The sequence below is a fragment of the Sorex fumeus genome, unplaced genomic scaffold (genome assembly GCF_029834395.1).
Source record: "Sorex fumeus unplaced genomic scaffold, SorFum_2.1 ptg000047l, whole genome shotgun sequence".
NCBI classification, from domain to species: domain Eukaryota; kingdom Metazoa; phylum Chordata; class Mammalia; order Eulipotyphla; family Soricidae; genus Sorex; species Sorex fumeus.
Genome location: NW_026606104.1, coordinates 34181098 through 34242045, shown reverse-complemented (window position 1 = coordinate 34242045; position 60948 = coordinate 34181098). Strand labels below are relative to the sequence as shown.

The window sequence follows — 60948 nt, the reverse complement described above, 5'->3', positions numbered from 1 at the left end:
ACTCCTGGAGAGGCTCGGGATGCTGGGGGTCAAACCTGGGTTGGCATGTGCAAGGCAAACACCTTACCTGCTGTACTATGGCTCTGGCGCCAGCACTAGCAGCCCTTACCCCCACCCTCCTAGGCATAGCCCTGGATTCCCACACACCAGCATGTGCCCCCCAATTATTGCACCCCTCCCTCGTGGCACTCGCTGGAGCCCTTGCACATGATCCCGGCTCAGCAAACACCCTTCCATCCTGACTCTTGGGTTTAACCTGTGTCTACTTCAAACCTCCAAAGGTTCAAAGAGCTGATTTAGGGGCTGGAGCGATAGCACAGCGGGTAGGGCGTTTGCCTTGCACGCGACAAACCCAGGTTCGAGTCTCAGCATCCCATATGGTCTCCCGAGCACCACCAGGAGTAATTCCTGGTGCATGAGCCAAGAGTGACCCTTGTGCATCGCTGGGTGTGACCCAAAAAGCAAAACAAACAAACAAACAAAAAACCAACAACAAAGAGCTGATTCAGATTCTTCATACCTCAACTGAGGTTCCTATCTGAGAACTGAGATTCTATACCCCAGAGAAAGAATGTCCCGGGGCAGGACCCCCAGCCCCAGCCCATGGGGCCCACAGCTTTCATGTTTTTATCTATCTAGAACTGTTCCTGTCTCTGATCTCAGGAGTGCCCCCTGTCAGTGCTTAGGGGACTCTACATGGTGCCAGGGATTCAGACAGGACTTGCAGCCACACAGCTACAAGCAAGGCGAGTGCCTTATGTCCTGTACTCTCTCTGGATCTAGCTCTGTGTTCAGACAGCTGGCATCCACTGAGCCCCTTGGTTATTAGGCCCAATAGATCTTGTCCCACCAAGGCAGAGAAAAAAATAGGGGGATCTAGTGGGGGTGACCCTGAGCCTGATGGGGAACCACCAGCTACCCATGTCCCAGTCAGTTGTCTCTGGGCGTGAGCCTCTCCTCAAAAGGAAACTTCTGTGGGGCTGGAGCAATAGCACAGCGGGTAGGGCATTTGCCTTGCATACGGCTGACCCGGGTTCGATTCCCAGCATCCCATATGGTCCCTTGAGCACCGCCAGTAGTAATTCCTGAATGCAGAGCCAGGAGTAACCCCTGTGCATCGCCCCCAGGTGTGACCCCCCAAAAAAATAATTAAAAAAAAGGAAACTTCTGGAGCCACAATTTCTGGTTGCTCTTGCCCTTCCCCAGGGCCAGCTGGCTGGCTTCCCCCTGTACCCAGTCAGATGTGAGCAGGTCCTGCTGCCACCTCCCTGGGTAACAAGAACATGTAGGGCAGATGTTAGGGCTAGGACCCAGTGCCCTACACCCCAGGTTTTCTTCCCTAGCTCCTGCAGTCCAGCCCCAGAGATACTGTGTAGGAGCCCCCCTAGAAGATGAACTAGAGTCATATTTCTTCTACTAACAGGGCTTGCATGTGGTGAGCAGGGGACAAACTGGAGAGAACACTGAGTGTGCCCATACTCAGCTTCCTGGCTCCCACCTGAGCAGTCCCCAGGACCCCATACTTGTAGGTGCCCCACGCTGGATCTAAGGCTCTTCGGTTGCCATCTTGAAGTGCTCAAAAGATGTTCAGTCATTTTGCACTGGATGCCACCAATTTGAGTGCAGCACCCTCAGTGAAGGAGAGTCTGGGCTCCAGGTAAAACTTGGCTAGGGCCTTGGAGACAGAGGCCATTCCTGGGTGGGGCAGAACACCTGGAAGTTGCCTTTTCATTTGGATGGCTGGGCTCTGGGAAGAGGGACTCACCTTCTGGGGCATGGGGTGGGGGTCTGGGTAATGTGCTGCTGCCCAGGGGCTTGTTTCCATGCCCCCTTGGGAGCCTAAACTCTCAGGAGCCTCAGCCCCTTCCCTACAGACACAGAATACTTAGACCAAATATATTCCCCTCCCCCAATGTCTATGTAAACTTCCTAATCCCAGAGTGAGGTAATTGGGTCTTTGGGAGGCGAACAGGTAATGGGGGCAGAGCTACCATGACTGAGAGCCCCCAGAGATGGTTCACAGGGGTGGGGTGCATGTTTCTAGGGGAAGCCTCTGGTTCCATTCTCAGCATCATCAAATGGTCCCCTAGGCACCACTGGGTGTGATCCCCAAGCCACGGGGAGAATAGAGAGAGAGAAAAAGAAAGTGAGACAGAGAGAGAGAGAGACAGAGACAGAGAGACAGAGAGACACAGAGACAGAGACAGAGACAAAGACAGAGCACCACAGAGCTCCCTAGGTCTGGCCATGCCACACCTTGGTCTTGACCTTCCAATCTCCAGAACTGTGGGAAAGAAATCTCATTTGGAATGTCCCACCATCACCTCACTGCATCCCTATGGGAGTGATTTTTAAAAAGTATTATTGCTGCCAATGGGCTTGGAATCAGGGTCCCAGAGAGGAGAGAGGGTCAAGTTTGCCCAAGATGGCAGACCCTGAAGCAGCCCTAAGCCCCTAAGCTCTGCATCCTCCCCCACCCACCCCCGCCACCGTGTTGTCATTTGGGTTCAACTCCCCAGTGCCCACCTGTCCTCCCAGCTTTTCCAACCAGAAGCCTGGGGCTGCCTGTAGGAGGGGAAATCATACTGATGCCCTCCCCCCCTCCCTATCTCCCCCCTTTCCTCCTCCCCCACCCTTTCCAGCCCAGGATGAGCTGGTAAGTGAAGCTGCTGCCTGCTGCCTGCCCAAGGATCCTTGGTGGGCAACAGGGAACACCCCAGGTAAGTGTGACTCGTGATGAGGAAGGGGACACAGGAGCTGGACCTGCAAAGGCTGTTGGGTGGACCTTCAGGGCCTTGGGTGAGTCCAAGGTGGGGATGGGAGCCCTGGATCTCCTAACTTCCTGGGCAGCTTGGTGCCAGACACAGACCAGTGTGTGTGTGTGTGTGTGTGTGTGTGTGTGTGTGTGTGTGTGTGTGTGTAGGGCAGCGGTACCCAGATAGAGACAGAGGTTCAGAGCCCAGGACAAGTTGGAGCCATGAAGAGTCTCAAGAGGGCCAGGCTGGGAGGAGCACCCCTCCCTGTAACCTCAGCCCCCAGAGACTGGGACAGTGACCTGGGGCACAGTAGGTGTCCCACTGTATTCTAAAATAGGGTGGATCCTGGGAGCAAATGGGGAGGTTAGCTGTGGTCTTTATAAACTGTTGGCTGTATTTGCTGCTTGTTCATCTGTTATCTAACAGTAGCTTCCGTCTTGGAGTTGTAAAGCAGCAAGGGTGTGGGAAACGTCTAGCACAGGCACCAGGTTAAGGATCCTCTAACTGCTCTCTCCGAGGTGGAGTTGCTATGATGGTTCTTGGGCTGCGAATGGTGCAGAGGCGGGAGAAGGGTCCAGCGAAGTGCCTGCCTTGTTGCACTTTATATTTAGCCGGAGGTGGGTGGGCTGGTGGGCGGAGGGAGGCGAGGCCCAGCTGGGCTGGTGGAGCAGCTCCTGGCACCTGCACTAAGTCCTGCCTCCCTCCCTCTGTCCCGCTGCTCCTAGGATAACGATGGTGCAGAGGACAGGGACCCGGACCCCCACTGTCTCCAAGCTCCACACAACATTTATGCCCCAGACTCCAGGGGCAACTTTTTCCGTGATGGGAAAACCAAAATCGGTGAGACTTGGGCTAGACAGGGCTCTCACTCTTGCCTCATTAGAGTGACCACAGTAGCCAAAAACATGTTGCTAATTAAATCCTCCTTTCTTTCCGAAAAAACCCATAGGCCACTGTATGTTGCTTGCAAGGGACAGTTTCTCCTTCCAACTAGTCCCAGTACCTCTTGCTGCAATGATTTCCCCCACCTATTTTTTTAAAAGCTTGTTTTCATTTCCATAAGAAAAGTTCTCAACTCTAGAATCTAAAATGTAGCACTGTCCTCCCGTTGTTCATCGATTTGCTTGAGTGGGCACCAGTAAAGTCTCACAACAAATTGTGAGACTTGTTACTGTTTTTGGCTTATCGAATACATCACGGGTAGCTTGCCAGACTTTGCTGTTCGGCGAGATACTCTTGGTAGCTTGCTGGGCTTTCCAAGAGGGTCAGAGAAATCGAACCTGGGTCGGCCGCGTGCAAGGTAAACACCCTACCTGCTGTGCTATTGCTCCACACCAATCTAAAATGTGTTGCATTAAATTTTATTTTTTATTTGGATCTTATTGTCATAATGATTATGCCTTACCTGTCTTTAATAAAACTTTGAAAGAAATTCTGTGCTAATACATTTTAAAGTTTACATGAAATAGGTAAGGTCTACTTATGTAAATTTTTTCTTCTACACTTTACATAAGCAATGTGATTTGCAAAGTTGTTCATGATTTGTTATAGACATTCATTATTCTAACACCATTATCACCTTCCCTCCATCATTGTCTCCAAGCCTTAAGCCTACCCCATAGAAGGTCCACAATAATTTATTTTCTATTGCTTGTCATCAATAAATTGCTAATGGAATGATTAAAAATATATTCTTAGAGGAAAATTAGTGTAAATTGTATCTCACCACAGACGTGTTTAGTCCTAGTATGAGGGATTACAAAGATGTTGTTACAGGTTAAGCCTTCTATGTTACTGTTTGATTAGTTGAGATTCATTGCTTTCTATGTTACTTCCATCATCCGTCCAATCTGGAGTGCTACTACACGGTTATCAGTGGTGTAGAGCTTGGAGATGTCCAGAGCTACACGCTTCAGGAAGTCCAGAACTTTTTTTTTCTTTTTAAGTCACACCCAGCGATGCCCATGGATTACTCCTGACTCTGCACTCAGGAATTACTCCAGGCGATGTTCGGGGACCATATGGGATGCTGGGAATCGAACCTGGGTCGGTCGGGTATAAGGCAAATGCCCTACCCGCTGTGCTATCACTCCAGCCCCAAGTCTAGAACTTTTTTAAGTGGGTGACAGAGTTGAAGTTAAAATTTTAACTGGGCAGAGGCTTTAGGTTGTAGACAAGACTGCCAGAGCTTCCAGAAATACAGGGAAGTGGGCAGAGGTAGCCCATCCGAACTCCTAGAAACCCTGGAGATTTTACTCAGAAAGACTTGCATAACCGAATTTTCAGCAAATTAATTTCTGGGTGAAGCTTGGTCCTGAGATGGAGTCCGGCCAGAAGCATGGCGATTTTGCAGTGTGGGAGCCAATGGCTTCCAAGGCTCTATTTGGGGGGACCAGCCCAGGGCCCACTCCCCTCAGGTGCCCCAGATGTCTCAGGTGTCCTAGGGATTTTTAGCACTTGTTGGTTTCTTTTGAGATTTATTTATGATCTCTGGAGCATGGTCAGTAGATGAGCTTACATGGGGCTGGAAGTGGCATAACTGCCAAGGCTTCCTGGAATTACGGGGAGGTGATCCCCTTTAAAAAAAATAAACATTGGGGAGCTAGAGTGATAGCACAGCGGGTAGAGCGGTTGCCTTGCACGTGGCCGACCCAGGTTCCATTCCCAGCATCCCATATGGTCCCCGGAGCACCACCAAGAGTAATTCCTGAGTGTAGAGCCAGGAGTAACACCTGAGCATCCCCAGGTGTGATCCAAAAAGCAAAAAATATATATATAATAAAATAAATAAAATAAACATTGGGGGTAGATAAATTTTTGAGTTAATGATTTCAAAAACCCAGAACTGGAATTGCTACCTTCCTTCCTTCTTTCCTTCCTTCCTTCCTTTCTTCCTCCCTCCCTCCCTCCCTTCCTTCCTTCCTTCCTTCTCTTGATTTACAGTACGTTAATACTAATGTTTCAGGCATACAATGTTGTTACACCACACCTATCACCAGTCTTTTGATTGTTGTTGCTGTTTGGGGTTTGGATGACATCTGCCTGTGCTCAGGGCTCACGCCTGGTTGGCGACCATATGCGGTTCTGGACATTGAATCCAGGCGAGCAAGCACTGCGCCCGCTATACTATCCCTCTGGTCCAATAGTCGATTTCTTTTCGTTTCGGTTTTGGTGGGATTGGTAAACCCAGCACCCGCCCCACACCTGGGATGAACGTGGAGCCATGCAGGACGGACCCTTCCTAACTGCCCTTCCGCCCTCTCTCCCTCTCCCGGCCCAGACTTCGTGCTCGTGTGGGAGGAGAAACTGAGACCCCCGCGGCGGACAGAGCGACAGCGCCTCCTGCAGCGACGCTGGCGGGATAAATTCCAGCGGAACCTGCTCGCGGCGGGGCTGCTCCTGGAGGAGGTGAGCCAGCCCCGACCTGCTCGAGCATCAGCACCGCAAGGGCGGGGGCGAGGCGGGTGAGCTTTGTCGTAGTGTTGGCCCCATACCGTGATAATTAAATGGGTCAAGTGCACAACGCGCGGAGATGCCCAATAACTGGACATATCAGCCACTAATTAAAGGCTGCTTACTCAGTGTTTATCTCCACGTTTTTTAAAATGAGGGTGCAGTTCTCGCCTCGGTTGAATTTCAAACAAAGAAGCCTTTTCTCTTTTTATTATTTTTGGGGAAGGGGGCACACCCGGTGTTGCTCAGTGAGCCATGTGATGCGGGGATCAAGTCCGGGATGCAAAGCCTGCACTCCAGCCTATTTTTGAGTTCTCTGGCTCCTCAAAGCCCTTTTTGTTTGTTTTGTTGTCACACCCGGTGATGCTTGGCTTTGCAGTCAGAGTTCACTCCTGGAGATGCTGGGGGTCGAACCTCATGCGAGGCCAGCGCCCTTCCCACGGCGCTATCCCTCCGGCCACTCCAAGCGCGCGCGTTACTGATCGGCATCGCCAGCCGGGCGCTTCCCGGCCAGTGTTTGGTCCCTTTAGCGTCGCGAGGGGAGGGCCTCGGAGTTCTGGCCCACCTGGACCCCCCTTCCCCATCCCTCAGGAGCGCAGTTCCGTAGAGCGCGGCGCCCGCGCCCTGCACTTCGCCAAGCTGAGCGCGCCCTGGGAGCTGCTCGTGTTCTACGCCGAAGAACTGAGCCTGCGTGCACCGCTGCAGGTGGGCGCCGCGGGCCTGGGCGGAACCAAGCCCCCGGGGCCGAGTCCTCCCGGAGGCCCGTGACCCTGTGCTGCTTCCTCAGGCTCGACCCAACCCGGATTCGGACGGCTCGGCCGAGTTGCTGCTGCGCCTGCGCTTGCGCAACCCCCTCCAGCAGCACGTGCCCAACAAGCCCCTGGACTTCTACACCTGCACCTTCCGGCGCTCCAAGCTAGACAAGTGAGGGGGAGTGGTCTCGAGGAGGCGGGGCCCGAGTGGGCGGGGCCTCTAAAGGGGCGTGGTTATGGAGGGGCGGGGCTGGGGGCCTCCGAGAGGGGCCTTAGAGTGGGGTGGGAGTCTGCAACCCGCTTAGCACCCACTAGGCTCGGTCTCCTCCGCGCTATCTCCAAGGCAATTTCTGATTGACTCCCTTTAGGATTCCCTTTAGGTTTCACACCTCCCTAGACACACCCAGCCAGGCTGAGCTCTGTAGAGAGTCCATGGGCTCTCAGAGGTCACTCAGCCGAGAGACTAAACTCCCTTTGTGTTAGTTCTCGGGTTGGTCAGAAGACTCTGTTTCTAACCCCTGCTCTGGCCACAGATTCCTGGGCAGCGATTGCCACGACTCTTACTTCTCCAACACACAGAGGCACCGAGTGGTAAGACACTGTCCCTGGAGGGTCCACGTGGGACGGTAAAGGGTGCAAGTCACTCCAGAATTCTTTCCGGCAGGTGGCAGAGATCTTGGCCCGCACACTGTATGGGAAGCAGAAATGGGCAGAGATGGGCATTGCCCGGCTTCTGGTGGAAGGAGTCTACACGGCAGCTTTCCCACTGCACGAGGTAGAGACAGCCCAAGCTCAGCTGAGACAAGGGTGGGGGAGGTCTTCCCTTAGCCCTTCCTCTTTGCTTCCTTAGGGCCCCTTTGAACTGCCGGGGTACCAGGTGCCTGGTGCAGACCTGAACCCTCGCCAATTGCTCTACTCGTACTGGGCCCGCTGGGGATGCTGGTACAAATACCAGCCCCTGGACCATGTACGAGAGTACTTTGGGGAGAAGGTGGCCATCTATTTTGCCTGGCTAGGTGAGTCTGTCTCTGGGATGGGAAGCTCGGTCAAGGACAGAGATGGGGGTTCCTGAGCTCTCTGTCACCCTCATAGGCTTCTACACAGCCTGGCTGCTGCCTGCTGCCCTTGTGGGCACTTTGGTCTTCCTCTCTGGCCTTATGACCATGGACACCAACACACCAGCGTGAGTGGCTGTGTGTGGGAAGGCTGGGTGATGGGTTGGGTTCGCTGACTGGTTGGGGCTAAACCTTCTCAGGATGACACTTTTTGTTCATAGGGAAGAGATCTGTGCCAGTGGGGGTACCTACCTCATGTGCCCACTCTGTGATACCTGTGCCACATGGAACATTTCTGAGATCTGCCCCATGGCTAGGGTAAGCCAGAGTGGAGAGCAAGGGACAGAGGAGGCATTTGGGACCCAGGCCCTGGGCATGGCGGCTGGGAAGGCAATTCCAAGCCCTGCCATGTGCCCTCTACGCTTCCATAGATGGGCTACCTGTTTGATCATCCAGGGACCGTGTTCTTCAGCATCTTCATGTCCTTCTGGGCCATGGCCTTCCTGGAGCACTGGAAGCGGAAAAGCACCACCCTGGCCCACCACTGGGACTGCAGTGACTTCCAGGAAGAGGAGGTGGGGTTAGGCTCAGCCCTCCTCCAGAGCCATACTCTGCTCCCTGGGCTTCACAGAGGCCATAAGGCAGGCTGGGAAAAGCAAAGACCTTGGTGGTGTTTTTTTTTTTTTGTGTGTGTGTGTGTGTGTGTTTGTGTGTGTGTGCCTGTGAGGTATAGTAAGTTTGTAGGGGAAGTAAAGAGACAGAAGAGGTAAGTTGATAAGTGCTTGAGGGAGAACAGGGCTTCTCCAGAGAAGAGAGAGCCAATACACATCCCAACATTCAAGTATGAAAATCCACATCTCAAGAGGGGAGAGAGATGCAGGTGACATGTGTGTAGGCACCACATGCATGGGCAGTGGGGGCACAAATTCTGCACCCAGAGTGCAGAATTTGGAGGCCAACGTCTTAGGATTCAAATCTGACCTCTCCTCACGTGCCTTTGCCACCATGCTCTGGCTTCAAGCTGATAGAAGATTTGATGAGGTTCAGCAAGGTCTCAAAAAGAAAAGCTGCTTGGAAAAGGGAGGAAGGGGGGCCACATTCCCCTCACCACCCAGTGAGCCACCACCCAACTCTCCAGCTACCCGTTATTTGCCCAGTTACAGAGGCTTGTTCATTGTCCATCTTACCTACTCATCTGTCCACCCCCTGTCCATGCATCCATTGCTTGATCCAATCCTCTCCCACATGTATACCAACTTGTTGTTTATTCATTATCCTTCCATCTACCCATTCATCCACCAATCCATTCACTCCTCCATCCACTCATCCAACTACCCATCCATCCACCGAGGGTCTTTGCAAGGCCTTGGGGGATAAAGGTCCTATGGAATAAAAAAAAAAAAGAATCAGGAGCTAAGAATAAGCGAGTGGTAGAGGACATGCCTCACACGTGTGGGGCCCTGGGTTTAATCCCTGGCACCATGGTTGTGTGTGTATGTGTCATGGGGGAGGAGGGGCAGGAAATCTGCCCTCATTTCTGTACTTGCAGAACTCTTTATGCAGGTAAAAATGGCAGGAAGTATCCTCATTCTTCTGGCCTGACACCCAATCTTCAATTTTATGATGTACATTTCTGTCGCCCCTCTGACAGGAGTGCCCTCGCCCAGAATTTGCTGCGCTGGCCCCACAGATGGCCCGGAACCCAGTGACAGGCCTGAGGGAGCCCTACTTCCCACCCCTCTCCCGCCTTCCCCGCCTGCTCACTGGTTCTGCTGCCATCCTCATCATGGTGAGGTGGCTTTCGGCTCTTGCTCTGTCCGGTACTGTCCCCTGCAGGCTGGCCTGGGATCTGATGCCTGCCCTCCAGCTCTGATGTCTTCCCTTGCTGGCCCCCAGCTCTGCGTGGTGATGATCTTCCTGGTGTCTGTCATCATTTACCGTGGCATCATCAGCATTGCCATGTTCCACACAGGCAACCCTGTCCTCATGACCCAGGTGAGTGCCCCTTGAGGTCAGTGGAGGGTGGAAACACAGCTGTAGGCTCCAGGCCCACGGTGGAATTCTCAGCATATCTTTCAGCCCTCTGCAGGGCCAGGCCCAAGTGGTACCAATTGCCCTATCTAGGCTGGCAACATTGCCAACATCAGCAGCACCGTGCTCAACTTGGTATTGATCCTGCTCCTGGGCCAGGTCTATACCTCGCTGGCTGAACAGCTCACCAGATGGGGTGAGTGAAGGAAAGGGGACGCATGAGTGTCTTGGAATCCATTGGGAACTGGGAGCCCTGCAGTAGGACTCACTGTACCTCAAAATCTGCAACTCCCACTTGGTATCCCCAGCCTCCTTTGTCATCTTCCAGTGAGGATAGCCAGGGATGCATGACTGGCATTAGAGGAAAGGCAGGCTACAGGCAAAAGCAACAAGGTTTGCCCAGTGGGCGCCTTGTACTCAGTAGACCTCTGACCTACTCTTCCCTCTGCCCAGAGATGCACAGAACTCAGACCCTCCATGAAGATGCCTTCACTCTCAAAGTCTTCATCTTTCAGTTTGTCAATTTCTACTCCTCGCCCTTCTATGTGGCCTTCTTCAAAGGCAGGTGAGGACCCCTCCTGCCCTACCCCCCAAAGTGATTGCCTCTCAGGGAAGTGGCCCAGCACAGGGCAGCATCTTTGAGCCTCCAGATTTTTCTCCACCATGGTCTTGCCGTTGACCTGGAAATGGCTCCTGCTGGCCTTGGCCTTCAGTGTTCTCAGCTGTAGCTCCTCGGCCCTTTACTGGGGAGATGTGAAACTTTAATACCCAAATTCATTTGCCATTCAAGCTGCCCTGGGTGACCCAGGCCTAAGGCACTCATCTCCCAGTGCTGCAGTATGGGTTCATTGCCCTCTTTGTGGAGGACTTTTCACTGAGCACCCTGGACTGGGAGCACAGATGAACCAGGCCAGGGTTTTTCCTTCAAGATACCGTGTGTGTGTGTGTGTGTGTGTGTGTGTGTGTGTGTGTGTGTGTGTGGTGCCAGGTGTCAAACCTAGGGCCTCACACATGCAAGGCAGACAGCCTAAGCTACATCTCCAACCTCAGGAGCTGCTAATTTTTTTTTCCATTTTTTTTTTTTTTGAGGATGAGTAATAGGGGGACATCTGGCAGTGCTCAGGATTTACTCCTGGCTCTGGCTCTGTGTTCAGAATCACTCCTGGCAATCACTTACGGGACCATATGGAGTGCCGGGGATCAGACCAAGGCTGCTGACATACAGGACAAGTGTTCTGCCTGCTGTAATATCCAGCCCCAGGAATTGCTAATTTTTGTTGTTGTTGCTTGTTGACCACACCAGGCAGTGCTCAGGGGTTACTCCTGGCTCTGCAAAGAGGAATTACTCCTGGTGGGGCTTGAGGGACCATATTGGATGCCAGGGAGTGAACCCAGGTCAGCCGCGTGCAAGACAGATGTCCTACACTGTACTATCTGCTACATCATGGAGCTGCTAATTTTCATTGAGGTTTAGGAGTCCAAGTACTGTAGCATTGTAGCACTGTCCTCCCATTGTTCATCGATTTGCTCGAGTGGGCACCAGTAACATCTCTATTGTGAGACTTGTTACTGTTTTTAGCATATCTAATATGTCATGGGTAGTTTGCCAGCTTTGCTGTGCGGGCGCAATACTCTTGGTAGCTTGCCAGGCTCTCCAGCGGGGCAGAGGAATTGAACTGGGGTCGGCCGGGGGATGGAGCCATAGCACAGCGGGTAGGGTGTTTGCCTTGCACGTGGCTGACCCAGGTTCGATTCCCAGCATCCCATATGGTCCTTTGAGCACCTCCAGGAGTGATTCCTGAATGCAGAGCCAGGAGTAACCCCTGTGCATTGCCGGGTGTGACCCAAAAAGAGAAAAAAAAAGTCCAAGAGGGCTCGAATCCCAGAGATTGTATTACTGGGTAAATACCCTGGTCATTTGGTGAGAACAGGAGAGAGAATCACCGAAGGAAGCTGATCTTTAGCAATGTGACACTCTTCCTAGTCCAGATACACCCCAAGGTAATCAACCCTTGGTTTTTCATGGACTGAGCAGCTGGTGCAGGCCACGGTTCTAAGAAATGTGTGGGTATTCTGCTGGGGTTCTGGGGGGTAAGAGGGTGATCAAGGCCATCTTGCAGCCCTGTCACCCGAGTGTGAAGTCAGTGTGAGGGAGAATGGTCAGGAGCGTTGTGGGGGTGCTGGAGGGTAGTCTCAGTGTGGATGTAGTCATGGCCTGGCTCCAGAAAGGAGGGTGTTGGGTTTGGAGAGATAGTCCAGGCATTAAGGTGTTTACCTTGCCCAGATAACCCCAGTTTAAATCCCTGGCTGTACATATGGTAGCCCGAGCACTGCCAGGGCTCACTCCTAAGCACAGAGCCAGGGATAGCTCCCAACACCACAAAACAAACCAACTCACTCAGAAAAGAGGGTGCATTGCCAACAGGTTTCGTGGGCCTACAGGTTTGTGGGATACCCTGGTCAATACGGCACGCTGCTCGGCCTGCGAAATGAGGATGTGAGTAACCCTCCACTGGCACTGGGGGGTGGTGGGGTGGTGGTGTCAGACCCTTAGGTCTGGCAGGGGCTGGGTCTCCCTCTGGCCTCTAAAGAGCAGGGGCTTTGTTCCATCTGATGGGGGTAGGGGCCCTCCTGCATGACCCCTCAGCCCTGAGTGAGGTGCCCTGTGTCTCCCGACCACAGTGCGGCCCTGGAGGCTGCCTTCTCGAGCTCGCTCAGCAGCTTTTCATCATCATGGTGGGCAAACAGCTGGTCAGCAACATGGAGGAGTTCGTCCTACCGTGAGTATGGGAGCAGACAGGGGGCACTGGGGAGAGCCAAGCCAGGCCCTGGGGAGGACTCCTTTGAGAATGAAACCAAAAAACACTGTTTTTAGGGGTTCAGAAGACAGAGACATAAGCCCCAGTTCTGCTCCTTATACGTTCTGTGGCTTTGCATCAGTTTTCTTGTCTCTATATATGGGGGAGTCAGTAACACCTTTCAAAGCAAGTTGAAAGAGATAGTACAACAAACAGGTAAAGCACTTGCCTTACATGTGACTGACCCCTAGAAGCACGTGTGGTCCTCTGAGCACCCTTATGAGTGATCCCTGAGCGCAGAGCCAGGAGTAAGCCCTGACCATCACTGGGTATGCCCCCCCCTACCAAAAAAAAAAAAGTTGAGAGGATTAAATGAAATAGGGAACAGGAAAAAGGGCTATTACCATTTTGAGAGGGACATGACTCCACCGACGAATAATGAGCGTGAAGGTAGCAGAGGAAAGAGCCCCACACCCCAAATCCAATACTTTGGATTTGAACCTTGGCTGCACCACTTATAACTTGGAGAGCCCTAGGCAAGGTCTCTGAGCCCCCGTTTTCTCATCTGTGAATTGGGAATGAGTCCCAATGTCACAGTAGAAACGGCACCATCTGGTCTCCCGGCACTCCCTCCCCAGGAAGCTGAAGGCCTGGTGGCAGAAAAGGCAACTGGCAGGACTGCGGGACACCCAAATCGGGCAGGAGCTGCGGCGCTGGGAGGAGGACTATGAGCTCATCGAGTGTGAGGGCCTGTTCGATGAATACCTGGAAATGGGTGAGCAGTGTCCTGTGGTCCCAGACCCCTCAGCTCCCTGGCTGGCACAGGAAGGTCCTGGAGGCACGCTAGGCCTGATACTTCCCTCCTTCCAGTGCTGCAGTTTGGGTTTATCACCATCTTCGTGGCAGCCTTCCCACTGGCGCCCCTGTTTGCTCTGCTCAACAACTGGGTGGAGATCCGCCTGGACGCCCACAAATTCGTCTGCGAGTACCGGAGGCCAGTGGCTGAGCGGGCTCAGGGCATTGGGATCTGGCTGCTCCTGCTTGAAGCCATGGCCCATCTCTCAGTCATTGTGAATGTGAGTGTGGGGCAAAGACAGGGAGTACAGTCGGGCAGGGGGCGAGAGGGAGAACAGAGACTGGAAAGGGAGCTCAGGAATAGAGGCTAACGCTGGAAATCAGACTCAGAGCTGGGGCAGTAGCGGCATAGGGCTAGGATTCTGGGTATTAAGGTTGGATCCAGATGGGGGTGAATTAGGAGACTGGCCCCTGAAGGCCTGCGCGTCCTGGATCCTGCAGGCTTTCCTCATCGCCTTCACCTCAGACTTTCTGCCGCGTCTCCTGTACCAGTACGAACAGCACAGCCAGCTGCGCGGCTACATCAACTTCACGCTGGCGCCAGCACCTCCCGCCTACCTTGCCCAGGGCAACCACACACCCTGCAGGTGGGAGACACAATGGGCTCCCCACCAGTGGCTGGGGTTAGAGACGTGCGTGCGGGAGGACGGATTCTGTCTGCCGGGGAAGGCCCCCCAAGGGGTGGGGTTTGCTGGAGGCGGAGCGCGGAGCCCGGCGGGCGAATGGCGAGGTGCCACGGGGGCGGGGCAGAACCTGGAGTACCACCCCTCTGGGGGCGTGGCTTACCAAGAGGCGGGACGGTGAGCCTATGGGACCGGCGGGGCGGGGCCTAGCCGGGAGGGCGGGAACCAGAGTCTGGGAGTGGATTGACGCGTAGAATTGGAAGCCTGTAAATCCTGAACTTGCCAACCTCGCGGAGTGGAGATCCTCCTAGAGCCTCGCAGAACTCCGCGTTCCTTGCAACCCAGGTACAAGGCCTTTCGCGACGCGCAGGGGAATCTCACCCTCTTCTACTGGAAACTTCTGGCTGTGCGCTTGGGCTTTATCATCGCCTTCGAGGTAGGCACAGGTGTCTATGTTGGACTGACCTGGGTAACAAACAGGGCAGGCAATGCCAACGGTTGCCTGCACAGCGTGATGTATTCTAAAACAGGATCTACTGCACAGAGTAGTTATGAGGATTCAGTGCCAAGCACTTGCACATAAAGGCATCATGGGTGCTAAGTGAATTAATATCACAATGATTATTATTATCTATTGGCAACAGACTGGGAGAGAGGAAGCTTCTGTTCTCCAGCTTTGCTCAATATTCCCTCCAGTCCTACTTCTAGGGCAGGAGCGATAGCACAGCAGGTATGAGGCCAACCTGGGTTCCATCCCCAGCACCCTACATGGTCCCTCCGGCCCGCCAGGAGTGATCCCTGAGTGCAGTCCCAGGAGTAAGCACCACCAAGTGTGGGCCCCAAACAAAACAGGACACAGGGTTCCCAGTGTTAAGGGGTTAGGCATCTCTGTGTCTTTGGGCAAATTATACCCTCTTTATGTTTTTAACACTTTCACGTGTAAAAAAAAAAAGTATAATTGTACCCACCTACCAAAATTCGTGTTGAGGATTCGATGAGACGCATCCAGAATAGTGTCTCTTGCACTTAGTAAGCGCTCCATGAATTGAGATTGTGAAGTTGATCCTTCTCTCTTTGACTCCGTCTCTATCCAGCACGTGGTGTTCTTCTTCCTGAGCCTCATCGCTTGGCTCGTGCCCGACGTGCCAGCCGGCCTGGCTACCAAGATCAAGCGCGAGCGCTACTTGGCCAAGCAGGCACTAGCGGACAACCGGGAAGCGCTGCTCTCAGTTCGTTCGGCCCACTGACCCTGACTGTAGGCCCTCTGACTGTGCCCCCACCCACCCACACCTCCCTCTACCCTTCTCGCCCACCCACTGGGAGGCTTGACTGGGTTCCCTCTCATTTCTGCCTGGCCCCAGCAACTCCCAAATCCACCCATACCACACTCTTTGCTTTTTGGCTTTTCCTCCTAAATCTCCTCTGTTTTGGGGGTACCACCTAGCTTACCCAGCCTGATCAAGCCACGCTAACTGTTCACTGCAGCAGTGATGCTATCCCTGGCACCCAGGACACAGTGGTGACTGAGGTGGGACTGCCCTTTCGGGACTCCACATCTCCCAGGATGCTCCTTCCTTTGGGGTTCTCTGCTTCTGGCCAGGGGTCTGGGCAGTACCATGGCCAGCAGCCACTCGGTGCCAGGAATGGAATGAGAGGGCGAATTCTCTGTATTACCTCCCTTGTCCTATGCTCCAAATTCTATCCCATGTACCATGAAGACAATAAACCTATCTCTCTACCCCAGCATCACCCAGTCTCCACCCACTCTGCTCAGTGAGTGTCTCATTATGTGATGATGCTTTAGGGACCAAATTTGGATATAAATGAGTAAATGAAAGAGAAAGGGAAAGTCTATTAGGGATTGGGCCCTGGACCCACTGCCCATTTGCTCATTAAGGCCTCTAGTGTAAGAAAAATAACATGAGCCTTTGCCACATTATGTTGACACTTAATCTGTGATAAAGGAGTCAAGATCACACAATGGGAAAGAAGAGCTTTTCATGAAAACAAAGGAGCTGGGAAAACTGGAGACCCATGAACAAATGACTTGGATATTATATCTAAAATCATAATAAATACATAGGAGAGAATAGATGAGATACACTAGGACCACAGCATTAGGAATGTTTCTGAAGCCTTAATACTAATGGAAAGGCAACCAAGAGAAAAGGAATGGGACTGAATCAAAATGGCAGTCTTCTACACAGTGAAAGAAACTACCACAGAAACAAAAAGACAGATTAACAACTGAGAGATATTTGTACATCTTGCGTCTACAAAGAGTTAATATCTAACATATAACCCCCCCAAAATTTTTTGTACATCTCAACAACACAAAAGCAAGCAACCCAATTTAAAAAAATGGGAAGGGGCTGGAACAATTGTACTGTGGGTAGAGTGCTTGCCTTTGCACATGCTGACCTGAGTTTGATCCCCAGAACCTCCTATGGTCCCCTGAGCCTCACCGAATAAAAAGATATAAAAGTGGAAAGTCTATTGATCCAGCAATATTAGGCATATATTTAAAATCAAAAGAACACTAATTATTAATGAAAAAATAATTCAAAAGGACATTTACACATCTATGTTCATATCATTATCACAATAGCTAAAATATAAAATCAATCTAAATACTTGTGGAGAGATGACTGAATGCAAAAGCAATCTATATTGGTATATTCAACAGAATATTATGGTGTCATTAAAAAAGATATTGTGTCATCTCGGACAATTTCAATTGACGAAACTTGTAATTATGCTAAGTGATATAAGTATGGTAGTAAAAGACAATTTCTGGATGATCTCACTCGTGTAGATATAAGTAACTAAAGCAAATGAACTGGCCCGAAAAACAAGAAATCTGGCTCTGGGGCTTAGTGAACACTATGGTGGTTATTAGAGGGAAAGCAAGGGGCTTAGGGTCCTTTTTGGTGGTGGGGATGCTTTTGAGAATATAGCCAAAAGAAGCAAAAAGCACTACACCAAGGAGATAATCTGGACTCCCATCTTCATTGCTGCATTTATTACAGCAGCCGAGACTTGAAATCAACACAGGTACACATTATCTGATGAATGGACAAAGAAGATAGAGTAAATGTGCATATATACACCAGGATGTTATTTAGTAATAAAAAAGAAACAAAATCCTACCACTCATAATGAAATTGGTGGATCTTGGGGCATTGTTTTATTTATTTAAATATTGGGGTTTCGGGGGGCCACACCCTAAAGAGTGCTCAGGGCTTACTCCTGACTCTGTGCTCAGGAATAAGTCCTGGTGTGGCTCAGAGACCATAAGCAGCGCTGGAGATTGAACCCAGGTCAGCCTTTTGCAAGGCAGTGCTTTACCCAATGTATCGATCACTCTGGTTCCCATTTTTTTTTTTATAGAAAATAGCAAAAAAAGAAAACTCGGAAATAAAGATCAGAGTTGCTAGATGAAAGTAGTACAAAGGCACAAATTTCCAATTATAAGATAAATATGTACTAGTGGTGCAACTTACACCATAATTATTATAGTAAACACTAAGGCAATTCTGAATGTTATTAGGTATATCAGTGAATCTAAAATTTCTCATACAAGGGTAAAACCCTTTTTCTTTTCTTTCTGGGACCAGGGAATTAAGCCCAGGATGTCACACATGTTTGCACTAATATTTCTCTCTCTCTCTCTCTCTCTCTCTATATATATATATATATATATATATATATTTTCTTTTTGGGTCACACCTGGCAGTGCACAGGGGTTACTCCTGGCTCTGCACTCAGGAATTACTCCTGGCGGTGCTCGGGGGACCATATGGAATGCTGGGAATCGAACCTGGGTTGGCTGCATGCAAGGCAAACACTCTACCTGCTGTGCTATTGCTTTAGCCCCTTTTTTCTATATTTTTACCAGTGTGAAATGATGGATATTAGTTAAACTTACTGTGGTAATAATTTCACAATATAGATAAGTCAATAATTACATTATACATCTTAACTTTTTTTGGGCTGTCACACCTGACAATGCTCAGGGGTTACTCCTGGCTCTGCACTCAGGAATCAGTCCTGGTGGACTTGGGGGACCATGCGGTGCCAAGGCTCAAACTTGTCTTGACCATATGCAAGGCAAACACCTTACCCGCTATATTATCTCTCCAGTTCCTATTTATTTTTTGGTAGGCCACATTGGAGGTGCTTAGCATTACTCCTGACTTACACTCAAGGATAACTCCTGGCAGTGCTCAGGGGACCATATGGAGTGCCAGCCATTGAATCTAGGTTGACCATGTGCAAGGCAAGCACCTTACCTGCTGTACTTTCTCTCTGCCCCATACATCTTAAATTTATGTAGTACTGTATATGTCAACTATATCTCAATAAATGGAGAAAAAGACTAATCTTATTTTCGGGGTAGGGTATTAAAGATAATAAAATGATTTGCTTTTTAAGTCACACCCAGCAGTGCACAGGGGTTATTTCTGGCTCTGCACTCAGGAATTACTCCTGGCAGTGCTCGGGGGACCATATGGGATGCTGGGAATCGAACCCGGGATGGCCACGTGCAAGGCAAACACCCTACCCGCTGTGCCATTGCTCCAGCCCCAGTTTTGTGGGTTTTTTTTTGGGTTTGGGGCCACACCCTGCAGTGCTGAGGGGTTACTCGTAGCTCTACACTCAGAAACTATTCCTGGAAGTACTCAGGGAAACACATGGCTGTCAGGATCGAACCCAGCATGCAAGGCAAGAGACTTACCCACTCTACTAAGCCCCTGATTTAGTTCTTTAGGTCAGTTGAGATAGATCTCAATGAACTTCCGTAGTAAGAGGCTATGACTCAAAGGGCTACAGTACATGCTTTACATGTGGAATCCTACCAACAGCCTTCTCCCTCTCCAGCCCCACTGGGTTGGGATCCAAACCAAAATCTTAAAAATAAAATGGGCCAGAGAGATAAATCTATGGGCTGGAAGTTTTGTGCTTTGCGTGCTGGAACCCAGATTTGATCCATGCCACCGCACAGTCCTCCAAGCACCACAGGGAGTGACCAAGCCCCCAGGGACCAAGCCAGGAGTAGCCCCTGAGCACCACGTTTGTCCCCCAAACCGAAAGATAAAATCTAAACTAAAAAATAAAAGCCAGCTGAGACAGAACTAGTGGTTAAGTATGCATGTGCATGGTAGAGTCAGAGCTGGGTTTGGATACTAGTCTTGACTCTAATTAGCTGTGTCACCTTAGGCAAGTTATTTAATCCCTTGAACTCCAATTTCGTCATCTATAAAATAGGGAATTCATAGAGCTGATGAGAGATTGAAATGGGATAATGCCCGTGACTTAACCTGGACAAGCCTCATGTCCTCATCTGCTCAGTGAGAGAGGCAATAGTTTCTCTCCTCACCACCGCCTCTGGTAGTGGTGGAGGTGACATGAAGAAATAGGTGTGATGCACTTGGAACCACACCTGGTGTGTAGTCAGTGCACAAGAAGAATTATTAGCAGCAGAACTATTAGTATGTGCACCCATAGTCATACTCAACGCCTGGCGATTACAGCGTGCTTGCCTAAATGACAGGTAGTAAGCATTAAGAAGAAAGCAGCTTTCACAGACGTGGCATGATTGCCTGCTGGGCACAGAGCAATCATACTGGGGAAGAAGGCTGCTCTGCTGGAGCTCTTGAGTTGGCTTATTGAGGGCGTCTTTGGTGCCCATGAGTCTAGGAAGGCTTCATGGTGGAAGAGGCTGTTGGAGACGGGGAGAGCGTCTGTTCTAGGCAATAGGGAAGGATGAGCCATTCCTGTGTGATGCTGGAAGGGCTGGCCAGGATGACATTAGCAGGATGGTCCCTGTGGTGCAGATTTCCATCCCCTGGAGACATGCTCTCACTTTGCAGATGCTGCTGTTGGCTCTGAAGGGGTCCTAACTGGCCACTCCCAAGCTCTCAGAGGCGCTTCATTGTCAGGGCTCAGGAGGGTCTCTAAGGAGCTCCCAGCATGCCTTACTGTCCCCAGGAGTCTAGGGCACAGCTCCCTTTCGGGAAGTGCCAGGAGCACAGTGACCTGTCCCTTGGGAGGAGAAGCAGAGCCTCTCCCATCTTGAGGACTTCAGTCTGGGGTCCTTCAGAGCTTCTCCAGGGCATAGGACTTCCATTGTTCCAGCCCCCCTCTTGTACCCCAGACTGGCCAAACCGGTTCTGGGGAAGGGGGGCGGGGAGCAGGCACGTTGAGACAGCCACCTGCCCGCCTGCAAGGTTCCCTCCGCCTTCACCTCCCCTCTCCCCGCCCCACACAATACCCGGGAGCTTCCCTGGCCTGGCGCAGGGGCCATGCCGACATGGCCCCCTGAGGACCTGGCTGCACCCCCAGGGCCCCCCCGGGTGCCTTGGAGCCCTGGACCGTGCTGGAGGCTGGACTGAGCTCCCCGGCTGAGGTAGGGCCCTACCCTCCTGCCAGTGGCCCCTTCCTCCCCCCCTGCCAGTCTCCCAGGGAATCCTTTGTGCCTGGCTGCCCGCTGAGTCGCTGAGTCGCGCCAGACCCACTCAGGGCTCTGGCCTCAGTAGGTCCTGCAGCCTTGGTGGCCTGGAGCTCCTTTCCGGTCATGACCCCCCCCCCCCTCTCTCTCTTGACTTTGTCATTTAAGGGGCTCAGGGGACCTGCTCGAACCCCGCTTCTCCCGGCAGCAGGGCAGGCGCTCCCTGAAAGGGGGGCAGGGAGGAGCAGGGCATAGGAGCCAGAGTCCAACCTTCCCCCTTGCCTGGCCAGGTGGACCCGGTGCTCCTGTGATTAGCAGTGTCTACCCGGAACCCCCACCGCCCCCTTTGTCCTAGCCCATCCTCCTCAGCCTGCAGAGACAGCAGGACCAGGTCCCTGAGAAGGGAAGGCCAACAGGGAGACCTGGGAGGCTACTTAACTCAGGGGGACGCTGAAGTCCAGAGACAGCCTGTGACTTGCCTAAGGCCACACAGCTGGTCAGTGTCAACAATGGACCTTGAACCTGCACTGAGGTTCTCCTTGTGGCTTTTCAGGATGACCCAGTGAACACTGTGGAGTAGCCAGTGACTGTGCTTGGGCCGATGATATCCCTGGGCCAATTCTTGTCCTGAGTTTCTCTTTTTTCCTAGCAAATGAGCCACACATGGCACAAGCACAGTCTCCGCCTGGCTCCCCAGTACTTGGGTCCTGAAGGGTCTGCGGCCACCTGACTGGCATCCCAGCTCTTCTTCATTGTGTATTTTATTTGCTTATTCACTTTGCAGCACCTGGGATCAAAGCCAGGTCTCCCGCACACAGGAGTGTGTTTTGCCCCTGAGCTGCATCCCTGGCTTCTCATACTGGTCATGCTCAGTCACCCCTGACCTCGGCAGATCTGGAGGTGACTCACTAGCCAGTCTCATCCCTCTCCTGCTTCCCATGTGTACAGCCTTTTCCATCCTGCCTTTAGCAGGAAGTGCCTTGTCCCAAGGGCTCCGTGTTTTGCACATTTGTGCCTGCAGCTGGCAGTGGAGAAGACTCTCCTTGCTGCCCTCCAAGAGCTTCTAGAACCCCAGGGAAGAGAATCTCCCAGAATGCAAGGCAACAGGATGTGTATGCTTGCACACACATGCCTGCAGAAGCAACTGGGACTTGGGTGCTCTAGACTTGGGATTCCTGGAGTGCAAGAATGTCTTTCTAGCGGGGGCAAAGTGATAATACAGTGAGTAGGGTGTTTGCCTTGCATGTGGCTGGACCCGGGTTCAATCCCTGGCATCCCATATGGTCCCCCAAGCATTGCCAGGAGTAACTTGAGTACAGAGCCAGGTGTAACCTCTGAGCTCTACTGGGTGTGACAAAGAATGTCTCTAGGGGCTGGATTAACAGTCCGTGGGTAGGGCACTTGCATTGCACCTAAGCTGACCTGGCTTCCAGCTCCGGCATCCCACATGGCCCTCTGAGCACCAGAAGGAGTGATCCCTGAGCACAGAGCCAGGTGTAACCAAGTGTAAGCCCTGAGTACAGTCTCTGTGCCATCCCCGCCCCCCAAAATAAGAACATCTGTCTAGCCGGTAGGGGGTCCCCTGTGTCTCCTGTCACATGCTCCTGCGAAGTGGACAGGGCCACCCTTGCAGCTTCGGTTTCCTTTCCATATCTGTGTGGTGGCCCCAATTGCCCCAAGAGTAGATAACTTTTTCCTGATAACTTGGAGAAAAATGGCCAATTCTGTTTATGCACACGCTACCCTAGGAATAGATGAGGAAAGAGGGAGATGGATGGTGTGGGTCAAGTGGGGCTTGAGGGTTTAAGGGACAAACTAGAGTTGTCCCTAAGGAGCAGCCCCCTCCCAGGGTAAGAAAGCAGAGAAAGCAAGGGAGGGGCTCTGCAGTGAGGAGTGGGCCCATCAGCGACTCAGTGCTCCCCCACTGGGTTCTCTCCTCCCACCCTCCCTCAGAGTCCCTGACACTCAAGCCAAGGCTTTCTCCCTGAATTCCCCAAGTCCCCGAGTATTTCAGTTGAGGACAGTTAACTGTTATTTCCTCCGGGAAGCCTTCCTGGAATGCCAGGTGGAGTTGAGCCAGACACCCTTCTTGGATGGCTCCTCCGGCTTGGCTCTTGCCTGATTGTAAGTGTTTTTGTTTTTTGGCTCCCCTGTTAGACTGGCAACCCTGTGGGGCATCAACTGTTAGTCTATCTATCTGTCCCCTGGGTTTTTCTGGGCTTCACATCTGTCTCCAAGTGTCAGCTCTGCCTGAGATGTTCCGTGTCTTTGTCTCGCCATCTTCATTTTTGGGTCCCCGTACATCTCTGTGTCTGTGGTCTTCTGGTTTTGATTGTCCGGGGATCTCATTTTGGAGTAGCTGTCTGAAGGAACCTCATTTCTTGAAGTCTTTATCTCTCCTGATCCAGCCAGGCTGGGCACTGCCCCTTTGGCTGGTGGGGGCTAAGGGTGTCCACACGCACACACGCATGCACACACACACACACACACACACACACACATGCCTGCCCACAGTGAGGCCAGGCTAGGGTAGGCCCCCGCCCAGTCCGCTGCCTGCTCCCTCCCTCTACCCGCTTGCCTCACCACAGGGTTTGGTGAATCAAACTCTTTGTCTGGGTGGGATCTCCCCCGCCAGCTGGGCAGAGAGGGCTTCCCTGCCCAGCAGCACAACAGCTTCGGCAGCAGCAGCCTGGCCTCGGCTGGAGAGGTGAGAGCTAGAGGGAAGGGCAACTGGTGGAGGGCTACGGGGGCCAGGGCTGCAGGGGTTCAGACCCCTGCATCACTGGCCGGGTCGAGACGCTGACCGTCTCCCTGGGAATGACTTCTCTTCCCCAGAGGGAACCTGATCAGCTCCGTCAGATCCCAGGGCTGGGAGCAGGAGTTGGCAAGAACCAAGCTGGAGGGGAGGGGGCGGCTGGGGCGCCTCCCTGCCCTTCTCCTGGGAGGGCCCAGTCGCATCTGGAGGGTGGCCTGCCTGCCAGTCTGTGATTCTCCTAGCCAGCTTGGCATGGGTGTGGGCACCGCTCAGCACTGAAGGCTGTAAGTCTGGCCACGGGAGAGGAGGTTGGGTAATACCAGAGCAAGCACTTCTGTGCCGGGGGTTTGTGTGTACATGCTGGTGTGTCAGTGTGGATGGACAGAGGCGAGAAGGTGCCAGTATCTGATGGGTCAGCGTGTGTGTGAGAAAGTGTGCTCGTGGATGTTGTTTGCGTAAAAGAGCTTGTGGGACTGATTTTTTAATTGGTCTGGGTGTGTCTGGGTAACTATCTTGCCTCTGGGTGTACTTGGAAGAAAACGTGTGTGGAGGTACGTCGAACAGACTTTTTACTCTGTGTGAAAAAGCATGTAGCTAGGGGTCTTCTGGATGCCCAATGCAGGCTCTGAAGCCAGACTGCCTGGGTTGGAATCCTGGCTTCACTGCTAACCACATGACAACCTCCTGAGCCTTACTTTTGCCACCTGTACAATGGGGGAGAATGCCAGCATCAACTCAGGGCTGCTGGGAGGAGTGGCATATATGTGTAGAGTTCCAGGCTGGTCACTGGTGCATTGGCATGTGCTGTAAAAGTTGGCATCTGAGTGTGTTTGCACATATCCGCAAGGGCTTGTCTAGGCCTCCAGGACATGGTGGCTCACTGACCAGCTCTGGTATCCTACGCTATCTTTGATTCCTTCTCCCCACAGGTGCAGTGGGTGGCAGAGTGGAAAAGGAATGGACTGTGGACCACCTGCCACACTCCAGGCCCACCTGGCTGGCCCACCTGGCACCGCCTGCCCCCTGGTCGCCGTGTGCCAGGAGGAGAGTCTGTCCTTTGTGGAGTTGCCCGCCCTGCAGCCGCCCAGCCCTGTGTGTCTGGACCTCTTCCCTGTCACCTCAGAGGAGCTCAGGGCTCCCGGCAGCCGCTGGTCTCTGGGGACCCCCGCCCCTCTCCTATGGACATCACCTCCAGGAAGCCCAGACCCTGAGATCAACACCAGCGGGGGCATGCGGCCCAGCAGGGCTGGCAGCTGGCCGCACTGCCCGAGTGCCCAGCCCACAGCACTAGAGGGACCCTGGAGTCCCCGGCACCCACAGCCGCAGCGCAGGGCCAGCCATGGCTCAGAGAAGAAGTCAGCCTGTGAGTCACTTGGCGGGGGGGGGGGGGGGGTAGTGGGATGGAGAGCGGGGAGGCTGCTGGCTCTTTCAGGACCCTTTCAGGACTCCGAATTAACGTTCGTGACCAGGAATGGGCCTTCAGGGGAGGCACATGACTTGTCTGAGATCACACAGTCAGCCAGGGGGAGGGCCCCTTTCCTCCCGTGGTGAGGTCTGGCCTCTCTAGCCCTTGTGCTAGTGTTTCCACTGCCCAGGCACCAGTACCCTCTGAGAACCCAGCTCCTCCCCTGGCATGTGCCCCAGATGCTCAGAAACTCAGGGCAGGAGGAGGCAGGTGCAGGGGAGGGACCATCGGCCGTAGCCTGTGCTCTCCCCCCAACCCTCTGCAGGGCGCAAGATGCGGGTGTACCAGCGCGAGGAAGGCCCTGGCAGCTCTGAGGCCCAGCCGGTTTTCCTTGAGCCTGGCCAGGCCTCTCAGCAGGCCCTGAGCACAGAGGAGCCGAGGCCACTGGAGCTGTCCGGGGCCACCCGGGTCAGCCTGGAGGGGCCAGAGCGGAGGCGCTTCTCAGCCTCTGAGCTGATGACCCGCCTGCACTCCTCCTTGCGGCTGGGCCGCAGCTCAGCAGCCAGGGTGCTAGCCGCCAGTGGCACCACAGCCCCCCGTGAAGGTAACGACCGACCCTCCTCTCTTGGGCCCATAGCACCCACATGCCAGATGAGGGTGGCGATCTGCACTGGACCCTTTGGGTGCTGGTGAGCTGGAGAGTGATGCCCACGACAGGGTCGTTCCTGGGATCATGTAACCTCAGTTCTCGCCCTCCCCAGGGAAAGCCCCCGGAAGGGAGTCGCGCAGTGCTGACATGAGGTTAGACAGTACGGTGATGCCTGTCCCTGCTGACTCGAGCGGGGCCCACAGTGGCTGGCCGGAGCCCAGGTACTGTCACCCACTCCGGACCCGGGTCGGAGGAGAAGTGTCAAGGACGAAGGACGCAGACACTCTCCCTTTTCTAGGCTGGACACGCCGGAAGAGCCGGCTCTGAGTTCTAGGAGCGCGAGCGAGCGGCGCCAGTCACGGTTCCTCCTGAACTGTAGGTGGGAGGGACTGGGGACTTGGGGTGGGGGCGGGGGAGACCCCAGGGACAGTCGGGACACGGGGTGGAGGGCGAGGGTGACCACTGCATCCTCGCTGAGGAGCGCAGCGGCTAGGGCGCGGCCGTGGTGCCCCTCGCGGTGTTTACGGAACGAGTGAGTGAATGAATGAATTCACCGTGCCCTGACATCCGAACCGTCGGAAAGGCTTGCTAAGGGCGGCGGGCCTGGGGCGAGCCGGGAGAAGGCGGGCGCGGCTGGCAGGCGCCCCACGGCTCTGTCCCGACCTTCTCCCCGCCCAGCTGTCCTCTACCAGGAATACAGCGACGTGGCCAGCGCCCGCGAACTGCGGCGGCAGCAGCGCGAGGAGGAGGGCCCGGCGGACGAGGCGGAGGTCGCGGAGGAGGGGCCGGGCCCGCCGCGCACCAACCTCTCCCCCAGCAGCTCCTTCCGTGCGCAGCGCTCGGCGCGAGGCTCCACCTTCTCGCTGTGGCAGGACATCCCCGACGTGCGCGGCAGCGGTGTCCTGGCCACGCTGAGCCTGCGCGACTGCAAACTGCAGGAGGTGGGAGCAGGGACCACCCTAGGGGGCGTGGCCATCTGGAGGGCGTGGCGGGGCGTGGCCCTCCTGTCGGGAGCGGGGAGGGGGCGTGGTCATTGTGTCGGGGGCGGGGAGAGGGCGTGGTCATTCTGTCAGGGACGGGGAGAGAGCACTCTGGCAAGCCAAAGAGAGCGTGACTTGGGGCGGAGTGGGGTGGGGTAGAGGAACTAGGGGGCGTGGCCATAGGGGTGGAGCCACAGGGGGCGGGACCCTGCATGCAGATTAAGCGGGACTGCAAAACTCTGAAGGTGGTCAGGACACCCGGCCTGGGAAACGGAGATGGCAGGCTGGCAGGTGTTCAGACCAGTCAAGGTGCGGCAAGCTGCAAGGCTGCGGGGAGGAGCCCCCAGAACTCCTCTCAGAGACTGGAAGAAGGGATGGGGAAATGGGCGGAGCCAACAAGGAGAGGCCTAGGTTGGAGCCTGGCCAGAGGAGGGAATCAGCCAGGGTCCTGCAAGGTGGGATCAAGGAAAGCAAGGTCAAGAAAGGGTGGAGCCATGAAGGATGGGGGTGACACCTATGTTAAAGGCAGGGTCCGATAGGAGGGGCTAGGAGTGAAATCCCGGGCTCCTCTAGGTTTGAACTGTGCTGATGGTGACAGTTCCAGATCACGGGTGAGGCCAGAGAAGAGATGCGCCTATGTCTCGAGAGTCTCGTCCAGGGCGTGGGGAGGGAGGTTATGCGAGTGGAGGCATCCGTGGAGGACTGATCCAGCCGTGTCAGCCTGCGTCTATCCTTGCCTAGGCCAAGTTTGAGCTGATCACTTCTGAGGCCTCGTACATCCACAGCCTGTCAGTGGCCGTGGGGCACTTCTTAGGCTCTGCGGAGCTGAGTGAGTGTCTGGGGGCGCAGGACAAGCAGTGGTTGTTTTCCAAACTGCCTGAGGTCAAGAGCACCAGTGAGAGGTGAGTGGTGGTCAAACCTGGGGTTGGGGGTCAAGACCAAACCTGTGTGACCAGTCCAGGTCTGAGGGGTGCGTCCAGACTCTGACCCCTCGTTGACGCCTTGCCTTCACCCCCTCCCCATCCCATCCCTACCCCCAGGTTCCTGCAGGACCTTGAGCAGCGCCTGGAAGCAGACGTCCTTCGTTTCAGCGTGTGTGATGTCGTGCTGTACCACTGCCCTGCCTTCCGCCGTGTCTACTTGCCCTATGTCACCAACCAGGCCTACCAGGAGCGCACCTACCAGCGCCTGCTGTAGGCTGGGGTTCTGGAAGGGTGGGGTGCAGATAGTGGGCCAGGCAGGAGAGGGCACAGAACACTGGGGCACCAAGGAAGGGCTGTGCCCAGCATCTGAGCCCAAGGGGAAGGAAGAATGTGCTGAGAAGTCGCTGGAAGAACTAATGGGGTGGATGGGACCAGGAAGCAGGAGCTCTTGGGACCCCTGAATCATTGTGGGACCCCAGGCCATTGCCCATTTTGCAGCCTGGAGAATCCCAAGTTTCCTGGAATCCTGGCTCGCCTGGAGGAGTCCCCCGTGTGCCAGCGGCTGCCTCTCACCTCCTTCCTCATCCTGCCCTTCCAGAGGATCACCCGCCTCAAGATGCTGGTGGAGGTAACCCGGGACCCCAAACCCTGCAGAGGGCTGGGCACAGGCACCCCTAGGGGGCCCTCCACAGACACTTTGGGGGCAGTCCTAGGTGTGCAGGGTCATAGGTGGAGCCCACAGCCAGCTTTGTTGTGCCACTTCTCTTCCCACCTAGAACATTCTAAAGCGGACAGCACAGGGCTCTGAAGATGAGGACATGGCCACCAAAGCCTTCAATGCACTCAAGGAGGTGAGCTCACTTGCATCTGAAGGGTCCCCACCTCCCAGCCTGTCCCTAAAGGACATTTTGGAGTCTCTGGCCCTAAGGCAGGAGTCTGAGGCTGGGCTCTGGGAGGTGGGGTAGGGGCTGCGGGTGACTGACCATGGCCTCCCCAGCTGGTGCAAGAGTGCAACGCCAGTGTGCAATCCATGAAGAGGACGGAGGAGCTCATCCACCTGAGTAAGAAGATCCACTTTGAGGGCAAGGTGCGTGCCCAGGCTGGCGGAACCAAAAGGGGCTCTCCTGCCCACCTTCCCTGGGGCTGCAGACCAGTCCAACTCTTGCTCACATCCTCCAGCCCCTCCCTGCCCAGTGTTCTCTCCGCCTGGGTTCCCCTGAGCCTGACCAGTCCTTCCCATTTACCTGCCCCATCCTCCAGATCTTCCCGCTGATCTCCCAGGCCCGCTGGCTGGTTCGGCATGGGGAGCTGGTGGAGCTAGCACCGCTGCCCGCCGCGCCCCCTGCTAAGCTGAAACTGTCCAGCAAGGCGGTCTACCTGCACCTGTTTAACGACTGCTTGCTGCTTTCAAGGCGGAAAGAGTGAGTCGGGCAGAGTGGGGGGAGGTTGATGGAGAGGGGATCCCTCTCCCCCCCCTCCAAGGAGGTCCCACCAGGGCACCGTGAACCTGGATGCTCCCAAAGGAAAGTTATGGATAAATGTGAGGCAAGGGAAGTCCATTTCCAAGAGCTGAGACCCAAGGTTCACACTGTATGCAGAGGCCTTGAAGCCTCTCTGTGCTTCAGCCAATCAGGACAGAGCTTAAGAACACAATCCAGGAGCCCCAGCTCCATCCTGGCTCATCATGGTTATAGACATTTACTGAGCACCTATTCCGTGCCTAGAATTCTGTGGATTATACCCTTCATTTTTATTTAATTTACAAAGTTTTTGGGGGTCTCCCAAATAACACTTGGGAGGTCCAGGGGCCACTCTGGATGATACTTGGCCCAGAGTTGCTTGAGCTCAGTGCTAGGGATCACTAGGGCCAGGAATTGGACCTGGGGCTGCCACATGCCTGGCATGCACTCAGGGGTTATCTCCTGGGTCTGGAGTCTGCCCTTTCTTTTTTTTTTTTTTTTCCCCCTTTATTTTATTTTATTTTTTTTTAAAGTTGTAGATTTACAATTTTTTGTGCTTTGGTTTCAAAAAATATGGAACGCTTCACGAATTTGCGTGTCATCCTTGCGCAGGGGCCATGCTAATCTTCTCTGTATCGTTCCAATTTTAGTATATGTGCTGCCGAAGCGAGCACGAGTCTGCCCTTTCATCCCCTAAATGTCCCTCTGGGACTAAGCTCCACTGTTCTCATGATCACAGAGTTAGTAAGGACAGGAGCCAGGAGGAGGTCAGATTCCAGGCTTTCAGCCACTCTGCCATCTGCCTATAGAGATTGCCATGGAGGGACATTCAGTGTGAGATTAATACAGGAGAAACAGGGCTGGAGAGATAGTACAGCAGATAGGGCATTTATCTTGTGTGCAGTCAACCCAACTTCTATCCCCGGCATCCCACGTATCCCTTTGGGCACCATCAGGAGTAATTCCTGGCTGCAGAGCCAGGAGTAACCCCTAAGCAGTACCAGGTGTGTCCCAAAAACAAAAACAGAAAACAAATACAGATACAGAAAACAAATACAGAAAAAGGGTTGGCATATGCCAGGCATAACAGTATTGGCTATGATTGTTATTCACTTGGGATGAGGGCAAGACTTCAAGACTTCCTGAATGCAGCAAGCCTTCGACTTGATGGGACGAAGGATTAATATGCTATGGGGATCATTTCTGACTAAACCCTTTTTTGTAACCAGACCCTTTGATAGGTGCAGAGGACATAGAGATGAAGGGAATTAGATGTCAGCTTGGAGGAGCTCTCAGACCAGTTAATGTACATCCTGATAGCACCCCTTTAGGTTTTGATGGAAAGGTGTACAGGTACTATAGCATCCCTGGTTGTTGGATGAAAATCAGTGAGCTTTCACAAAGGAAAGGACATTTGAAGGATGGGTTTTGAAGGATGTGTAAGGGTTTTCCAGGTATAATGGACTTGAAGGGGGGATAGCAAAGTCATAGAAGGCGTAAAACAGTGTGTGGGGGATGATGAAGCCTATTTGTAGAGAAGAAGGGCAGGAAAGGGAAGGGAAGTGGGGAGTCATAGTAAAGAGTGGAATTTTTTCTCAGGGCAGGTGAGAGCATAGAAAATTTTAATTTTTATTAAATCACTGTGAGGTTCACAGTTACACGGTTGTTCATGGTTGGGTTTTGGTCATTTAATGTTCCAACACCCTTCCATTCACCATACATTTCCCGCCACCAATGTCCCCAGTTTCACTCCATCAGTCCCCCACCCCCAGCCTTCCTCTATGAATGGCATTTTTCTTCTCTCTCTCTCTTTCTCTTTCCTTCTGGGCATTGTGGTTTGCAGTATAGGCATCTCCTTTCAGCATTCAATTCTTGTCTAGAGTGATCATTTCCAACTATCATTGTCATAGGGGTCCCTTCACTATCCTAAATGCCCTCTCTCCACACTAGCGGCAAGCTTCCAACCACGGGCCAGTCCTCCTGGTGAGCACAGAAAATTAATCAGTGACATTTTACTCTTTTTTTTTTTTTTTTTTTTTTTGCTTTTTGGGTCACACCCGGCGATGCTCAGGGCTGACTTCTGGCTCTGCACTCAGGAATCATTCCTGGCGGTGCTCAGGGGACCATATGGGATGCTGGGAATCAAACCTGGGTCGGCCGCATGCAAGGCAAATGCCCTATCCACTGTGCTATTGCTCCAGCCCCAGTGACATTTTATTCTTGGCCAATTTGGAGGATAGTCTAAATTGGAAAGACCAGAGGTTCTTACAGTTGTCCAGGTGCAGTTGGATGATGTAGAAGTGGTAAGGACCTCAGAGATACATGAGTTCTGTGGACTGTGAGGGGATAAAACAGATGTATCTATTAATATATCAGATATATTAACATGACATAGCTGTTAATTTTGGGTGAGAAGAAGTGGTAAGATAATGTGAGGATTACTGCCGATTTTCTTCGTGGGCAATGTGGTGGCATCTCTTGCGGGAGTGTGGACAGTGAAGGGGATCTGCTTTGGAGCTAGAGATACTGGGTTTTGCTTTGATGAGTTGAGATAAAGGATCCTCTGGTACATTGGCTCCCCACCCACCCATTCTTCCCCCAGTATTTCCTGAACTTGGACTCCAGGTGAGGTAGGGCACTGGACTCCAAGAGCCAACAAGAGTAAAAGTTCAGCCTTTCATGCCAGTTAGAGTCAGATCCCAAACAATCCATAGATCTTTTCAGGGAGGCTGAGTCTCTCACCTCCCGCCTGGCAGTAAGCTGGCAGGAATGGAATTAATTCCCACTTCCTCTTGGGTCTTTGCTGGCTACTGGGGAGCCAGTGCTGTGCAGAGCCAAGTGTCCTTGAGAAGTTGGTAGAGGTCAGATGGCCCTTTCACTCCGCTTCTAATCAGATCTTACCTGGGGAGGAGGGAATGGGGCTGGGCCCAACCCCCGCTAACCTCCTGCTTGGTCCTGCAGGCTCGGCAAGTTTGCCGTTTTTGTCCATGCCAAGATGGCTGAGCTGCAGGTAAAAGACCTGAGTCTCAAGCTCCAGGGCATCCCCGGCCACGTGTTTCTCCTTCAGCTCCTCCACGGGCAACATGCCAAGCACCAGTTCCTGCTGAGGGCACGCACAGAGTGAGTGAGCCTGGGGCTGGGGGATCCCCTGCACCTCCAGCAAAGACTCAATTTATTCTCTCTGGCTTGAGGAGGGAGGCAGAATGCAGGACCTGGGCGGGGCTGGCATCCTGGAAGCTCCAGCTCTGCTCCTTTCAGCTTGGGAGAAGGGCTTGAAGCTGGAAGCCAGACCCTGGATGGGAGCATGGCTTCTGCACTGCTGGATGTCCCAGCTTAGCCTCCCTCTCCCTAGAAGTGAGAAGCAGCGGTGGATCTCAGCCCTGTGTCCCTCCAGCCCCCAGGAAGACCAGGAGATCATCAGCGAGGGGGAAGGTAGGAAGCTGCCCACCCCCAAACTCCAGGTCTGGGTACCTCACTGCTCTTCTCCTTCCCTCCCTCCTCGGGATCATGTTGCCAGCTGAGTGAGTTGGGGAGAAATCACACAGGCCCAGGCAGTCAGGGCTGGCTCTACAGAGCCCAGAAGGATGGGGCAGGGCACAGGCAGGAATATCCAGAAATGACAATGTCTTTTATTTCCTCCTGATCCCCCCTCCTCAGAAGCCCACTTGACACGTTAGAAAACAGAGGCACAGAGAGGCAAAGGAATTCATCTAAATGTCCTCAGCTAGTAAGAGGCGGAATAGGAGCCTAAGCCTGAACCTTGTGGATCTTTGCATCACTTGCACAGGGGACCAGAAGTGGCCTGGCGGGGTGGGGAGTGTTGGGGGGAAAGGGAGGGAGTGTGGGGACCCAACAAGGGCCTTCTTCAGGTCCCTCCTAGGTGGTTCATCAGTAGAGTACTTGCCTTGCATACGAGAGGGAGAGAGAGAGAGAGAGAGAGAGAGAGAGAGAGAGAGAGAGAGAGAGAGAGAGAGAGGGGTGTCATGTGGTACTGGAAAGCCAGGATACTGCCTCGTCTTAGAGGACCTTGATACTGAGGGCACTAGGCAACTATTGAAGAGTTTTGAGGTGGGGAATTGGAGCTGAGCTGATGAGGAAGGCGACAGCTCCTTTCGGCTTCCTACCCCTCTCGATAGGGGGCTTTGCATATACCTGTATTTTACTTATTTACCTATTTACTTATCTTGGGGTTTGGGGCCACACCTGAAAGTGCTTAGGACTTACTTCTGAATCTGGACTTAGGGGTCATCCTAACACTGAACACTATTCAGGGTTCATATGCAGTGCCGAGGATCAAACCAGGATCAGCTCTATGCAGGGCCAGAGCCTTAGCCCTGTACTTATCTCTTTGGCCCCAGCTTTTATTTAATCCACACAACAGCTGGGTTAGGTAGACCCCTAGGATATCCAAAAATGTGAAGTCACTCACTCAAGGTTACACAGCCAATAGGTGGCAGAGCTGGGCTTTCTGCCAAGCCCGTTGTTCTCCCAGCCCCCCTTGCATGCTGGGGACAACTGTGGACTTGGACTGGAGCAGATTCTCAGACTTGAACTAAGAGTATGGGTCAGGAGTTAAGCCCTGAGCACAGCTGGGTGTGCTCCGGCACCTCCTCCCCCCCAAAAAAGGGTCCTTTTTGGGCTGGAAGGTGGACCTTCCACTCCAAAATGAGGGGGTCTGGGAAGGTTCTTGAAGAGTGAAGAGAAGCAGTCAAAAGAACCTGGGATCTAGGGCTGGAGTGACAGCACAGCGGGTAGGGCGTTTGCCTTGCACGCGGCTGACCTGGGTTCGATTCCCAGCATCCCATATGGCTCCTGGCCAGGAGTAACCTCTGTGCATCGCTGAGTGTGACCCAAAAAGCAAAAAAAAAAAAAAAAAAAAAAAAAAAAAAAAAAAAAAGAACCTGGGATCAGCCTTCTGGGAAGGAGGCAAGCCAGTACAAAGGCCCTGAGGCCCTGAGGCAGGAAGAAGCTTCTAGCACTGGGGGAACTGCAGGGTGACCAGTACAACTGAGCTTCCTGAGGGAGATGGGCAGGAGAAGCAGAGAGAAGGTCAGATTGTGAGGAGGACTTAGAATTTTATGCTAAGAGGAGTGTAAGCCTGGAGGGTCTGGGGTGGGGACCAGCAGTGGGTGGGGGAACTTCCCAGAGGTGCAGTGGCCTGGGGCTGCTCCCAGACATACTCAGCCTGGCAGCTCCATTTCCAGGGAAATGTTGATACGATTCTGCTTTTACAGAGAGGTTCTGGGGGCCCCCAGGGCTGCACCCCGTGGACTTAAGTAGCCAGGAAGTGCTAGGGATTGAATTGGTCCTTTGAGTTTTCTCCTGCTCCCTTGAGTCACACCTAGTGGCCAGAGATGCTCAGGGATGCCCCTCAGCACAGTGTTTGATGGGGTCCATGCAGTGTCAGGGCTGGAGCCAATCCCTGTGTGCGAAGCATGTGATTCCCAGAGCGTGTGGGGTGGGCTGAAGTTCTTGTTGAAAAGATGGAATGAAGTAGAGCCAGGGGACTTGTTGCTGTTTTGTGAGGCTCTCTGGGGGTACTTGGACACCGGCCTGGAGGTCAGGGCAAGGTGTTGGATGGAGCCTGGAGCTGGGGAGGAGAGACCTGGGCCCAGCAGCAGTAACTGAAGTAGGGAGGGACGGGATTCTCCTGGGGCTGGTATTTAGAGTTCGACAAGTGGGCTCAAAGGAAGGGACAGAAAGAAACAACCATGGTCACCCTCCAGGCCCCTCCTACCTCCTTCTCCCTTCCCTACCCCATCCCTGCCACGTCCAGCCCTGGGGCCCTTCCTCACCTCCCTACCCTGGGCTATCAGACCGCCCCCAGGTTCAGTGTGTGAGGACATACAAGGCATTGCAGCCAGACGAGCTGACCTTGGAGAAGACAGACATCCTGGCAGTGAGGACCCGGACGAGTGATGGTGAGAGGGGCCTCCCCCGAAGGTCAGGGGGTGGGAGGAAAAGGCTGGATGACTCACATCCCCGGAAAAGGTTGTGCAAGGTGGTTCCACCATCGCATGCAGGAAGCAAGTTAGACAAGAGGAGGAACTTCCTGCCTGGAAAGAGGTGGGGGGCCGTGGGAAGTAGCCTTCTCAGAGAGGCCGTCAGAAGAGGGCAGGAGTGCAACTCGAGTCCTTCCTGGAGGCCGGGGTGTCCAGATGTCACCTGAGCTCAGGGGTGCAGGTGAGGCTCACCTCAGCGCATGCCGTCCCTGCTGTGCTCATGATGGTGTTCCTGGCCTGTATGTCCCTAGGCTGGCTGGAGGGCGTCCGCCTGGCAGATGGAGAGAAGGGCTGGGTGCCCCAAGCCTACGTGGAAGAGATCAGCAGCCTCAGTGCCCGCCTCCGGAACGTGAGGGAGAATAAGCGGATCACCAGTGCCACCAGCAAATTGGGGGAGCCCCCCACCTGATGGGCAGCCTTGCTCCGGCATCGGCTCTGGGCCAACTCCCGGACAGGCCTGGAAGTGCCTGCTGGATCCTCACACTGCAGGTCACCGCTGCTGGGACATCTGTCCTCTGCTCTTGGCATTGTAAAGACAGGCTGGAACAGGAGGGGATGTGCCCCCCAAAGGCCTGGAGGGGCTCCCCTGTCCTCACACATCTTGATGTTGCATTTCTGGACTGAGGACAGTGTCTTCCCCCGGCACAGGGTTCCCAGCAGGTGACCTATGGCATCTAACAAGCATGGGCATTGTCTCCCTTCCTGCCCTTGACCCTGTCCGACCATGAGTCCCTTTGGCAGGACCCTGGCTGGAAAGGGTATGGTGTGCTGGGGAGACGGCCTTCTGGCCAGAGCCTGCCCAGGCCCAGGTTCCCGTGACTTGCCTGTGATAAACTCCCATCACCCTTTGCTTGGAGCATCTGGCCTCTGATGCCACTCGGCCCCAGGCCCCCCTCCCCAACTAAATATCAGGAGGGTCTCCGGCTGCTTCCTAATGGGAATTTATCCTTCTGTAGGGCTCACATCTCCATTCTAGAGGAGGGTGAGAGAGGGACTGTATATAAATCAGGCAGCTTTTTGTGATAACGAACAAAACACCAGGTCTAAATAAGCTTAAATATTAAAGAGATGTATTCGCCCTGGTAGCTGTTCCTTATGTCTCTGAAACCGAGGATACAGAGTTGAAACAATAGTACTGTATTCTTTCACAGGTCTAGAGGCCTAAAGTCCGAGAGAAGAACTGGGTCTGGTCCAGATGTTGGCCAGGTGCTCATGCTGCAGGGGAGATAGGATGGTGGGGGGCTTCCTCTCTGCTCCTAGGCCTCTGGTGTGGTTACCAGCACTACGGGGGTGGCAGTCATGTCCATGGCTCCCTGACTGAATTGTCTTAGCTGTGCATCTGTCAGATCTTCTTCCTCCCTTTTTGTGAGGACACCTGTAATTACATTGGGGGCACACCCAGATAATCTTATCTTCTCATAATACGTAAACCCATGTGCAAAACACTTTCCTTTGTCCTGGAAGAGAATATTCACAGGTTCTAGTGATGAGGGAATGGGTAGCTTTGTGGGGGACTATTTCTTCTTCCTCTAAAGTTCTCATAACTGAAATCTAGAGGCAGTATGGGCTTCAGGCAAGCTTTGATCCAGTGGTTCATGGGTGTCGCTACCAACGCAGCTCTGTACATTTCTCTTTTGTTGTCCTCGGTTTTGGCTTCAGTCCAAGGTTTCCAGGGGCTTCTTCATTTATATCTAATATGGACACAGAGAATTGTCTCTGAGCTCATTTGTTCTAGTCAGAACCCCAGGATATTTTCTTTTTTTAAAAAAAATATTTATTATTTTATTTTATTTGTTGCTCTTGGGTCACATTCAGGGATACTCAGGGGTTATTCCTGGCTCTGCACTCATAAATTGTTCCTGACAGTGTTTGGGGGACCATATGGGATGCTGAGGATTGAACACAGGTCAGCTTTGTGCAAGGCAAATGACCTACCCTCTGTACTATCGCTCCAGCCCTCCAGGATGCTTTCTGATTGGACCAACTTGGTCCAATGTGAGCATCTCTTGTGACCATCGCTGAGTTGTTCACCAAGGCCTGTGGGTGATGTGAGCTAATAGGTTACGGGATTTATTATCACTGGGATCAGACTGAGGAGTTGTCTCTCCTGGAACCCCAAATGAAATGTGGTGGCTGCTGCAAAGGAGGGGAAGGTGCAGGGGAGACCAGTTATTATTGAAATTCAAGTGTCCCAGAAGAGTGAAGAGTCTGGGAATACTGACTGTGGAGATGAGGAGATGTGTGGGGAGAGGGGGGTCTCTCAGTCGTCAAAGGGGAGTTGTGGGGCAAAGAAAAGAGATTAGTTGGGGTTGATCTAGAGGGCAAATGTGAGGGTTTGGGGAGAAAGCCAGACAATTGAAGAGGCTTTAGGATATGGCTTTTTAGTAAGAGAAGGTAGATGGAGTGTTGGGTAAATCCATTTAAATTTGTACATTTCAATTTGAACTCTGGTTCACACATTTATACCATGTGACTAAACACACACACACACACACACATATGCACACAACACATCCCTTTTTATTTTTATTTTTTTAAATAATTTATTTATTTATTGAATCACTGTGGGAAAAGTTAAAAAGCTTTCAGGTTTAGGTCTCAGTCATGCAAATATCAAACACCTTTCCCTTTACCAATACTTATTTCTTACCACGAAGAACCCCAATAAAAACCCCACCCCCCACCCCTCCCAGTGCCTGCGAGGCAGATGAATTCTAGTTGACACTCTATCTGCTTTGGTTAGATTCATTGTTTCCATAAAAGATGCACCACTATTATTTTAGAGTTTACCGCCTCGCCCCAAATCAGACATGCTGAGAAAGCATTGTGAAGTGATTCGCTTTCTACAGCTGGGTTCAAGAATTAAATGTTGGTTTTGGATTTCCGCTCTTTTGCTAATTAACCCTGGAAGTATTTCTACTGAGAGTCAGATAATTAAGAGATTGGTTTCTGTGCTCTGGAGTTGTGGCCATGCTGGAGAGCCGCTCGTGGGGGGCAACTGGCGGCCTCGGTAGGGCATGAAGGACTGGAACGCCCCCTTCCCATGAGGTTTTAGTCGCCCCCACACTCCCCGGCTCACACCTGCTCTCCACAAGGCACCCATGTGGCCGCCATCTTCTTTCCAGAGAGGAGAGGGTGAATGGGGCAACACCCTTTCCCCTCCGGGCAGACATGATGGCCTGGATTAACTCATAGTCCATTCACTTTTCTGCTCCAAGCTGCTGGGTTCTGCATTAAGTCCTTGTGCTTCTGGGGCTGTGGCCGTGCTGGAGAGTCGCTCGTGGGGGGCAACTGGTGGCCTCGGTAAGGCGTGAAGGATGGACGGGAACGCCCCCCTTCCCATGAGGTTTTAGTCGCCCCCACACCCCCGGCTCACACCTGCTCTCCACAAGGCTCCCATGTGGCCGCCATCTTTCTTTCCAGAGAGGAGAGGGCGAATGGGGCAACACCCTTTCCCCTCCGGGCAGAACACATCCCCTTTTAGATTCATAGAGAAGCTGTAAAGATTGCACAGAAAATCTCATACACCCCTCCCCATTGTCTGAGTGGTTAACATCCTTCAGGACTTGGCAGCATCTGTCAAAATTAAGAAACCAACACTGGGACAGTGGTGTGGGTCAGTCTGCATTACAGACCAGAGGCTAATAAGATCACGAGTTTGATTGTGATGCACCACCCCACATGCTGAGTGCAATCTCTGGGTCACCATAAAGTGTGTGATCTCCAGCGAGCTCCACAACCAAGGTCCCCGGTCATTGCAACAACAGAAAGGGGAGGGGCTTGCTGTCCAAACCTGTGCTTGCCCTCAAACATACGTCTTCTTGCTCCTCTCTCTGTTTCTGCTTTTTCCTCTCTCAAGAAGCCTTTGCTCTTGGGGCTGGAGTGATAGCACAGCGGGTAGGGCGTTTGCCTTGCACGTGGCCGACCTGGGTTTGCTTCCCAGCATCCCATATGGTCCCCTGAGCACCACTAGGAGTGATTACTGAATGCAGAGCCAGGAGTAATCGCTGTGCATCGTCGGGTGTGACCCCTCTCCCAAAAAAAAGAAGCCTTTGTTCTCTCTTAAATATGTATTTCTGTCTCTCCCCTCACATCCTTCTAAGTAAGTTTCATTCTGTAAAGACTATCTTGATGCCCGAGCAATAGTACGGCAGGTAGGGTGCTTGCCTAGATGCGACTGACCTGGGTTTGATCCCCGGCATCCCATAGGTTCCCCCAAACACTGTCAGGAGTGATTCCTGAGTGCAGAGCCAGGAGTAGCTCCTGAGCAATGTCAGGTGTGACCCCAAAACAAAAGAAAACCCCCAAAACCAAAAAGCCAAAACTACCTTGCCTCAGAATTTCACCTCCTCTTAAAATTCTTTTCTGTGAGGGGAAAGGCCACAGACCTGGGTCACGAGTGCTGGGGTTAGGACAGACTGACTTTCCTGCAAAGAGCCATACCTCGTTCCCACCTGGCTCCACAGCTCTCCACAGGAATCAGGGGGTCTAGATGATCCCCGTGTAGAACAAACAGATTTTCTGCGCAGCTTGATGGCTGCCTCGTGGGGCTGGTGGGACATGAGTATCCACGCCTTGTGGGTGCTCCCAGAAGACTTCACCAGTCCTGATCCATGCCTGGCATTTCCTTTAGCACTGGTGGGTCGTACAGAGATGTGGAACAGAGGTGGATGCACTATGTTTTCTAGACTCCCTCCCTCACTCCCTACTTTACTGAGCCACCAGCCACATGAAGAAACAGCCTAGTCACCAGCCCTGAAGTAGCCCCAAAACACAATGACCACATCCCTTCTGCGATGCAAATACTGAGATCTTTGGATATGGAGAAAACCAAGGCACTGCCCAGAAAAGGAGGCACAGCCAGAGAAGGGTGGAACCCTCAGGAAAGAAAAAGCTTCCAGAGAATTTAAAGGTCATGATAAAGGTATGAGAAAACCATCAAGAATCCAAAACTTTCCCCTTTAACTGTACCCTGGCATTAGACTCTTACTCAGGCAGAGGCAGCTTGGAAAAACTATATAAAACCAGCCTTGGAAAGGCTTGTGTGAGCATTTGCCACACTGGAGATTCATCTGCATCTCCACCTGAGACGTGTACTCTCAGCAAGTCTCTCTCTCTCTCTCTCTCTCTCTCTCTCTCTCTCTTTCTCTCTCTTTCTCTCTCTCTCTCCTCTCCCTTCTCCCTTTCCCTTCTTCAGCCCTCTCTCTCCACTCATATTTCTCTAAATAAAACTATTTTACTTGATCACTTGACATCCCATTACTCATCGATTTGCTCGAGCGGGCACCAGTAACATCTCCATTCGTCCCTGTCACGTGCTAATGTAGCCCAATGGCGTCTGCTCATTCTAGGAACATGAAGAGCCTCAAACCAATCGTTCAGGGTCTTGACGAAGAAGTCTGACCATCTCATAGGTGGGCGGCCACGTGGTCTTTTGACGTCCCATGGAATCCAGTCGTTAATGGCTCTAGTCCAGCGGTCATCTCCAAATCTCATTACGTGTCTAGCCCATTTTACTTAATTTAAAAAAAAATTGGGAAACACACACTAACCCCAATATTAGTCATTTTCAGTCCATACCTGTTAACTGCAGGCATCACTCAGTTCCACTGATTTTTCCACCACTGTCTTTTCTCTGTCCCAGGAACCCCAGATCCCACATTGTTCACAGTCATCAGCCTCCTCTCTCCTCTAGTCTGGGATTGTTTCTCAATTTTTCCTCAGTTTTCTCGACCTTGATAATGTTGTGGAATTGTAGTCAGTGCTGGTTAAACTGTTTCTGTTTGCATGATTGGATTTTTTGGTTTGCTTGTTTTAGGCCACATCCAATGGTGGTCAGGAATGACTCCTTGCTCTGTGCTCAGGGATCACTCCTGGTGGGGTTCGGGGAATCATATGGGGGTTTGAGTATCAAACCCAGGTCAGCCATAAGTCAGGTGATTGCCCTTCTCGCTGTGCTATTACTCTGGCCCTTCTGGGTGTATCTGATGGTTTTCTTCCTGATTATATCAAAGTTTCAGTCTCGAGAGATGAGTACCAGAGGTGGAGTGCCCTCCTAATTGTCCACTCTCAGACGCTCATGCACGCACATGGCTTGATGCTGGGAGTACTGGGTTTGTTTTTTTTTTTTTTGCTTTTTTGGGTCACACCCGGCGATGCACAGGGGTTACTTTTGGCTCATGCACTCAGGAGTTATTTCTGGTGGTGCTCAGGGGACCATACGGGATGCTGGGATTTGAATCTGAGTTGACCGCATGGAAGACAAACGCCCTACCCACTGTGTTATCGCTCCATCCCTGGGGGTACTGACGTTGATGCCAGGGCTGGCTAGTGGCTATTGCTCTTTGCTGCGTGCTCACTGTGTCCTTCTTTATACCCTGTTCCGAGGAGTGAGAAGAGCCCATGCTAAGTGGCCCCACTCTCCAGATGATATACATATGAGATATCACATATTATTTAGGATCATGTGTTCTCCATTTCTTTATTTGTGTGTATATATTTTTAACTTTTGGTAACAGGTTTGCAAGACTGTATTTTAGAGGTCCGATGTTACATACCATACCTACCAAAGTGCCAATATCCGCCCCCAACTTCGCTCCACTCCCCGACCCCTCCCCCCAGTTTGGTAACCTCAGTTCTGTGGCTGGAGTCTAAGGCTTTGTTTTTGTCTGACTTTGTTCCTTGTTTTGTTTCTTTAGATCCCACAGATGAATGAGATCATCTGGTATCATTTTTTCTTTCTTTTTCTGGCTTATTTTGCTCATGGCAATCCCTTCCAGTTTTATCCATATGGTAGCCAAAGGCAAGATTTCATCTTTATAAAAATTATTTTATTTTATATTTGGGCCTCAGCCGGTGGTGCTCAAGAGGTTACTCCTGTTTCTGCACACAGGACTTTTCTGGTGGGCTTGGGGGACAATCTGGGATGTTAGGGATTGAACCTGGGTTGGCTCTGTGCAAGGCAAGTGCCCTATCCACTCTACTCTCTCTCTCTCTCAGGGCCAATTTTATCTTTTATTTTTGTATACTTAAGTGTCCGTTGTGTAGTTGTGTAGCTGTATCATGTCTTCTTTATTCTCTCATCTATCTTTAGGCACTTGAGTTGTCTCCAGGTCTTGGCTCTTGTACATAGCATGGCAGTGAACATGTTGCGTGCACATGTCTTTGGGAATTAGTGTTCTTGGGGTAGATTCCAAGACTTGCTATATCCTATAGTAGTTCTGTTACTCATTTACTGAGAACTCTCCATACTGTTTTCCATCCGGTTGGATTAACATACATTCCCATCAATAGTCTACAGTACTTTTTCTCCATCACTTAATCACTTAACTTCCCATTAGTCGTCGATTTGCTCGAGCGGGCGCCAGTAATGTCTCCATTTGTCCCTGTCGCGTGCTAGTGTAGCCCAATGGCATCTGTTCGCTCTGGGAACATGAAAAGCCTCAAACCGATCGTTCAGGATCTTGATGAAGAAGTCTGACCATCTGGTAGGTGGGCAGCCATGCGGTCTTTTGACATCCCATGGAATCCAGTCGGTAACAGCTCTAGTCCAGCGGTTGTCTTTAAATCTCATTACGTGACCAGCCCATCTGATTTTTGACACCTTGGCAAACGAGACAGCGTCCCTGATTCTTGATCGTCGATGGATGTCGGAACTCCGGATTCTTTCTCTCATTTGAGTGAAACGTGATATTCCAAGCATAGCTCTTTCAATTCCTCTTTGGGAGACCCGAATAGCATTCTCATCCTGTTTATGTAGGGCCCAGGTCTCTGAGGCATATGTTAATGCAGGAAGAACAGTGGAATCAAAGAGATATGCCCAGAGCCGGAGGTTCTTCGTCCTCTTAGCTATTTCTTCGACGTTCTTGAAGGCGTTCCAAGCCGCTCTCTTCCTCCTGCACAGCTTGGGTGCCAGGTCATTTGTCATGTTGACTTCTCGACCAAGGTACACATAGCTGTTGCATTCGGAGATGGTCGTTCCGTTGAGAGCGAATGGGGCATCAGGAATGAGGCTGTTTCTCATAAACATTGTCTTCGTTAGATTCAGCTGTAGTCCTACCTTACCACACTCACGGTCAAAGTCGGCCAGCATTTGTGCCGCTTGGCTGATGCTTGGTGTTATTAAAACAATGTCATCAGTAAAGCGGAGGTGGTGTAGTTGCCGACCATCTATCTTCACTCCCATTCCTTCCCATTCCAGTCATCGCATGATGTTCTCGAGGGTGGCACTGAAGAGTTTCGGTGAAATGGTATCACCCTGCAGAACCCCTCTCTTGACATCAATGATTACTTCTTTGTAGAATGGTGAGATCCTGGTAGTGAATCCGCAATACAGCTCACGGAGGATCTTGATGTATTGGGCTTGAATGCCCTGATTGGCTAGGGCTTCAATGACCGCTTCCGTCTCAACAGAATCAAAGGCCTTCTTTAAATCAATGAACGTTAAACAGAGTGGCATCTTGAACTCCCGAGAAACCTCAATGAGCTAGGTTATCGTGTGGATATGGTCAATGGTGCTGAATCCTTTGCGGAACCCGGCTTGCTCGCATGGTTGTCCTTCATCTAGTGTTCTGCCAATCCTATTTAGGATGACTCGAGTGAACAACTTGTAGATGACAGACAATAGGCAGATCGGGCGATAGTTGCCAATGTCATGGATGTCTCCCTTCTTGAACAGTAGTACGGTCCTGCTGGTTTTCCATTGGGACGGAAACTTGCATTCAGACAGGTAGCGAGTGAAGAGCTGAGCCAGTGTATTGATGAGTACTGACGGCAAGTTCTTCAGGTGTTCTGGTCTGACCTTGTCTGGGACGGGTGCTTTTTCTCCATAACTTGACCAAAACTTATTTCTGGGCTTCTTACTGGGGGAAAGAGTTGTGAGGAGAAACAAACCTGGAAGTGCTTGGGAGCCGCTTCTAGCATGGAGTTTGAGTGCCCACCCGCTCCCCCCTCGTGAGATGTACTTAGGGACTCTGTGGTACCAAGGGTGGAGCCTGGATTCCCACATGTGTTCTTGCTCTTTGAACTTTCTCTCTGACCCAGGGTTTATTTCTTTGTTTTTATATTTATTTATTTATTTATTTGCTTTTTGGGTCACACCTGGCGATGCACAGGGGTTACTCCTGGCTCTGCACTCAGGAACTACTCCTGGCGGTGCTCAGGGGACCATATGGAATGCTGGGAATTGAACCCGGGTCGGCCACGTGCAAGGCAAACTCCCTACCTGCTGTGCTATCTCCCCAGCCCCACTTTGTTTTTACCTTTGCACTCAGGAATCACCTCTGGTGGTGCTTGTGGAACCATACGGGGACTCGAACCTGGGCCGGCTGCATGCAAGGCAAGCTCCCTACCCACTGTACTATCTCTTCATTCTCAGGCCCAGGGTTTCTGGCCTCTGAATGAGGTCACATCACAAGTGTGAGGCGATAGCTCATTGTTCTGAATTGTGTTTCTTTTCACTATCAATGATGATGAAAATATTTTTTGAAATAAAATAATTTCATTTAAAGAAATAGGGAAGGTGGGGTGGGGAGAGATACATGTCCAAGAGAGAATATGAGCTTCTCAGAGGAGGAAAGAGCCTTGAGCACACATCTCCAGTTGAAATGTTGGCAATCTCTGAAATAAAGAAGACCCTGAGAATTTTTTTTTTCAAGTACACATGAGTTGTCTGCATGTCTTTGTTGAAGAGTCTGTCAGTTCCATGCCCCATTTGGGGAGAGGGGTTTTGGCCATGTGCACTGTACTCAGGTCTTACTCCTGGCTCTGTGCTCAGAGGTCACTCTTGGTGCTCAGGGTACCATATGTGGCACCAGAGATTGCACCTGAATCCCTTTATCTCTCTATCTCTCTCTTTTTGTTTGATGGGATTATATGTGGGTTTTTTTTTTGATCACTAAGTTTTGTGAATTCTTTATATATAATAGATATTAGTCCTTTGTTAAATGTGTGATATATGAATATTTTTTCCCATATAACAGTCCATCTCTTTGCTTCTTAGTTTCGTTTGCTGTGTAGAAGCTTTTTAGTTTCATGTCATCAATTTGCTTGTTTGTGTTTTTGGTTAGATTCCCTTGCTATGAGAGTTGAATATCTAAAGACATCATGAAAGTACCATAAAGGTGTTTTGCTCATTTTTGTCATTGCATTTTATAGTTTGGGATCTAATGTCTAAGCTGAGTCTCTTTTGAGTCAATTTTTGTCTCCAGTGAGAGACAGTAACCCAGTTTCACTCTTTTGCATGTGGAAACCCAGTTTTCCCAGCACAGTTTGTTGAAAAGACTTCCTTTTCTCGGTTTTGTTCTCAGCTCCTTGGCCATAAATCAATTGTCTCTATGTGGGAGGACCTATTTCTAGGCTTTCCATTTTGTTCCATTGTTCTCTGTATCCACATTTATTCCAGTGCCACGCTTTCTCCATACTGTAGCTCTGTAGTATAAAGCCAGTGACTGTGGTGGAAAGTCAGTCTCGTTTGTTCTCTTCAGGATTGTTTTGACTATCTGGAATCTTTTGTGGTTTCATACAAATTTCAGTAGTGCCTGGTCTACTTACTTGAAGAATGCCATTGGAAATGTGATAGGGATTGCACTGACTCTGTAATACTTTGGGTAGGCTAGCCATTTTAACTCTGTTAACTCTTGGAATCCATGAGCAAGAGTTAACAATAGCTTTCCAATTCCTTATATCTTCTATTGCTTTTTTTTTTTTGGAGTCGGGGGAGGTATTGAGTCACACTCAGTGGCTATTCCTGGCTGTGTTCTCAGGAGTGACTCTTGGTGGTGTTAGGCGACCACGTGTGCTGCTGGACATTGGAACTGTGCAGGCAGGATGCAAGGCAAATAAATGCCTTAATTCCTGTGCTCTCTCACCAGCCCATGTCTCTATTTCTTTTAACAATAAGTTGTTTTGTTAGTTTGTTTGTTTGTTGTTAGTTTCAGTTTGGGGGCCATGGCCAGTACTACTCAGATCTTATTCCAGGCTCTGTAGTCAGGCTTCCTCCTGGCAGGCTTGGGGAGACCGTGTGGGGTGCCAGAGATCTAACCTGGGTTGGCCATGTGCAAGGCAAGTGCCTTTCTTTCTGTATTATCTCTTCAGTTCAGCGTGATGTAACTTTTCAAGTTCAAGTTTTTATCATCTTGGCTAAGTTGATTCCCAGATAACTTAATTCTTTTTTTAATGAGAACACAATAGGATTATTCTTTTAGTTTGTTGTTTCTAATAGTTTTTTATTGGGGGATGGAAAGGCGATTGCTGTAGTCTTTAACATTTTATTTAGCATTTTTTTCCGTCATTTTTTTCTTTCTTCTGTTATTTTTGGGTCATAATTGGTGGTGTTCAGTGTTACTCTTGGCTCTGTGCTCCAAGGTCACCGCTGGTGGTGCAGGAACTCAAACTGGGGCCAACTGTGTGCAAGGTAAGCTCCTTTCTCTCTGAACTATCTCTCAGGCTTTTTTAGGATTGTCTATGTCCTGTATCACTGTCATCCCATTGTTCATCGATTTCCTCGAGCAGGCACCAGTAATGTCTTCATTCATCCTAGCCCTGAGATGTTAGCAAGTGCCACATTGGAGGCTCCTTCAGGGTCAGGGGAATGAGACCCATCATTGTTACAGGGTTTTGGCATATTTTTTTAAAATTTTATTTATTAATTTATTTATTTATTGCTTTCTGGGTCACACCTGGCGATGCACAGGGGTTACTCCTGGCTCTGGACTCAGGAGTTAATCCTGGCGGTGCTCAGGGGACCACATGTAATACTGGGAATCGAACCTGGGTCGGCTGCGTCCAAGGCAAACGCCCTACCCGCTGTGCTGTTTCTCCAGCCCCGGGTTTTGGCATATTGAATATGCCATGGGGAGCTTGCTAGACTCTGCCGTGTGGGCAGGATACTCTCAGTAGCCTGCCGGGTTCTCCAAGAGTGAGAACTAGACAATAAAAAGAATCCATGAGCAAGAGATATTTTTCTAATTCCTTATATCTTCTATTCCTTATATCTTCTATTGCTTATATATCCCTTATATCTTCTATTGCTTCTTCCAGGAGCTTGGTTTTATAGTCTCTGTGGCTTGGCCATTGATGGGATTACACGGCGCCAGGGACAGTTGGTGGGTGTAATGCCTAGCTACTGGAAGATGGGGAATCTGGATGGAGGAGGCCCAAGTCCTGATCCGAGCAGGCTTGGAGATCTCAGTCGCGGGTTCCGCATGCCTGGGTTCCTCTGCCAATTCCTTCATGAATGAGGCTCATCCGAGCTTGTGGAAAGTGGTCTTAAGAATGGCTGTGGTTGGGTCCCTGAGGTCTTCAGCTGCCGGGCCTCTGCTCGGGGCGGGGAGGGAAACTCAACCCACCCCCCTCCAAGGGGCCCCAGTGGGGATAGCCAGGCGCGGGGGCAGGAGACTCTGCGTTGTTCTCTTCCGGGAGCTTGGTTTTATAGTCTCTGGGTCTTGGCCGTTGATGAGATTACATGGCTCAGGGGTCAGTATATTATCATACCATCCAAAAATATTACTAGTTTTACTTCTTTATTTCCAATTTGGATTCCTTAACTGTGCTGAAGTATGTTACTTTCCTATCCATAGTTTCTTGACAGTTCTTTTTTTCTCTATAAGGTGATGAACATTGTCAAAAAGGCTTATTCGTGTCTCTTGATATGATATGCTTTTATGTCCCCTTTGGTTGATATGTTTAATACATCAATTGATTTGAGTATGTTGACCATCTTTGTGTACCTGGAATAAGGCATGCTTGATCATAGCATATGAACTTCTTAATACATTGTTAAAATCAATTTGCTAAGATTTTGTAATGACCTTGATACCATGGATATTGTTCTGTAGTTTCAATTATAGGTGATGGATAGTCTGCTTTTGATCACTGTCACTGTCACTGTCCTCCCACTGTTCATCGATTGCTCAAGCGGGCCCAGTAACGTCTCCATTGTGAGACTTCTTGTTACTGTGTTTGGCATATTGAATACTCTCGGTAGCTTGACAGGCTCTCCGAGAGGGGCAGAGGAATCGAACCTGGCTCGGCCAGGCTGGTTGCGTGCAAGGCAAATGCCCTACCACTATGCTATCACTCCAGCCCCCTGCTTTTGATATCAGAGTAATGTTGGTCTCATGAAATGTAGCTCAAGTGGCAGAGCACTTGGCTGGCATGTGTGAATTCAATCCCCAGCATGGTGACCCCTGAGTACTGCTGGGTGTGACCCTGGTGGCTTCCAGGATGGTTTTGTTTTTATCTTTTTAAGGGGGCCACACCCAGAGGTGCTCAGGACTTCTGGTTCTTCTCTCAAGGATAATTCCTGGTGATGCTCAGGGGACCATGTGGGATGCCGGGGATCAAACCTGGGTCAACCAATTGCAAGGCAACTGCCTTACCCTTTGTACTGCTGTACCATCTCTCTGGCCCTGTGAGGAATTAGATATATATAAATATAATATATATATTATAAATATATATATATGCCCCCGCCCCTACTTTCTGGTACTATATGACACGCCAGATTTTATCTAGTATTTTTCCTGCCTTGGTGCTAGAATCAACCATTTCTCTAAAGAGTCTGGTTCCAGGACCAGATAGTAGTACAGGGGGTAAGATTTGCACATACTTAGCCTTGGTTTGATCCCTGGTACCCCATATGGTCCCCTGAAGCTGCCAGGAATGATCCCTAAGTACAGAGCGAGGAGTAAGCACTGTGCATCACGAGGTGTGGCCCCCAAACAAACAAACAAAAACAAAACTCCCAAACAGAAATCAAGACCTGGGCTCTGGATATGCTCACTGATATCATTGATCCCTGGCCTTCTCCCGGTACAGAGGTATTAACTAAATAAATAAAACAAATAAGCACTTACACAACAGGTAATTTGGGGCAGCACACTAGTGATTCCTATCCTGTTACTGTACCAGCAAAATTTTGGTGGTGATAATCATACTTCACAGGGTCACTGTGAAGTGAAGCGGGTGGGGTTGACTAGTGCCTGACCCCTGAAAGTCACAAAAAAGCCAGAGTGATAATGCAGTGGGTAGAACAGTTGCCTCACATGTGGCCGACTGGGTTTGATCCCCAGCATTGCATATGGTCCATCCCCTGAACACCGGTAGTAATAATCTCTGAGCACAAAGCCACAAGTAAATCCTGAGTATTGCCACGTGTGATCCAAAACCAAACAAACAGCCACAAAATAATTGGTGGTTCTTACTACGCGAGAGCTGCCCAGCCAGAGCAGGAAGACCTTTGTGAAGTGGTGTCACCTGTCCTTTGAGAATGGAAGGACCTCAGAAAGTTCAGGGAGAAGGTCCCTATATTGAGTACCAACCCCAGGCTTCACCCACCTCTCCTGAGGATGAAACTGCATGGAGAGGACTCAGCTTGGCACCAGCATGACAAAACAGAAGAATCCAGCCTACTGCATTCTGCCTGCCCCAGCCCATCTGGATTCTGGCTGGTACCTGAGTCTGGGCTAGACTGCTGGGGGCTGGGCTGGGCTGGGGCGGCTGTCTTTGGGGCCATGCCACCTGGCAGGGAGGCCTGCTGTACAAGGTCCATCAGGCCCACTTCTCTCCTTTCCTTTGGCCTGGCAAGAAGAGCCAGGCAGGCATCTTGGGGAGATCCTTCTCTCAGACACCTGGCCCCTAGAGATAGTCCGGATGCTCACCTTGCACATGGCTGACCCCGGTTCAATCCCTGGCACTGTGCATAGTCCCCTGAGAATCGCCAGGAGTGATCCCTGAGTAGAGAGAGGAGTAAGCCTTGAACACCACCAAGTTTACTCCTGGCTCAAAAACCTCTATGCCATCACCATCTGCCCAAATCAATAGCATCTGCCTCTGCAGTAGGTCCTGCCCTGGGGTCTGGCATTGACTAAGGAGCCAGGGCTTTGCCCCTGCTTGCTGAGGGAAGAACAAGAAGGTGGGGGTGGGACTGGGCAGGACACAGATGGGGGCGGGCATGTCTGGGGCAGGGGTTTTGGCTCCTAGTGCTGTCTGCTCAGCCAGTCTACAGGCCGGGCACCTCCAAAGGCTTTCCTGGGCATCCTCCTTGCCTAGTACTCACTGTCCACTCTGCAGGGACTGAGGGTGCTGTACCCACAGTCCCAAGATGCCCCCAACACCGAGCCCTTTAGATGGTTCCTTAGTTGTGGGACCCACCTTGAAGAATAGGGTTGTACCTGGCAGTGCTCAGGGGTGAGGGCACGAGATGCCAGGGGTCGAGCCTGGGGCCTCGCACATGCATAGCACATGCGCTACCACTCAAGTTGCCTCTCTGCCTCTGTTGAGAAGATTTTATTGTGCAATGCAGCAGCTGAAGCTTATTTTATTGTTCATTTATGGGGGCGGGGGGCCACACATGAGAGGTTTCATGGTGAACGAGAACCTAAAGCTTCAGGCTCTATAAGCAGTTGGCCCCAGGGATAGCAGGCATGAAGCTATGAATTTGTTTCTTTTTTTTTTCTATCTTAAATTTAACTAATTAAAGGTCAGAGAGATATACGATGAATAGGGCGCCTGGCTTGCATGAGGCTGCTGACCCAGGTTCAGTCTCCGGCATCACATATGGTCCCCAAAGCATCACCAGTTGTGGCCTCCAAAAAATAGATAAATAAATTTAACAAATTATTATTGTTTTGTTTTTAGGAGACCATGTCTGGTGGTGCTCAGGGATTACTCCTAGCTCCGTGCTCAGGGATTACTCCTGATGGGTTTAGGAGACCATGTGAGGTACAGGGGACCAAACCTCTCTCTGGCCCCGTTTTTTTTTTTTTTAAGTTTTATTGGAACTAGAGTAATAGTACCGCAAGTAGGGCATTTGCTTTGTAAGTGGCCAACCTGGGTTCAATCCCTGGCATCCCATAGGGTCCTCTTGATGTTGATGTGCCCCACGGGTGACTTATGTGAAGCGCGGGGAGGAGAAAGACGGTCACTTTCTCCCCATCTGCCTCTGCCACCCAGGACCCAGGGTTACTGGGTTCTTGTCTCGCCTCTAAGAAAGAATTTTCAGGAGTAGACAAGCAGTGAAGTAAAATGAATTTTATTTGGAGTAGGGTTTTTGAGTTTTTGAAGGGGTGTGTGTGTGTGTGTGTGTGTGTGTGTAGGGGGAGAGAGAGAGAGAGAGAAAGAGAGAGAGAGAGAGAGAGAGAGAGAGAGAGAGAGAGAGAGAGAGAGAGAGAACAAGGGCAGAAAGAGCCCCTACACACATCCCAGCATTAGATACGAAAGCATGAAAGTACACATCTCAAGAGGGGAGATGCGGCCGACACATGTGCTTGGCCACGTGGGCACGAGCAACACATGGACTCCTCAGACAGCATATGTGCGTCCTTCCTTTGTTCAAGGTGGCTTTTATAGGTTTCTCCAACCTGCCCCCATCCACATGGCTTCTTCCTAGGTAAAAGTTCGTTGCTAAGGAGGTTACCAGGGAGGTTGGGAGTGGTGACGGTGGTCTTCTTTGGACTGAATCACTAACGTTAATCAGATTAAGGGAGAGGTACGAGGGTATTCAAGGAATTTCCTTCATAGGGAGGGGTCCAATCTCCTCAGGGTCCGTTGCTGCTCAAGGTCTTACTCTTATCCACAGGGTGGATCAGCCTTAGAATTTTCCTCCCAGAAGTTTTGTTGACCAAGTTTCATTGCTGAGGGCCTTTCTCTATCTTCCTGCCTACATCACTCTGAGCCCCACCAGGAGTGATCCCTGAGTGCGGAGCCAGGAGTAAGCCCTGTGCACCTTTAGGGTGGCCCCAAAACAACAACAAAAAAAATCCTTATTTTTGGTTTTGCAGCAATATGTGGCAGTGTTCAGGGGACCGTGCAGAGCCGGAGACTGGAGCCGGGCAGTCTGCACGCAAAGCAAACGCACTAGCTCTGTGAGTCATCTTTCTGGCTCTGCACTTGTTTCTTTCTTTGTGGGGGCCACACCTGGAGGTGCTCAGGTTAGCTCTGTGTTTGGGGATCAGTCCTGGCAATGTTTCGGGGCCCAGCTGGTGCTGCAAATTGAACCCAGGTTTCGCACATGAGAGGCATAAACTCAGTTTCTTGAGCTGACTTCCTCGGTCCCCGCTGGGGATCTGCTGATTCCCTTCCTCCCTCCTGCCCTCCCTTCTTCATATTGTTCCTCCCTCTTCCCCGCCCCTTCTTTCCAGTCCCTTAATCCTCTTCTCTGGTTCATGTCTTCCATGTGCCAGGGCACGCAGTCGGTACCCTTTCACCCTACTGAGTGAGCAGGTGGGAGGCAGAGAGGATCCCCCTCTGCCCCGAGAGCAACTCAGCGTTGGCAGCTGACGTTGGCATAACTACTTTGGAAAACACTTGCTAGTGCCTAGCAATGCCTCCTCTTTCTTTTACTTATACCCCCAACAGCAATATGTGCATTATGTGTCCTAAAAGACTGAAACAAGAATATTCTTAGCAGCCCTAGTCATTAATGGACAAAATATCAGAGACTACCCAAACGTTCCTGAATGATCAGAGGGATACATTGTCCCCTGTTCTCACAGATGAACACGACATTCATGACAATAAGCCATCTACCGCTACAGGTAAGGACTTGGGCAAATCTATACAAAATTGGAAACGGATATAAAGTCCTTCTTGCACATTCCTATTTGCACACAGCACAAAAATAGGTAGGATAAATAGACTATGAGACTGGAGAGATAGGAAAATGGGTAGGGCGCTTGTCTGATCCAGGTTCCATCCCTGGCATCCCAGATGGTCCCCAAAGCACCGCCAGGAGCAATTCCTGAGTGCAGAGCCAGAACTAAGCCTTGAGTGCCGGCAGGTGTGACCCCAAAACAAAAGCAAACAAAACAAAAAGAATGGAAATAGAGGTGCCATGACAAGGACACTCGCCTGAGGGTCAGAGGCAAAAGTTCTCGCTGTGCGGCCTGCTGGGGAGCAGAGCCAGTGGCTGGACCCCCTGACCTGCCTTTCACCTCCTTTCTGCTACCGTGTGTGTGTGTGTGTGTGTGTGTGTGTGTGTGTGTATGTACTGTCATCATTGTTGTTAATGGCAGGGCCACACCCAGTGGTGCTCAGAACCCATCCGAGCCCCTGCAGGCAGCGCTGGGGGCCATGCAGTGACGGGAATGGAGCCCGGCACTGCCCCGTGCAGGACATTTTGTTCTGCCACCTGAGCCACATCTCCAGCCCCGTTGCTCTGATTGTTTTGTGTTCTTTTCACAGGGTGTGGCACACCCAACAGTGCCGCAGGGACCATGTACAGTACCAGGAATCAAGGCTGGGGCTCCCGTGTGAAAAACACTGCTGTGGCCCCGTGAGTTATCTCCTGGGCCCCTTTCCTGTGTGTGTGTGTGTGGGGGGGGGGGTTTAAATGAGATTTCTCTTTTTATTTTCAGGGCAGAAGTGGGGCGTTTGGGTCAAACCTTGCAGGACTCAGGGGCTCTGTGCTTGGGGCTCACTGCAGTCGGGAGCCCGTGGGGGTCTAACCGTGTCGACTGCATGTGAGACAAGCACCTGATCCCTGGCTTAGGCCTCTGACCAAGATTCCTCTGCTGATTCCCAAAGAGCAAATGAGCTGTGAGCCAGAATCTTCTCAGCACGACTGGGAAATGATCCTTTTTCCAGATGAAAGAAGTCCAAAAGAAGTTCTTTCTAGGAGATGGTGGCAGGAGGGAAACGGGGGACATTGGTGGTGAGAAAGGTACACTGGTGGGGCTGGAGTGATAGTATAGTGGGTAGGGCGATCCCCAGGTTCGATCCCCGGCACCCCAAATGATCCCCTGAGCACCACAGGAGTAATCCCTGAGGGCAGAGCCAGGAGTAACCTCTGAGCATTGCTGAGTGTGACTAAAAAAGCAACCCCCCCCCCGCAAAACAAAATATAAAAGGAAATGTACACTGGTGAAGGGATGAGTATTGGAACACTGACTGAAACCCAAGAACAACTTTGAAACCATGCATCTCGCAGTGATTCAATTAAAGAAAAAAGTTCTCTTATTTTGTTCATATAAATATATATTATACATATATTTGAAAAATTATTTTATAGCAACTGGAACTCAAAATGAAAATGTACAGTCTAGGGTTCCCCATGCCCCATCCCCTTGGTCCTCTGAGGAAGAGGGTCCTGGGCACTCACTATACCCTCAGTTGGTGTTCCTAAGAAAGTTCTTTAAAATTTGCGACTGGATAGTGTGGAGGTCAGAGAGATAGTGCAGTGGGTAGGAACTTTCCTTGCATGTGACTGACTCTGGTTCGATCCCTGGCACCCTATATGGTTCCCCGAGCCCCTCTAGGAGTCAGCTCTGAGCACAGAGCCAGGAATCAGCCCTGAGCACATCCAGGTGTGAACCAACTTGCTCTTTCCCTAAAATACAAGATGGAGTGGGTGTCCCTGAGCTCTTCAATAGTTAGAAAACTGAGGGTTGTGTGTGTGTGTGTGTGTGTGTGTGTGTGTGTGTGTGTGTTTTCTTTTTAGGTCACACCTGGATGTGATGCTCAGGGGTTACTCCTGGCTCTGCACTCAGGAATTACTCCTTGTGGTGCTCAGGGGACCATATGGGATGCTGGGAATTGAACCCGGCTCAGCCCCGTGCAAGGCAAATGCCCTACCCACTGTGCTATCACTCCAGCCCCAGAAAACTGAGGGTTTGCACACACTGCAGACCCCATCCAAGCGTGTGCCCTGGCTTCAGACTCCAAGCTCATGCCACTCTCCCCTACTGAGCTTGTGCCCGCCTCTCCCCTACTGAGATGGTCTCTGCCGTTCTTCAGTGGAGCTCCTCTGGGCAAACATTCAGGCCCGAATCAGCCCGCGCCACCCGGGAGAATAACACCCTGTCCCCTACATGCAGGCTCTCTCCTCCCCACTCTTGCCGCTCTGGGGCTCTGCAATGATTCATTTCTTGGCCTATTTCCTGTCACCTCCCCTTGAGACCGTGAGCTCCGTGAGGGAGAGACCTTGCCTTGGTGCCCAATGCAGTGCCTGGCACAAGGAAGTTCGCTTATGTTGACTGTGGGGGGGTGGGGGGGTCCGAGAGGATTTGAACCCTCCAGATTTCTGAACCAGGGACTGGAGAGATAGTTACAGAGGATGAGGCATTTTCCTTGCACACGGCCAACCCAAGCTTCAATGCTCAGCACCCCTGAACCCCGCCAGGAGTGATCTCTGAGTGCAATAAGCCCTGAGTACAGCTGACTGGGGCCCCAAATAAAAACAAACAAAAATCCTGAACATCTTCAGTTCCCATGCCATGCGGCCCACCTGGTGCCAGGGCTGCAGGGTGGGCCTGGGTGCCCTCAGGCGGTGGGTGAGGCTGCCCCCGCACCCCAAACCCTGCCCCCAGACTGGCTCTGCCACTCTTGCAGTCTTGACCTGCACTTGAACTGAGGCTCAGCTCTTGGTTCTTGGCCCGCTCTGACCCCTCCCCTTTCCCACGTCTCTTTAGGCCTCAAGGGTCCTCCCAGATTGTGGTGGTGGCACTTGGGGGTGGGGGTGGGGCAGCAAAAAACCCAAGACAATGCGCAGAGGGGAGTGGCAGGAGGGCCCTGCTCAGCAAGGGAGAATCTCCTGGCCCCGGGAACCGGACAGACACGGATGCACTGTAGGCGCGTCCTCTGGGCAGAGTCAACACTCATCATCGGCTGGCGAGGGGAGGGTCCAGCAGATGGAGGGGCTGACCTTTGGAAGACACTCATGAGCGGGGGGGTGCGTGGGCAGGAAGGCAGGAAGCGGCCACCTGCCAGCCTGGGTGTGGAAGAAGGTGGAGAAGGAGGCTGCAGTGGGCAGAGGCTGAGGCTGCCTATTTAAATGAGGCGATTTCAAAGAAACACGGGGAATTCTAGGGTGAGTTTCTTGGTGTTCAGAGTTTCTCGGGTGTGGGAGGTGAGCTCTGGGCTTGGAGTCAGGCGGCGTTGGCTTTAGGTCCTGTTTTACCACTTGCAAGCTGTGATGCTCTGGGCAAGTTGCTTCCCTTTCTGAGCCTTAATTCTCTCATCCATAAACTGGGGATAATGACACGGATTATTTGGGTGACGACACTGGGAAAACGGGCATGCAAGAAGCATTATGTAAAGGGAGGTGATCGAGGGGCCAGCGGGAAGCTCAGTGCCTGAGTAGCTGACTCGCAGGCTCCTATGAGGCCTCAGCGTGATCCCTGGCACCAACCCACATGCCAACCCCCCCCCCCCCCAGTGACACTGTCGTTTCTGAGCCCTGGTGCCACTGAGAAGACGGCCCAAAGGACTGGAGCACATAGTATGTTTTTGGTTTTGTTTTTAACTGAATCACTGTGAGATACACAGTTACAAAGCTGTTCATGATAGGATTCAGTATTCCAACATCTGTCCCTCCACCAGTGTACTCTTCCCACCCCCAATGTCCCCAGTTTCCCTCTCGCCACTCCCTCCCCCAGTCTGCCTCTATGGCAGGCACCTCTCTCTCTCTCTCTCTCTCTCTCTCTCTCTCTCTCTCTCTCTCTCTCTCTGTCTCTCTGTCTCTGTCTCTCTCTCCTTTTGGGCATTATGGTTTGCAATACAGATCCTGAGAGGTTATCACGTTTGTTCCTTTACCCACTCTCAGCATACAGTTCTTATCCAGAGTGATCATTTCCAACGATCTTTGTTCTTTGTCACAAGGATCCCTTCTCTATCCAAAATGCCTCCCCCCCTCTCCCCCCACCCCCCGCCCCAGCACTTGTGGAACGTATGTTTTGCATGAGGAAGGACTAGGTTTGATCCCTGGCACCACACAGTTCTGAACACTGCCAGGTGTGGCTCTAAACAAACAAACAAACAAAAGAGATCACAGAGGGAAGTGGTGTTGTGTGACAGACGAGGCCAGCGTTATAATAACATGCAGTGTTCCTGTCTTCAGCTCAACCGTGTGCCAGGAACTAGGTCACGCAACCCTATCTCTGACAGCTCTTCTACAGGTGAGGTGTCACTTGCTTGTGTGACTCTAAGAGCACATAACCAGTTTCACCTTGGCTTGGGATTTAACCACCGGATTTTAGCTCGGGATGTAGCACCAGACTCCGTACAACCTGGGATTGACTGAGAAAGCTACCCTGTCACTGTAAAGTGCCAAATACCATCACTGTTTTTTTGTTTGTTTAAATGGTGATTGCTGGGGCTGGAGAGATAGCACAGCGGGTAGGGCGTTTGCCTTGCACAGGGCCGACCCGGGTTCGATTCCCAGCATCCCATATGGTCCCCTGAGCACCGCCAGGAGTAACTGAGTACAGAGCCAGGAGTAACCCCTGTGAATCACCGGGTGTAACCCAAAAACAGCAAAAAATAAAAAATAAATGGTGATTGCTATTCATGGATGGTATTCCTATAGTGGGAGGCGCATCTTCCTGATCCTGCCACGAGGGGGCAGCAGAATCCAGGACTGGGGCTGAGGGGTCCTGAGGGCTGCAGGCTGGTCAGGGCACCAGGCAGCCAAGTCTACAAGGGTTTAGTGGAGGGTACAGTGGTGGTGGTGGTGATGGTGGTGGTGGTGGGGAACATACGCGCAGTCCTGGTGATGGCTCCGTGGGGGAAGGTCTGTCAGACAAAATGGTTACAGTCATGGACCCCCTATTCCAGGAAGTCCCCTGGGACTGTAGGGCTGGGCCTTCTCAGTCCCACATTTGGGTGCACCACCACTGTGGCACATGTCACCATTTCTATGTCACCGCGAGGGCATTGCTCTGTGACATTCCTCATGGTCCCTGGCAGGTCGGGCATTCAGGGGTGCTCAAAATGTATTAAATACATGTGAGTGCGGTGTCCAAGTTTGATCTAGAGCCCCCTCCAACAAGACCCTGAAGGTAGGGTGAAAGGTTGGGGGGATTCCTAGGACTGAAGGATGCTTCTTTCGAGAGACCCGAAGACGACCCTTTTGTCCAAGGCACCATCTTCATGCCTAAGACTTGGCTGCATAAAGAGATGATAAAAATCCCACGGGGGGGGGGGGGGGGCAGAGAGATAGTCCAGTGGGTAGAGCACTTGCCTTGCATGTGGCCATCATGAGTTGGATCCCTGGCACCCCATAAGGTCTTCTGAGCCCTGCCAGGAGTGATCCCTGAGCACAGAGCCAGGAGTAAGGCCTGAGCACTGCTGGGGGTGGCCCCAAAACAAACAACAAAGTCACCCTAGATACTGGGCAGTATGCACTGCTTGTCACTTTGCCAGCACCGATGACCTGTTCTAGCCCTGGAAACAGGCCTCTGAATCCTTAAACCCCCTAACCCTTGAAGCAGCCCTCTGGGTCTAGCTGTCACTGTCACTGTCCTCCCGTTGTTCATCGATTTGCTAGAGTGGGACCAGTAACATCTCCATTTTTTGAGACTTGTTGTTACTGTGTTTGGCATATTGAAAACGTCACGGGTAACTTGCCAGGTTTTGCCGTGAGGGCGAGATACTCTCAGTAGCTTGCCGGGCTCTCTGAGAGGGGCGGAGGAATCGAACTCGGGTTGGCCATGTTGGCTGCGTGCAAGGCAAACGCCCTATCGCTGTGCTATCGCTCCAGCCAGGGTCTAGCTGTATTTTTGTATTTTATTTTGGAGACCACACCTAGTGATGCTCAGGGGTTACTCCTGGCTCTGCACTCAGGAATTACTTGAGATGCCAGGGATCGAACCCGGGTCAGCTGCATGCAAGGTAAATGCCCGATCCACTGTACTATCTCTCTGGCCATGTCCATATCTCAGAGAGGAGGAAATCAAGGCCCAGAGAGGGGTGGTGACTTGTTTCAGGCCACACAGCAAGAGGGAGACAGCACCTCTGAACCCAGGCTCATCTGTCCCTGGACCTAGTCCCTGAAGCCCTCGGATGTAGCAGCCACCAAGACTCACAGCCAACGCACACAGCCCACATATGTCCACCAGCCTGGGGGTGCTTGAGGCAGCTCTGAAAAGTGGCAGTGGGAGTCAGGGGCCAGGCTTGTCCGGGAGGTCACTCTCGAGAGCACCATCAAGGGAGCACTCCCCTATGGAAATCAGTCTCTTTCTGTTCGTCCCCTGCCCTCACCAGAGGGGTGTTAATCACTTGCCACTGTATGATTCTGAGCCCCCAGGCTGAGAGAAGGCAACCCCCTTCTGCAGGGGGGTGTCCCCGCTCTCCCCCTGGCTGGCCCTCCAGAGTCTCTGCCTTTCTTTCTTTTGCTCACACCTGCCTGGGTGCCGGGATGATGTCTTTTGTGCAGCCCCTGATCCTTATCATCCACGACCAGCCCATGTGACACAGGCCCTGCTGGGTCCTTCCTGACTCCAGGTGAGCCTGACATCCCTCTGTGCTCAGGGTACCTGAGAGCCGATTCCACCCACGGAGACCTGCGGTGACTCTAATGTGGCCCAGGGCAGAGCTGAACTGATGTCCCCAAGCAGGACAGATATGGGTCTTGCCTCATCACCTGTCTACTCCGGTCCCTTCGGGATGGGGTCTGAGCCCCCAAGAACTTGCGGCAGTGGCCTGACACCCCCCAGGGTTTTCAGCCCACAGTCAGTTCTCACCCTTGGGACTCTGGGGTCCAGAGTCAGCTCTCACCCTTGGGACTCTGGGGCCACAGTAGAGGGCAGGTGGGGGGAGGAGCTGCAGGGCAGGCTGGGGTGCCCTCACCTCCTTTCCCAAGCAGGGGCCTCCCCCTCTCCGCCACGTCGCTCCGTTTTCCCCGAAAAGGTCCCTGTAATAGCTGAGTCGACGTATCGAGGCTGGTATCACCCTGGCCTAGTAATACGGGGTGTGCCCTGCCCAGGAGCCCCGGACCTGGCTGGGCTCCCGTTACCCGCCCTGCTCCATTGTTCTCACCTAGCACCTGGCCCCGCCCTCCAGCCCAAACCTCCCCTCCTGCGCCAGTCCAGCCTCTCTCCAACCCTCCAGGTGCCAACCTTCTCTGGCCCTGGGCAGGCCGGGTGGGAGTCCCAGGACCACACAGTGTGACCCTGGGCAAGTCCTTGACCTGTCTGAATGGGCTTCACGGCGGCCAGACAGGGTCACACCCACGGTGTTAGAAAGTGTCCAGCAGGGCGCAGCACGCAGAAGGCGTGCAGGAAATGGTTTTTACAGACTTCCCCCCGCAGGACCTGTTCTCCCAGGGCCTGTGGGGAAGAAGGAAGCTGTGGAATCTTCTGCTCGCCCAGAGACACTAATGAGCACGCTTGCAGCCTGCTCAGCACGCGGCTTTAATTGTTCATTGAGGAAGTGGGTCTGACTCGGCCGTTCTCTGGCTCAGCCGGCTCTGGGCTCCTGCTCCGGCGGGAAGGGTGCTCGGCCCAGGGCTGGGATCCCTGCCACCCACAAAGCTTGAGGGACACTGGGGAGTGGGCACTGCCAGGTGAGGACTTGGGCAAAATCAGCCTGTGGACGAGGGGAGGGGCAGGGCTCCCCAATGGAGGGTATCTGTCGGGGAGCTCAGGGTGATGGAGGGTGGCCAAGACACCCATTCTGGGAGCTCAGAGCCCTCCCGGTGGTCCGACTGTTGCCTGCCTTCCCCGCACCAGACAGATTCCTCCTCTTTGTTTGGGGTTTGGGAGGAATGAATGAAATTGTTCTGCTAACGAGGAGTGTGGTGGGCACCATGCACTGCTGGCTGGGGAGGGAGGCACGGTGAAGGCAGGGGAGAGAGGCTTCGGGCATCAGGGTTGCTCACGCAGTGACTGAGGTTGGGGAAGGAGCGCGTGAGTGAGTAGGGGACTGGCCGAGGACGGGATTGAGCCAGTGAATGAAGAAGCCAGCGCCTGTCTCAGCACTGCTATAACTCTCGCTGCATCCTGACACTGCTCCAAGCATTTGATTTGGTGGAATGTACTTCATCTCCCAAGAACGTTGTCAGGCAGCGTTATCTCCGTCTTATAGAGAACAGACCTCAAGCAAAGAGAGGGTCAGCAACTGGCTCAGTTGCACGGCTGATGAGTGACTCGGCGGGGACTGAACTGAACAAGCTGGCTCCAGAGTCTGGGCTCCAAGTGGGACCGTAGCCCCGTAACTAGGAAAAGAGCTCAGAGCTGAGGGATGGGAGAACAGATCTTCCTTCCTTCCTTCCTTCCTTCCTTCCT

At 52.0% G+C, this 60948-nt stretch overlaps 2 protein-coding genes and 1 non-coding gene across 3 annotated transcripts; 2 read left to right on the top strand and 1 right to left on the bottom strand.

Annotated features, from left to right (window-relative positions):
- The first annotated feature begins 2648 nt into the window (after window positions 1-2648).
- On the top strand, window positions 2649-15598 carry ANO7 (anoctamin 7). Its single transcript, XM_056123236.1, has 22 exons — window positions 2649-2799; window positions 3482-3596; window positions 6037-6164; window positions 6801-6914; window positions 6997-7133; window positions 7495-7552; window positions 7626-7736; window positions 7812-7977; window positions 8054-8144; window positions 8238-8334; window positions 8448-8591; window positions 9668-9805; window positions 9913-10011; window positions 10141-10243; window positions 10501-10612; window positions 12490-12544; window positions 12730-12827; window positions 13484-13620; window positions 13716-13921; window positions 14142-14287; window positions 14669-14759; window positions 15418-15598. Exons 1-22 carry the CDS (start codon window positions 2737-2739, stop codon window positions 15568-15570), a joined length of 2562 nt encoding a protein of 853 aa, XP_055979211.1. The 5' UTR covers window positions 2649-2736; the 3' UTR covers window positions 15571-15598.
- An 8888-nt stretch (window positions 15599-24486) lies between these two features.
- On the top strand, window positions 24487-35533 carry ARHGEF19 (Rho guanine nucleotide exchange factor 19). Its single transcript, XM_056123641.1, has 15 exons — window positions 24487-24892; window positions 25260-25538; window positions 25696-25804; window positions 25882-25958; window positions 26262-26524; window positions 27305-27465; window positions 27604-27756; window positions 27985-28114; window positions 28263-28337; window positions 28484-28573; window positions 28747-28907; window positions 31908-32066; window positions 32299-32378; window positions 34763-34867; window positions 35200-35533. The coding sequence occupies exons 1-15, from the start codon at window positions 24487-24489 to the stop codon at window positions 35355-35357; spliced, it is 2406 nt and encodes an 801-aa protein (XP_055979616.1). The 3' UTR covers window positions 35358-35533.
- Window positions 29514-29620, bottom strand: LOC130032279 (U6 spliceosomal RNA). The gene has a single exon (XR_008793816.1). It is a non-coding gene; the product is annotated as a U6 spliceosomal RNA (small nuclear RNA).
- Window positions 35534-60948: the final 25415 nt, after the last annotated feature.

What these genes read in the sequence shown, in the direction of transcription:
- ANO7 (XM_056123236.1), top strand. Translation starts at nt 2,737, where the DNA reads ATGAGGAAGGGGACACAGGAGCTGGACCTGCAAAGGCTGTTGGGTGGA. An exon ending in CAGCTTTCCCACTGCACGAG is followed by an intron (nt 7,737 to 7,811) that starts GTAGAGACAGCC and finishes TTGCTTCCTTAG; the next exon opens with GGCCCCTTTGAACTGCCGGG. An exon ending in AGATCTGCCCCATGGCTAGG is followed by an intron (nt 8,335 to 8,447) that starts GTAAGCCAGAGT and finishes ACGCTTCCATAG; the next exon opens with ATGGGCTACCTGTTTGATCA.
- ARHGEF19 (XM_056123641.1), top strand. Translation starts at nt 24,487, where the DNA reads ATGGACTGTGGACCACCTGCCACACTCCAGGCCCACCTGGCTGGCCCA. An exon ending in CTCAGAGAAGAAGTCAGCCT is followed by an intron (nt 24,893 to 25,259) that starts GTGAGTCACTTG and finishes AACCCTCTGCAG; the next exon opens with GGCGCAAGATGCGGGTGTAC. An exon ending in CTGCTGAGGGCACGCACAGA is followed by an intron (nt 32,067 to 32,298) that starts GTGAGTGAGCCT and finishes CCCTCTCCCTAG; the next exon opens with AAGTGAGAAGCAGCGGTGGA.